Genomic DNA, 72,089 nt, shown 5'->3' with positions numbered 1-72,089 from the left:
CTTCCTTTTCCTTTTAACTCAAACATTCCTAACTTTCGATACGTTTCATGTGACTTTGAATAAAACTGATAATCAACGGATTCAAAGGATTTCCTTAAGACTAGAAGTAGGTATATGATCTTAAGTAAAGCAACTCTACCTTTATTAAAATTTCTAAGTCAATACAGAAATTCATTATAAAAAATTGTGTCTCTTTCCCAACAAGGTATCCTCTTTCACAGTGCCTGTTCCCAGATAAAAACTTGTCCCATTTCTTGCAGAAAAGAGCAGTCCTTGGTGTACTAGCCGAGCAGTCGTAGCGGTGGGGACTCCTCCTACAAGCCTGACACTTGTCAGCTTTTTGAAAACTGTAGTACCGCTTTCTCCATGAACAACACATGCAGCATGGGCCTAGAAGTGTTTGAGAAAAATCCTGCAGAGAAGGACTGCGGTTTGAGGGTTGACAAAATGCTCAACATGAGTTGGCAACGAGCACTCCCAGCCCAAAAAGCCACACGTGTCCTGGGCTGCATCCAGAGCAGTGTGGGCAGTAGGGCCTGGGAGGGGATTCTGCCCCTCTGCTCTGCTGAGACCCCACCTGCAGGGCTGCATCAGCTCTGATGCTCCCTTCACCAGAAGGACAGGGAACCATCAGAGCAAATTGAGAGGAGTCCACAAGGCTGATAAGGGGACTGAAGAACCTCCCCTACGAAGACAGGCCGAAAAATTTGGGGCTGTTGTGCCTGGAGAAGTGAAGGTTGCACAGCAACCTTCCACTATCTGACAGGAGCCTACAGGGATGCTGGAGAGGGACTCTTCATCAGGAACTGTAGTGATTGAACAAGTTGGAACTGCTTTAAACTGAAAGGGAATAATAAAGAAATTATTTTCAGTGAAGGGGGTGAGTGACAGAACAGCTTTTCCAGAGAAGTTGTGGATGCCCCATTCCTGGCAGTATTCAAAGCCAGGCTGGATGGGGTCCTGAGTAACTTGTTTTAGTGAGAAATGTTGCTGCCTATGGCAAGGAGGGTTAAGTCCAGATGACCATTAAGGCCACTTCCAACCAAAAAAAAAAGGACTGTTATGCTCTAGAACCCCAGACAGAGATCCTTTCTGGGACCTAAAACTCATAGTTTTTGCTGTTCAGTAACAGTTGGGAAACATAAGGAAAACTCTATAATTATTAATCGATTTTGGAATTCATGAATTGAAATACCAGTGTCTTTTCTAGCTGAAGACTTTTCCATTTGTCAAAAATAAGGCAGTGCAAACCTCAGGATCATTTCCTTCTATGTATTTGATGTTTCAAAGCCTGTCTATTTAATTTAAATGGTGGTATTTAATTTGTGGCATTATCATTACAATTAATAAGCAAAAATAATAAAAATCAATTGTTGTCATCTATTGGTATTATTGTTTAAAAATATATTTTTGGGGCCTTTTAAAATATATTTCACAGAATCTCAGAAAGACTATTCTGAGCAGGGATTTGGCAGTTTTCTGATCCAACCCTGTGCTCAAGCAGAGTCACTTGGAGCTAATTTTCAAGACTATGTTCAGATGGCTTTTGCATATCTCCAAAGATGGATAGTCCACAATGCCTCTGGACAATCTAATCTAGTGCTCTGTTACCCTCACTGTGGCAAAGTGATGCTTAGAAGGAACCTCTTGTATTCATGCTTGTGCCCATTGCCTCTTGCTCTGAGACTGACCATGATGCCTCAGGTTTTAGCTTTTACATTTTTCAGATTCTGTGCTGCTTTCGTGTGTGGGTCTGGGCTTCATGTAAGGGGATAGTTAGCTCTCTTCACAGAATAGGTAGACAAAACATTTCCTTCTCTAGCTGGGGACCCAAGGACAGCCAACCCAGATTTCAGGCCCAACAAGGGTGGACTGAAGAGAGAAAAAGAAGAAGGATGGCACTTCATGGGCTAGAGCTATAATTGGACAATTATCTCCAATATGCTAATGGACCAACACTTATAAAAGTGTGAGGCCCCGTGACTGATTGTCCATTCCTTGAGACCATTCTGGGTTCACCTGGGGTGTAACCCTGGCTGGGCTCTTGAGCTGCCTAAGGTGGATCTGTTGAGGCCTCCTAAGAAACACCTACTTTACTCTTTAACTCCATCTAGTCTCTGTTCTAGGTCAGCCTTCACAAGGCATCAAGCACACTGAGAACAGCCTGACTTTGTCTTTACCCACTCGCTCGTATTCCTAGGCTATGCACATACACTGATTAGACAAAACTGAAGCCTTCATTTCTTCAGGGTGAATTATCTCAGATCTCTTAGCCTTTTGCTTTAGAAGAGATGCTTCAGTTCCTTCAACATCTTCAGGCTTCTCATTGGACTCTCTCCATGTGTGGCCTATCTCATATTGAGGACCCCAAAACTGGACACAGTACTCCATGTGTGGCCTCACCAGTGATGAACAAAAGGGTGGGATCACCTTTCTCAGACTGTGCTAATGTGTCCTAGAACACCATTTACCTGCCCTATGGCAAGGGGATGTTGCTGGCTTACATTCACATTTGTGTCCATGCGGACAACCTGCTTTCCAGCTAGTTGTCACATTTATCACATTTATGATTAAACACAGTTTAATCATTGATTTGACAATGATGGCACAGATTGTGGTTATGAACCAAATCTTGGATGTACCACAATACTGATGGTTAATAAAGGAATCTTATATTTTAACTTTTGCAAAAATGCTGAGCCTACATCTAGGTCTAAGTCTGCCAAAGTACATTGTAAATGTGGTATGGATTAACTAAAAGAGTCTGATTATCATTAATAATTGCTTTCATTGGAGAGAAATTTATTACATCTAACATTATAGACAAAATTTAATAGAAGACAAACACTTTAAATATCTTAAAGAATCACTTTGTATGATGATTTTAAGGTTTAACTGAAATTTTTAAAAAATATGCACATGCAAATGGTTGTCAAATGTGCAGTGTAAATATCAGTGAGGTTTTTTTAGTAAACTTTTTCATCAGAAACTCAATATTCAGCTCATGTCAGCCAAATTTTATCTTCTACACCAGAATTAGCTGTGCACAGCTGTCATTGCAGCAAATGGTGGAAAATAGGTGCTGTTAGAACACAGAATCATCCTCTGTGTTTAATGTTTTTATTTTGGAATGAGACACACTGCATTCTGAAAATACCTGTTTCTTTCTATAGACTGTAAAATGAACGAGCCATGACTAGTTCACATGCTTATTTCCACAGGCAGACATTGTAAATCCTGGCCCTGGTGCCCAGTCTAAATTGGCCATCATGTTGAGCCTTAAGTGTTATTTCTGTTCTCTTATGTATAGTGTATAATTTCTGCTAAATTCAACACTTAAAAGTCAAAAAGACTTTGAAGAAATAGACAGCCTTGGAAAAACACACAAAATCAAAAGACTTGGATGCTTTCAAAAGGAAAATTTCCTTTTTGACTTATACAGTGAATCAAAATTCAGGCATGCTGGTAACTCTCAATTTTCAGAGCCTTGTCGCAAAAATTGCTGATCACTGATACACAGCTACAATTGCTGAGCTTCCACACTAATGTTGAAATACAGCTATGAGAATTCGTTGCAATTGGAAGCGATCAGAGCAATGAGGGAGAGCTTCTCTGAATGAGACTTGCACCACTTCAACAATCCTATTTCCAGTACATTTCACCGAAGAGATCTTCACTTAGAGGAAGAGGATGCCATTCATAGATCTGACATATTCCACTTCCCTATACCCCGATCCCCAGACACTCAATGTCATGGCTTTGGACAGGTGGATAAAAGGCCCTGTTCTCTATCTTACTGATTAAATTGTTTTGACAACATTTCTAAATGCCTGTTCTTTCAGTAAATACATTTTCTGAAAGATGATAAAAATTGTGGTTATTAATCCTTTTGCTGTCTCTCCAGTAACAGTAAAAACAGTACCTATTTAACTTATATTTGCTTATTTTCACCTTTTCTAACCATGTTTGCTTGTAAGAGCAGATGTCAATGTAAAGTATAAAGTGAAACATTGTGAAAAACCCTCACTGAAGTCCATCTGATCATCCAGTCCTTTTATTTGCAGAACTAACCTCCTGGATTTGTTACATTATTCCTGCATTTGAGCAGTCTATGGTACAGGCTTTGCTGCCAAAAATCAATCACTTTAATCAGAGCATTCTGAGCCCACCAAAGTCCATGACAACTCTGTCTCTTGCAAATGTCCATTGAGCACAACAACAAATCACATCGCTTTTTACTTCAAAAAAGTTCGACCTTATTTTTTCCTCTGACATGTCTTGCCATAGCAAGAATTACTTGCAAATATATACAAAATTGTGTGCTATATTTAGTCTTAAAACAGTGTTTTTCTTGTCCCTATATGTCTTTATACTTCTATCTTAGCAGCACTTTTTTTCATTTGCACATATAACTTGATATCAATCGCCATTTCTATTTTTAAAGAATATATATAATCATACTACTCCTTCAGCTTATTTTTTTTTCTTCATTTTTATCTTTCTACTATTACAACATGGTTTAGGTGAAAATCAGATAGTTTTACATACTTCACTCCCTTAAGATGCATAGTCATAATTCCTATGCTTTAGTATTCATAATTAAATGGATTTTAAAAAAACATTAATGAATTACATACAGTATGACAATAAATTTGTATGACAGTAAAATTTGTTCTGTAGGAGAAAAAAAATCTAGCCTTCCTCAAACTCAATGAACAATTAATTTTCCTTCTGCAAATCAATTACACATTTAGTGTATCTGCAGCAGATGGTATGTGACATGATTTGAGTCTTGCTTAAACTCTAATACAGGTTTTATTAAAACTCTCAGGTTTTACATCACTGAAAAACTTTTCAAATAATTGAATATGAAGTCTGACAGATATTCTCAAACATTCAGGTACTTTGATGAATACTACTTTCTCTACATTTGGGATAATGTTATTTCCAGTGCTACACTCGCTTACGAATATTGTATTTCTCTATGATCAGGACATAACGAAATCTATTCATCTAAATTAACTCAGTAGTGAGTGAAAACTATGTATTCTGGGAGCAACAGCTAATAATACAGCAAGTTGAGAACCAAACCTCCTTTTTCTGCGTATGGACATGTTCTATATTGTTTCTAACTCCTCTTAACAATCTATTCCTTCTAAAAATCCACTGCTTCATAAGGTGATGGTTATGGAGAAATTTCTTTTTAATACAAATACATGAAGACTTTAGATTGAAATGATATTCAAATGCTATGTGGCTTTTGCTAATTTCACATCAATAATTTTTCATCCTTTGCACTTATTTCTCTTCTCTATCAAATTGAAGCTAATTTTGCTCACTTGAAAGAGACTTCCCTGCCTGTTTCCCTGCCTATTGACCATATTTCATTAATTACTATGAATAACGATGCCATCTATTTTTATCTCCCACAGGCTCAGACATAATTTTTCCTTTTTTAAATGCATTCTGCTTTTTCTTAGGCTTTGCATGATCACCTATACACATGTATAATACTTTTTCTCCTATGTCCTACAAATTTTTCATATCTCTAATGTCTACTAAAAGGACTAGTAATAGCTATCCTGTTATTCTGCTGAAATATACCCCTTTAACACAACAAGCATTTCCTGAGTGGGCTTTTCTTTCTGTTTCTGAAAATGTGTAGTGTCTTGTCGTATGTCAGGTCTCATTTTGCTCTGTGCTTTGTAGCCTATTTGACACCATTGATTCCTAGACAAGGCTTTTAAATACAGTAACAATAAAAATTAATTGATAATTTTATCAATGAGCCCAGCTCCACCCACACACTGCCTTAAAAATATAATTTGAATTGTGATTGATGCTCTTGCAGTCTTATGGGAGGAAGAAGCATAGGTTGAACAAAAGAGGAACCAAAAGAGGAACCTTTATCTGGAAAATGAAGGAAACTGCCTCCAAAGAGCTATAATGCATTCAGAAAACCTTGGAAAATGCAAATAAACTGCAACATTTGAAAAAAATTTCATTCTTCCATTTTTCAAGTAGAAATTATTTGTTTATAAATTTATCCAGGAGCTGTCTTACATTTCTTAAATTTGACAATGTATTTTTTAGAGATTAACTACTTGTTTTCCTTAAATTCAAGTCTATCTTTAGATGAAAAAGAAATATTGTTTACATACCTTGAAAAGTGTGTGGGAGGCATGAAAGCAGCTCAACTCTTTGAAACAAGATATAGCTCTGGTGGTAAGAACTTTGTAAGATTCAACAACAAATTGTTATTGCTACTAAAAACAAGACTGAAAATTTTTTAAGGAATCATTTCTACTTGAGATGCTAGCAGACTGGAAGTGTGCTGATGGCAAAGTACCATACAAAACAAGAAATGGTGACAACTAGTCTGGTCAACATAATGTCAATCCCTCCTTTAAAAAATATGGACAATTTGATAGAGTATCTATTCAAAAGACAATGTGATAGCATTAATAGAAGTCTGCATCAATAATCTTTAAAAGAGCAGTTTTTCTTCCAAAGCCTATCAAAATCATATCAACAAGTTCATCCAAAAAATGCAGAAAGATAAAAGCAACCATGGTTAAATGTTCCGTCACTTTGTCTGACAAAAATCAATACACGAAATATTATTAACTAAAAGGATCCTCCTACTCTGAAAAAGCTGCAATTACAGTAATCATCTGTTTCATGAGCATTTCATTCACCAAATAGCTCAACATTTTCGGTACTTATATATGTCTGTCATCATTAGATATATTTCTCTTACATGCTTATTTGATCCTCTTGAGTTCTTTATTCATTAATTTCCTTGGTAAGTCCTCCTAGTCAATGGAAAAAATTACGAAGTCTTAAAGGATATCTATGACATTCCTGTAAATCATTGCGCATTTTGGAGCCATTAGAGCTCATGGCATTTAGAAGTAGCCTGTGATCCTTGCCTGAAATGCACACATGCAGTTTTGACTTCCACTGCTTCCACAATACTGGAATCAGATTTCATAGCTTATCGTTTTCATTGTGATATGAGATCCCCTAGGGCTTTGCATTAGTTACTTACTCTCATTTTTAAATATTCATTCAATTAAAGATTTCTGAGCAGGAGGTGGTAGTTTTATCATCAAAAAAATTTCATCATGTTGCCTTTTATTAACTACTCACAGAAGGGAAGGTTAGACAGCATTTCTTTTTCACTTGTTCAGGGAGATAATCCTCTGAAACATACCCAAAGCAGGACCCTAAATCCATCTAGACAACACTAAAAAATTAAGTGTGTTCACGAGTTGTAATTGTATTCCTTGCTCATTAGATTTTAATATATAGATTTCCTACTATGTTGCAAAGCTTAATAGGGTCTGTGGGTTTTTTTGGAGAAACAAAGTTTTTTGTATGCTAATCAGCTAGCTGATAATATACAGCAAGGGATAATATAAATATCCTTTACACATTATCAGGTACATCAAGGATTTTTATTTGATCTGTGACATTGAAGATATCAAGTATTAATGAGATTTATCAGGCCTGATCAAAAATGAAATTCTCAAGGGTTATGTTCGACTCATGGGACTTAGTACTCCTTAACATCAATTCTTATACTTTTATCAAGTTCAGTTAAAGCTGGAATAAAACACTGTTCCATTTTCAGAATAAATGGCTCAGTAACTGTGTGATAAAACAGTCTGCATTATGAAGTGAATGCAGATATCCTATTTGCCTTAAAATACTGTGACACATTAAATGGCTTTAATGCATTTGTTCAGACAAATTCTGATAAAGGACTCCATCATTTTTTGCAAAAAAAGTGTTACTTGAACCTTCATATTAATAAATAATAAATACAAATTTTGGTTTCAAAATGTATCTGCAGATATTCCTTCCATAAGTAAAAGGTTAGCACCGTGTTTTGGCAAAGGATAGTCTTCAAAGGACAGAATGCCACGGTTATGATATTAACATCATCACTTACAGCAGCCTCTCTTGCTTTTCCTCATACCTTTTGACAGTTGTGAGACCTCATCTAAGGTAGTGGTAAAAAATTAAAATAGGGCTTTGTTCATTATATGTGGGTTATAAAAATAATAAAAATATCTTTATTTTTTCTACCTAATCAGAAGCATTTCAGTCACGTCCTTTAGTCTTGGTATCTAATACACCAGCATCAATTTCTACTGCTGCAAATGAAAACATTTTACAAGCTATTGGCATGACAAAAATGTCACAGATTTTCCATAGGAACAAAAAATCTTCATCCATTTAACCCATAAATATTATATAATTTTCATCAAATCTTTTAATGTAACTCAGAAAGTTTGTGAGGGGCCTCAACATTCTATGTCTTAGAGCAAGTAATATGTGATTGCATATTAAAAATCTGTCATGATTTTTAATGTAGTAAAAATCTGTCATGATTTTTAGTGCAGTAAAGTCAAAAGAGAGAATATTGTGTATTTCAGTGGGCTCTGAGAAAAACATTGACACAGGCGACAGCAGCTGTTAGGTCATTTTCTCTTGTCAATAAATAGCTAAGAGGGGTTTTTTTGCACTGAAGTCTTTTCTATTTGCTTTGCAAATATGTCAGTGATTACTCTTTAAAGATAATTTTAAAAACATCATATATTAGCTTGGTAGGATATCTCCCTACAAAGTATCTTCACCTACGAAATATGAGCTATTAATCTATATTACCCAGTGCACAATTTATTTGCTTCAGTCAAAAGGCTTTGTGTCTATCAATGGAATAATACGAATTTTAAGAACAAATTAATCTTGTGCCAGTGTTTTATTTTTCTTTTTTCAAGGCCTGGAACAAAATGCCATGTGATAGTATATATAATCCAGCAGGTTTTAATTCATAACACTGGAAGATAATTTTTTGTAGAAACCACTTCAGCAAAAGGAACAATAATGATTCAGTTTATTGAAACATGGAAGACTTGATTCTCACTAAATATAGATTATTGTAACTTCTTGAACATCAATGGGCCATATCCTGAACAGTATAATTTATTAGAGCTATGGCAAATTTATTCCAAACAATGATCTGACCTCTTATGTCTTCAATTTCAAGGTGTTCTGTGAGGAATAAAATGTGTTAGACATACACTATCTTTGCCCTTGAAAATTATTTGATCTGAAAGGGGAGGAGAGGAGATAATATAAATTGACAGAATAATCTACCTTTATCTGGGGTTTGTTTTACTTCAGGTTTGTTTGGCTTTTACCCTGCTAACTTTAAAATCAGTAGCAAAATTCCCATTTACTTCAGTAGCTTGCCCAAAGTGCATCTACAATAAGAACAAAACACATATCACTTCTTGATTAGTATCTCCCTACAGTATGGTCAGAGGAGGATAAATTTCCTAACATTGCACTGGCAGGTGGATAGATGAGAGCATGGCATAGCATGACACGCGCACAGCACTGTTGGTGATGGACACCTTAATTTCTGTAAATTCTGCCTGTGCAGAGACACTCTCCACTTCCAGACCTCACTGACAGCCATTCTAACACTATGTTAGACAATTTCCTATTCTGTAGTTCAGAGTTTTACGTGGTCCAGCTGAAACTGCATTGTGGCAATCAAAGCGGTGTGCTCACTGTATTTGCACACAATACAAAGCTACCTCTAATACCATGGTTGCCCCTAGGATTAAAGCACACTTCAGTTCCTTCACCTTAGGCTACTGAGAAGGTCAGATTTCATCAAGTCACTCATTAGTAAAACTAATGATCCCAGGCTCAACAACATGCTTTCTTCTTTCTGGAAGTTCTACCCAATTTTGTACCTTTGCCTGTCAACTGTTTCTCTGAAATACTGCTTTCAAACCTCACATATATTTTCAAGAGGCAAAAGTGATGCGTGCTATTTTGCAGCTATTTCAAACTCTTAGACAAGTGCTACTTATTTTCATTTTATGCCTATCTGCAACACTCTTTTAGGTCTCACTCATTTCTCTGTAGGCAGTCATTTGTCACCTCTATTGCATCATTTTGAAACTGCAGATCTCTCTAGGCACTGGACTGTGTTTGTTGAAAGCAATAAAGACTCCAATTACCTATACGTTTCCCTGCTGAAGGTGAACTTTTGAACTACAAATACAGAGTAAATTTTCTGCACTTTACTTTGCAGAAGCAACTACAGGCCAATTTCATTTCTCAGCCATACTTCAGCTCATTGGTATCATTCCAGAATAACAAAAACATGGAGGAATTGTTCAGAAATTGTTAGCATTATAACACACATTCAAGCACATGCCTAAAACTTTAGATGAATTGAACATATTATGGAGTAGGTATGACTAAAATTATTCCTTTAGCTTAAATTGTTTACAGCATTTGTAAGATTTATTGCAAAAACTTGATACTTTAAAGAAAAGCAGTATCAATATTTAATTTAATTTTGTTTTGTTTTCTTTAATCAGGCTATCAAAACTTCTGATAAAAATCTTCTTTGCTTTATTTATCTTTCCTATACGTGGAATTATAGTTGGTCCAGCTTTCAAGAAAGGTATACATATTCTCTCAAAATGAAAGTAGAATTTAGAATTTACCTTATTTGCAAGAAAAAATAAGTACTTGATAAAAATATGACAGTCCTACTCTCAGAGAGTAATTTAAGTACTTAGTAAGAATCATGCAGTCTGCTGGATGAAGTTGAGAAAGTTGTTGCCAATAAGAAAAGGGACTAAATAATATTCCTTTAATTAAAATTAATCCATAGTTAAATCTTGCAGTACAGTACAGGACAGTATATGTATGATTTCCTAGAAAAATGAATAATATTGCTCCATGTCTGTGATATGTCTTAGATACAATGGGACTTCCCATATCTGACACAACATATGACACTAGGAAGAGAGGAAAAAATTTAATGAATGTGCGAAAACCTTATGCTCACTCCAAACAAAAGTAAAAAAGAAATATTTTTATTTCTATTCATTGGAATGGTATTTTTGATTTCATAAGGTTGCACTAAGTGCAGTTTTATATTCACCACTGGTTTCAGTTTTCAGTTGTCTAACAAAAAGGGAGATAACATAGAGTAGGGCAATAGGTAGTAGAATTATCTGGGAAGAACTGCTTGCAACAGTCAGCATTATTTTTGTAGTATTCTTGTCACAAATAAGCCTGCTGAAGGTTAACCTACACAAATGAGCCAATCTGCCTCCACCTGACTGTAATTCTATGTCTTATTAAAACCAATGGCACTGTGTTGATTTTCATTATCTGAGGCTGGTTCACTGTCTTCCTACCACAGCAAATTGGTTATTTAACAGAGCACTGAGGTTTAGATGTCCGTAGCTGCACTCATTAATTCTAGCTCAAAGTAATTTGCTAAGACCTATGGTTTGTGGGAAAAATGAAATTATGTGCTCCTTCTGATATTATACTTCTACAGTTTGCATTATAAACATCAGTAAGAAAATCTTGTCTCAATTTCACTGCAAGTCTTAATCTCAGTAAAAGATTTTCAGCAATAAGTTTTGCATTGGTTGTTTTTCTGAATGGAAGCAGAATATTAAAGGCTGTAGATCAATTAACATCGCTGTTGTTTGTTGCTCATTCATTTGCAATTTATTTGTAAATGAATACTTTTTTGCATACACATATTCTGTTAATGAAACTCCAGCATCATTTCCATTGTAAAGTCTGCAGCTCTCTACTGATGCCTTGAGATAGTAGTTTTAACTGATTATTGCTTATAGTATGCTAGAAAAATATTAAGTTAGTAGGCTCTTATTTTCTTTTTTCCCCTTTCTCTTCATGAAAATAGAAAGAACTAGAAAAGTTATGCTCTCTTTTACAATTATATCACATAGTACTGTTAGAATGTACCAGCTAAAATAGAAGAAATAGACAAATCTCAAAATGTAGTTTACTTATTCAAATGTGTAGAACTGAATAAGCCTATGACAACTGAATAACTACAAAGAGAGAGTTTACATAAATAGGCAATTATCTTCTGCTGTATATGCTCCATGAGTGCCATTGATAATGATCTGTTTCCTGGCACTGACCTTTAATGCTTCTTAAAGGTACTGTTTCATAGGAAGAAAAATGCATGTAAAAGTTTCATTACAATCACATGTCTTTCCATGTGTTAAAGAATGGAGCTTCTGAATGCACACTGTGTTTTTATACTTTAAACAAACAGATGCCTGTATTCCAACTCTTAGTAAAGACCACTGGTAGCTCTCAGAGAACTGATGTTTGACTGTGGGCCTGATGGCATGGGGTGAGGCAGAATCAGTAACTCAGGTTTCATCAAGCACAAATAGAACTGGCTGGATTTTTATAACCTTCTCCAGTAGACTAGGGTACTACCACAGCTAAACCTGTGTGCTGCATAGAGATCTGTTCTCAGCATCAAGAACTGATGTTTAAAAAAAAAAAGAGAATGGTGCAAGGTATATGGAAACATATAGCATATTAAATAACTCTCTTTTTGGGTCTTTTAGTCCACACAGGCAATTATTGAGCTAGGTGTTCACACATTGACTTCTTCCTCATTACCTTGCTTTTGTGGACAAGCCCCTTCTGAACTGAGCCACAGAAACACAGATGTGCATTTGGATAATCTCCAAGATCAAATCATTCCAGGCACAGTAGGGGAGCAGGAGTCTTTAAACGCAATATATCTCGAATGGCAAGAACATCAAAATAAAGATTATAAAAAGGACTGCATTCCACCAAACAGTTCAGCAAGATTTCCAACAGGATACCCAGGGGACCATCAGTGGGCAAAGAGGGTTTATGATCCTCAGCAGTGCATCTCTGTCGTAAAACATTCATAGGTGTTTTCTGTGCAAGAGGTTTACAAAATATCTAAATCATGTACACCATTATGAGGGGAAGTTTTATGATGCCAGAAAACTGCAGTCAGTACATCTGTTTGCTCTGTTTTACTGGGGCTTTGTCTAAGGACCAGCATTTATCCCTTTAAAGCTTATTATGAATTTGCTGTATTTGCTAAATATTCATGGTGAAAACCCGTATGCTTCTTCTTTGAACTTTAAGTTCTTTTCAGATAAAATCTCAAGAGGTTTTTTACCAGCTCTGATTTACCTTCTAACGTAAAAACAGTGAATTTGTGTCACATGTATCCTAATAGACATGTTCAAAGAGACAAGGTTTAAGCTTGGAAAGAAGCAGGATAAGCTAGTAAAGAAGAGAATGTAAGCTAAAATGGAGAATGAAGTGGAAGTCAGAATAGAAAAGAGGTTCATTTGAGGACTAGGAAATATTACTGTCTGCAAATGGAGAATGAATTATAGAGACAGAGAAGTGTACTAAAAATCTAGGTCCTACCCTGAAGCAAGCATGTTGAGTTGTACAAGGCACAGAGGGCAAGGTTCACTGCTCTGGTGCATGCCTGGTTGGCAAGAATAAAAATACAAAGAAATGTTTCTTTTTTCTGCCAGAATTGGGTGCATTCTCACATTATGACTTGCATACAGGGAAGCAGAAAGAGCAGGTAATCCATTTCCTGCTTGATGCCAGTTACAGTGTGATTGAACCTTTTCCCAGAAAACTTGTTAATGTTTTGTCTTGATGCCAGTTAAGATGTTTTTTGACATATCTTCACCCTACTTGACATATCCTCACCTCACTGACATCCATCCTTATTGAAAGCTAAGAAAGAGAGTAATCACTTGAATAAGGTCATTTTTGCATAGCAGAAATCATCCTTGCAGTGATTAAAGAAGCAATTTTTTATTTAAGAGATTTGTCAATTTCTTTGTTTGATTTCCCTTCATAGCACCTGCTCATAACTTAGTATTTCATGAAATTTGAATATGATAATTATATTTTTATTTTAGTATTAAATAAATTATTAAACTAAAGCTTTAAGTTTAAAAATTGGAGTCTTTAATTTTATAAATAACATTGCTTAGTCACTTACTTCAGCCTGATCTTGAAAATACCATCTTAAGAACTTTTTCTAAGTGTCTGTTAAAAGTGATTTGCCCCACTGTTCTTTGTCTGCTTTCAAATGAGCCTTTCTTTGCAAGTAATTAAAAAAAACCAACAAACAAAAACCAACTTCACATTTGTTCTGTTTTGAATTCAAGTATTTGTCTCTGACCTTTGCTAAAACTTGTAAAATCACAAGGAGATAAGCATGAAAGAAATCATGTGCTGTTCAAGTACTTAAAGTCCAGAGAAATGCACTGAAGTAGAAAGGGGATTAAGAGAGGAAGGAGGGTGAGGCCAAGCCATTCTGTGTTGGTACAAGAAGGATTAGCAGGCAGACTGAACCAGGAGAGAAATTAGCCGTGCTTATTTCAGGTTAGACAGTCATACGACGTGCAGAGATAGAACAAGATCTCAGCAGTGGAGAGGTACTACGAAGAGAAAACAGGTACAATGCATGAGGAAGTATAGCTTTATTTTATGTTGGAGCTGGCACTGGAGAACAGCAAGAAAACTGAGGGAGAACAAGATATACTAGTTAAATGCAGAAAAGGCATGAACCGGGGGAGGGAAGGAGGGGCGGAAAAAAAAAGTTTCAGAAAACTGGTGCCTTAGGTTTTAGAACTTTGCGGCAGTGAAGCAAATGTGTCTGGCAAGTGTAAAATGTGAATGAACATTTTGGAAGAATTTAGAAATTAGTGAGCAAATATAGATCTACTTATTTGCTATCTTTCATGCAGATAATGAGAAGAACATTAGTGTCTGTGGTCAGAGTTGTTTGCCTTTTCAGATAAGAGTGTAGAGTTAGAAGGAATTTTCTGTGATGAAACAGGTAGCCCAGAAATTTGTATCACTTGTTTTTATTCTGCTTTCTCTCTCGCTTCCTCTCTCTCTCCGTAAAGGGAACTGGGTGTCCCATCACAGGAGGGGGAAATCAGCGTGTGTGGACAGCCAGCTCTGGGAGAAAGCCGGCTCTGCCTGACCCGCTGTCATGCGGATCCCCACGCTGCTCCACCTTTCCCTGCCACTGCTTCTGACCATGGTGGGCCAAGCTGGAGCTCAGTTCCCCCGGCAGTGCGCAACTGTTGAGTCCCTGAGGAGCGGCATGTGCTGCCCAGACTACTTCCCCGTGTTCGGGCCCGGCACTGACCGGTGCGGCGTGTCCACGGGCCGGGGCCGGTGCGTGCCGGTGACGGTCGACTCGCGGCCCCACGGCCCGCAGTACATCCACGACGGGCGGGATGACCGCGAGCAGTGGCCCATCCGCTTCTTCAACCAAACCTGCCGCTGCAACGGGAACTTCTCCGGGTACAACTGTGGGTCCTGCCGGCCTGGCTGGACCGGACCCACCTGCAGCCAACAGATCAGCATAGGTAAGAGCATCAGGAATATGACATGGAAATTACTCTTTGTCAGTGCTTGCTTCTAAGTGGACCTAGTGGATTTGTTCTCTTTAAGGTACAAAATGTCCATTATATTTATTTAGCATTTTAGTATGTTGCTAAAGTGGTTAAGGCAAGTGCTAGAGGAGCTGTTCAGCATGTGTATAAATTACTTATACTTACTATCCATTAAAAGGAAGAAAAGAAACTTCCAGTCAATGCATCAAAGACCATTAAAGAGTAGATCCATCAATATTGGAAAAAAAAGTTACTATTTGAATTTAGGAGTAAAACAATGTATATAGGCACGCACCTGTGTTTATGAGTGTGTTTGGGAATAATATGTACCTCAATAGGTTTAATACCTTGTGACTATTTTAGCTGTTCTTTTCATTCAAAGTCCCTTAATACAATTCTAAACTATATACCTGGTCTGGTATATTTTTACTGTCCTGCTGCTGTCAATATCTTTAAAAACATTAGTCATGACTGTGGAAAGCTCAAATTAATCAGTCCAGGGTGTGGTAAGCCCTTCTTCAGTTCTCCAGTTTCAGTTAAGTCTAGCATATCACTAAACAGTTCTTTAATTTTTTTTTTAAATTGTTATGAAATCCTTGCAGGTCTGGAAATATATTGAATATTATAGGGAAATTTAAAAAGACAAACAGGCCTGGGGACTGATCCTTGTTCTCATCTGAAAACCATCTAAATGGACAAGATTTCAATCTTTATTTTTAAATTTATACACTTTTAACTTCAAAGATGTTACTGAAATCCTGTAAAATCCATAATTCCCCCCAAAATGAGCAATAGGTTCTGTTGATATATCAAACAAGAGCTCTCTAGCACAAACATGCAGTGTTTATTTCTGCAGAAACAGAAATCAGCACTGACTTTTTCACCAGATAAGGGAACATTCCATGGATGTAAGAGCATGTCCAAGAAAGGGTTAACAAACGACCACTTACCAAATCTAAATTTTAACAACAATTCCTTAATAATAACTTATTGATGGCTATGGGAAAAATCTTTGAATTTTTTTTCCTATTCTTTGAGCTTCAAGAACTAAGCTAGAAAGCAGAAAGCATTACTTGTGAATTGGGCATGCTAAACCAGATTGCACTCTCTGAAATTCTGGCCTATTCTATTTTGCAATGATAACAACTCTGAGGAATAATCAAGAGATAAATGTTACACACAAAGTTGATGTAAAACTAGAGACAGGCAAATAGCAGTTTTAGGTAATTTTCTAGAATATACAACAGCACATTTTACTTTTCTCACATTAAATCCTTTACAATGCATTAAAACACCAAATAAATCAGATACGTCATGCATGATAACATGAGTTTAAAAAGTGTAATTTAGTTTCCTCTTATGCTCTAGGTTTCCATGTTGAGGTCACCTCTTTTGCCCATTCACAGAGCCATTGGCCCCATCTGCTCAGATTTTAGAAATAAGTACTGGATTACTGTCAGTACATCCATACTAAATTGCTGTAAAATGAAGTTTGGTGTCTTCATATCTTCTCAGTTCATGACTAACTCTAATAATAGTCACAATTTTTTGTTGTGGTTCAAGCATATACTTTAGGAATGAAAATGTTAAGATGCCTATGTAAATCAAAATTAGATGGACAACTAGAGTTCTCCACTTGAAACACTACAAAAACACCACAAATCAATCAACCAACCCACCAACCAACCAACTAACCAACCAAAAAAAAAACAAAACTAAAAACCTATCACTTCAGCGGTGAGGTTCAGTTCATGTCAGTTCAGTTCTGCAAAACAAAAAAATATGTTTCAGGATACGCTGTCCTTGGATGAAATTCATGTTTCAGGAAAGACTTTATTTAAATTTCTAAGAAGCTAAAACATCCCTCGCTGAATAATTTTTTTTAAAGAAACATAATTCACTTTTATTCTTCATATAGATTCATGTTGAAGATCTGTTGATTCTTCAACATAATTGATCAGTATCAACATAATTGATCATTAATTTGGACAATGAGTTATGGATTTTTACAGTATTTTCTATAATGACAATAAGTAAGTATTGAAAAACAATTGTGAGGACTTCTATCTTTATCTTAGTCTAAACTTAGTCAGAGATTTTCCCAGACCAGGTAAAAGAAGGACTGAGGTGATCTGAACTCAGCTCTTCATGCTAAAACACTGCTATTTCAACAAGTCAGTTATCCTCCTTGTTTCACTCCCTATGTGTGGACAATGGCATTTTTTCATTATTTTGAGATGCACTGCTAAAAAGGACTAATATGTGGTAATTGTTAATAATGTCAGGTTAAAGAGATAAAATAAGAGATAATCTCAGATTAAATAATACTGTACTGCGTAAAATTCAGAATAATTCACTGGTGAATCTGCCATTTTTCCTACAAAGCTTCAAGAATAAAAAAATAATTCTTCATTAAATTGCCAAACAGAGGGTTTCTGATTATTATAAATTGGTTTATAGTCTTTATTTCCTGTTTATAGTCTTTATTTCCATCTGATATATTTAAGTTTACTTACAGGAAACTTAAATATATCGGATGAAGTTCTGAAAGGTTTGTATGACAAAGAGTAGTCTTAGTCTTTTGTCTAGCGTAATGGAAAGATAATCTGTAACAGTACTCTTAAAAGTATTAAAATTGCAAGGATTGGATCTCTCTTTTAATTTATTTCAGATTTTCTCAAAAAAAGTAACATTATCTATTTATGCTCAGTGAGTTTCCCCAATAAAAAAAGGGTGAATACTTGAAGAAAAAGGGACTTAGCAAGAATTATTAGGAACACAATAAACAAGTTCTCTGAGATCAGGCTTCAGTGTCTATTACTTTGGTAACTTGCTTCTTCTGTATTATCACAGTCAGAAGGAATCTTTTGGATCTAAGTGCAGAAGAAAGGAATCGCTTTGTGAATGCCTTACACCAAGCCAAGGTGACAGTCCATCCTGACATCGTTATTGCCACACGAAGACGTGAAGAAATCTTTGGACCAGATGGCAACACACCTCAGTTCGAGAATATCTCCATTTATAACTACTTTGTGTGGTCGCATTATTATTCTGTCAGGAAGACTTTCCTTGGTGCAGGGCAGCAGAGTTTTGGAGGAGTTGATTTCTCTCATGAGGGACCAGCTTTTGTCACGTGGCATAGGTACCATCTATTGCAACTTGAAAGAGACATGCAGGTAAAGTTCCTGTAAATGTTTACTGGTATTCATGCTATGTTCTGTACAGTTAAAGAACTCCACTCCGTATTAAAATAGGCAAAAATGACAGCAGGTTTCCCTAATGTTGAAGTGATTCTGCTTCAATTTCAGTAACCCATTTGGTATACAAAATTTAATAGAGTGCATTTAGGCTTCAGACTGTCACTTTTATAGAGATGTTTAAATACAATATTTTAATCACAGCAATAGAAAACCTAAAATTTCCATAAAAATCTCATGGAAAAAAAAGATATATTCTAGAAATAAGACATTTTATTGGACCAACAAAGTTATTTTCAGTGGTGTTTTTAATCTCATAGCCATTATTCTTGAATAACATTAACCAAAGCAGCAGAAATTCTGAAGCAAGTGATAACAGAGATGACTTAGGGATTCAGAATCACATTTAGTTTGTGTAACTGGTTAGAGAAATTAGTGTTTTGTTATACCCCATTCCATAAATCAATGATTCTCTTTTTTTTTTCTTCTCTTATGTGGACCTATTCACAAATTGGGTATAGTATTTTATGAACCACCACCCTTCCTAAAAAACAAGAATTAAGTTTTCAAGGTCAGGACTAAATAGTGTCTGAAATCACTTCAGTCTTTCCACTAGCTTTAATTGCTTTACATCAGGCTGAGGCACAAACTCCCTTCCAAGACATGCATTTTTCATCAGTGGCATTTCTCTAAGTGAAAGCCCTGAGAAGTTCTATCTCTCTGTGATTTAATATATATTCCTATTTATGTCAGTAGACTTGATCATTAGTCAAAGTAATTTTGCCTCATTAACTCCAGAACTGTCCAACTCTAACCCATACTAGAGCCAAACAATGCCAATTGGAAAAGCTGGTGCCCCTATTCTTTCTATTTCCTTCAGTTCCACACCTATTTATTATGTGAACTACAAACACTGTTTTCACTGACAGGCCATTAAAAATATTTGGAAAATGGGGTTTCAGCGTTAATTTATGTTTCTTACTGCTCACAATATGGTTTTGTGGCAGAGGTACTGTCTTATTAGTGGGGGAGATCCATGATTCAGTTCAGTAGTACAGCTATCTGCTCTGCTGAACAAAGGTATCAATGTGAAAAACTACCAAAAGCTTCTACATGAATTTTACATAGAGGTCTTCTCTTCTATAAGGCAGGATTCTGACTTTTTACCAAGATGTATTTAGCTGTTATTTTAACATTCTTCTAGCAGTAAACATTATAGCTGTCTGTGTCAAACACATAGTAATACCATATTTATATGGATTAGAACATGCTACAGGACCCCACTTTTGGACTGCCCTACTGGAACTTTGCAACAGGACAAAACACATGTGATATCTGCTCAGATGACTTGATGGGAGCTAGAAGCAATTTTGATGTCTCTCTTATAAGCCAGAATTCAATCTTCTCTCAGTGGCGAGTGCTATGTGAAAATGTGGAAGATTATGAAACCTTGGGAACCATCTGTAACAGTAAGCATGAATGATGAAAGATCTCTTGAGAGAAAATTCTCTTAATAATAAATAAATATAATGCTTAACATTGTAGTTGCTTTTTCCAGCCAAAAGATGTTAAAGTGGTTTTTGAATATTCTTGATCCATGTTTCATCAGTCTTTTGAGATAATACATACTATCCGAAGCTTGTAGAAGAAGAATGATTAAATGGTTTGCCTTCCCTTCTTATGCAGTACCAATTCATCTCTTACACCATAAATAATTACATCTGACAGTTTTATTTCTTAACTGAAGAACAGTTTCTCAACATTTCTTCTGACTACTCCACTTATCACCTTCATGCCGTTCTGTTCCTAAAATGAAACATCCAACAAATCCCCATAATAACTACGTGCACCATGTTTTGAATGTGAGTAATACCACATTCTAACATACCTACCCAAATTAAAATAATTTTTAAAATACCAGTAAGTTTCTTCATATAAGCATCATCATGGAAATATGGGGCAAAAAATAAGAATCCCCCAATATTGGGTTAGTAATTTACATAATCTTTTTCCCAGCTACTCTATCAGGACATCCTCAATAATGTCGGCCTAGGTTTCACCAGGAAATCACATGAAAGTCTGTAGAAAATTCTTCTAAATCACTTAGAGAACAACAAACTTCAGTAAAAAGCTTCTAGACGACTTTTTAAATCCTGGAACAGAGAATCCAGAACACAGGGCCCCATGAGCATTCTTTGCAAAACATAAGGAACTGACCAGTTCATTCAGTGAAAATATAATTTTTGAGGGATTTTTTTTGCCATGATTCAGTCATAAGAGCGATTCATTCTGTGGCCTACTGGTCCACCAACCTTGTTTTCTCTCCTCTTTCCATTTCCAGGTACTGAGGGTGGTCCCATCCGAAGGAATCCTGCTGGAAATGTAGCACGACCTATGGTGCAGCGTCTCCCAGAGCCTGAGGATGTTGCTCAGTGTTTGGAAGTTGGTGTATTTGACACTCCTCCTTTTTATTCCAATTCAACAGACAGTTTCCGTAACACAGTAGAAGGTAAACATGGCAAATAAAAAGACCTGGAACAACTCCAAATAAGTCAGGGAGCAGACTTACCACTTTTTCCTGTTGGAAGTATGAGTTTTGCGACAGGCTGTTGGACAAGAAGAACACATTGTTCTTAGCTTTAAGTATTAGCTCACTATTAAGCAGAAATAAACTCTATGTAAATTACTTTATAGCTATAGCTTATGTCTCTTAAAATACATAAAAGACTCAAGAGTCTGCAGCTGGTATACTAAGTAAAAACTAACTTCAGTTCCTTGGCACATAATTAGTAAGTTGCCTTTGTTGAAAACACAGTCCTTGCCTTTGGATTGATGCTGCTGCATCCCTAAATGAAGGAAACAATGGCTTCTAGCAGTTATTCTTGGATCGGAATTAAAACAAAGAAAAGAAATGAAAATAAATTGAAAGCTGTGGTAGTACTTAGGGCAATAGTATTGAAATAGTAATTGAGGTGTGGGTACAGGATTTACTGCGAGACATGCTAGCCCTACTCTCTGCAACATAAAACTCTTGTTCTTCTATAAGCTCTGCACATTTAAAACTAAACTCTTCAACACCAGAAGACACATATACACACACACACACACCCCCAACAGAAAAAAGAGCCTAAACATTTGATTTATACTGTTCAGACAGCATCCTAACAACTTCTTCTGTACCTTATTAATCCAGAGCTTTTAACAGGAAAAATTACAAAGTCACAGTTCAAATTGCTGCCTATCAATACTTAGGTGTCCAAACATGGCTTTAAAAAATTAACTGTATGTATCCCTCCCTGGAACAATAGTCCAAAGCTTGAACACAGGAGGAGTTTTCATGATGCTTCACATCCTAACATTTGACTTGAGGATTAGGAGGTTTTGGCACAAGGAAAGCTCCATCATCACTGAAAGAATAAACAATATCAGAGCCTGTGAAGATTTCCAGTATGTGTTCCCAGTATGCATGGAAGTGATGTATGGAAACCTAACAGCTAGCTCATTAGAGTAAATGTCAAGATACATCTGCTTTAGTAAGCAGTTAAAAAACTCATGCAACTATGGTGAAAGATATTTAGGGCCTAAATATAGACCTTTGTTTTCATGCTATGTTGGCCATTTTTGTGGTAGAACCCAGCAGCTTTGCAGTCCACATTCCAAGCATTCTTTCATAAAGGCTATTTTAATCTGAAAATTATGCATTCCAGGAACATTTCCCAAATGTCAGTAGGTAGAGAATTAGCTACCCATTTGTTTCAAGCAAAGCAACATAACAACATGAATGCATTTCAGAGAAAACAAAAAAGTATTAATCTGAGATTGCAGCTTCCAAACAAAATCTTCACTGTAATTTTTGTTTTCTTCTTTGTTTGCATATTCAGGGTACAGTGATCCTTCAGGAAAATATGACCCAGCAGTCCGAAGTCTTCATAACTTGGCTCATCTATTTTTGAATGGGACAGGAGGGCAAACTCATTTATCACCAAATGACCCCATTTTTGTCCTCCTGCACACATTTACAGATGCTCTTTTTGATGAGTGGCTGAGACGGCATTCTGCAGGTAAGATGTTCTCATGGACAGAGGCAGGATGGCTGGTTGTCAGTCTTTGTAACCACAAAAACTCAATTCCTTCTTTTGGGACAGCAAGATGCCCCTAAATTAAGGAGAGAGGATTGGAATTTCAAGAGTTAATATTGTAAACAAAGACAAAGTAGTAACAAGCAAGCTCTCCTCCTCACCCCATTGACATCCAATTGCAGACCACTCTCTGTGAAGGGACCTGGACAGACACAGCAGCCACAATTCAAGAAAACAGTATGTGGGAATACACTGCCTCCATAGAGCAAGGACATTGTAACCCCGGAATGATATTCCACTGTTGTGTGGAGTAAATAACTATTTTCTTCTTGTCAAAGGAAGAACATTCATTTTCACCACCTTTGTTATATACTACCAGCATTCAATAACCATCACCATATACTTCTAAAGGAAATAGCTACCATTTCTGCCCTTGCTTCTTTAATTCCAAAAAGAACAGAAAAAGGTAATACAGGAGAAAATGAAAAAGAGGGAGAAAGGAACAACAGAAGGAAGGATTTCAAAGGAATGAAAGAAAAAAATAAAGAAGGAAGGAGACTTACATCAGTGGGCTAGGGAAAAACTCAATCTAACCTTTATGCCTATGCATCATGCAGCAACTGTATTCCTCCACACAATGCAGCAATTTTATTCTCCTAGGATAATCTATACTCCTCTTCCTTCTTCTACAGAAGGCAGCTGTTGCTGCACAACTGAGCCTTCTTTGTGCAGCTTCCACAACCTGCCTCATTGAATTTTCTCACATCAGCTCTCAGAGAGCAATTGTATCCCCTTGTGGTTCTTACATGATCTATCGCAAGGTTTGGCATCATCTTACAACAAAGTATTTTCTTTCTGTTATGTTTTAAGTTTTGTTGTTGCTGTTGTTGCTGGTTTGATTTGGTTTGGTTTGGGGATTTTCTGTTTTGTTTTGATTTTTATTTCATCTGACTTCCTTCTGATTTAGCATAATGTTGCAAAAAAAAAAAAAAATCCACTGGAATTTATATCAACTGTCCTCCTGTTCATCACTGCTACAATCAGGCAAAGCAAGAATGTAAAAAATAGTCTTTGACATATTTCTCCTTTTCCAAGTGAGAAGAAACAAAAAGCCCAACACAGGCAAAATTTTTAAAAATTTATTGGCCATTTCTGTTCAAAACCAGAGATAACACTAGTGGCCTTGGTTTTGGACAGCATAGGGACTCTTACTTTATATCTGCCACACCAGGAAACAAATCCTTCTGGAACAACTGAAAAAGAATTCTAGGGTACTCAAAACCCTGAGCTGGAAAAAAAATGAAGTAGTGCAATTTATTTTGAATTTATTTACAGAAGTGTGATTTGACTTTCAAATATAGATATCTCAACATACCCACTGGAGAATGCCCCTATTGGACATAATCGACAATACAACATGGTGCCATTCTGGCCTCCAGTAACCAATAATGAAATGTTTGTTACTGCACCAGAAAACCTGGGATACAGCTATGAAGTCGAGTGGCCAGGTAAACTGTGCAGCCTAGATACTTCCTCTCCTTTTTTTCCTTCATATCTTTGTCTCTTGAAATTTATTCAAATTTCACCAACAATATTTGCTGTCTTTGTAAAGTCCTTTGTCTCCTTTCCTACCTTACTTTCCAGATGTTTGCTTAGGATTTGGTATAACTACTGGTCAGAGACTGTTCCACCATGAAGTTCCCAGTACCCACCCTAATTTTAGGAGAAGTCCTCATTTGGATCTTAACCTTGCAGAATGTCCTCATTCCTATGTCAAATAGATTCATTAACTCACTGGAGAGAATGCAAATCCTCACAAACAAGGTGGCAGAAGAAAGGTCCAGAACCGATTATAGACTGAGGCAAGATAGACTAAATCTTCTCGTATTTTTGAACAAGAATTATCAAACAAAATTTTAATTACTTCTACTCCCCAACTCAGTGAATAATGACAAATGCTGAGTTCCAGTCTGAACTTCAGGTATTCATCCATATTATTTGACTTTCTTTTATATCTTTTCCTTTTGTTTTCCCTCTTTTAGGTCGGGCTCTCCGTGTCACAGAGATGATAACTATTGCAATAGTGACTGCACTGGTTCTTGTTGCAATTATCTTTGCTGCTGCTGCATGTATCGTACGTGTCAAGAAAAATAAAGATGACTTGCATCAGCCTCTTCTGACTGACCAGTATCAGCACTACTCAGATGATTATGATGGCATACCAACACCAAGCCAGTCTGTTGTTTGAAGAGATGGCACTTTTTTTCATCTGACTGAAACTGGGGATCTTTTTGCTTTATTTCATAAATGGTGGTCATCCACCTGCTTTAAAATAAAGAGCATAAACTGTCAGCTGTCTCAGTATGTTTCCTTCAGGTTTCACTTCCACTTTCATCACACCTAGGTGTCAATAAGATGTCTTTGCAATGGTAATTCTATGTTGATTATAATAGAAGCTTTCAAGGGTCACTTGCAAGCCTTTCCCATGCATATGTCTGTTAAATTTGCCAAGCATTAGTTTACTTGCCAACAGCCAATGTCATCCGACTTCATCTAACTTTTATACCCAGAATTCTTTTATGAGGTACTTTTGTGAAAAGGTCAAGTCTAGAACATGACAGAAGGAGAATACAAAATACAAGTAAGTACCTTGGCTAGATGAGTAGAATGTGTTTCAAAATAGTTATCATGCCAGACAGAAAGTGACAATGGAATTCTGAGGACAAGGGTATATTTGAAATATAACTTTATTCACAAAATATAGTTATGAACCAATAGCTGCTTTTAAGTGGATCTGTGAAAAGATATTCATTGTCAAAGCCACTCCAGTATTTGGCAACTTCAAACAGGTGTTCAAACACAGCTGCCTGCAAGAGCATCCAGTTTAAAGGACAGATGGCAAAAGCCTTAGCTTAATTTTTATTTCTTTTTTTGACACTCGCTCCCTTCCTCTCTTCCACTATCCCCACTGCAGAGCATTCTCCCCAGCGATGAAAGACCTTGCTTCAGTTGTCTCATGCTGGAATTTAAACCCCCTCTTGTACTTTGAAAGAAAGCCCTAGGCATTAAGATGTAGAAGAGACTTTGGAAAATAGCCTTAAGCAGTGGTTGTTGAATTAATTCAACACAAGTCTACAGGAGAGCAACAAACTGACACCTGCCTTTACAGCCTGAGGTTGGGCTTGAGGAATCTGGCTTCAAGCCTCACCTCCTCTCTCTCACCCTAACTAGATACCAATAAATCATCAGATTGTCTTCCTGTGATGTGTTATTGAATCTAATTTAGGAGTTGCTAACTGACAACAGGGGTGTTCCTGGTTTCAGGCTATTGAATGCACTCAACTTTAACTGAATGTTACACCAAGATGTCCTTTGTCTCTCTTCTGTCTAAGCCCAGCTTCACAGAAATGGCAAGTGACTTGGACTGAGCTCCTTCAGTCTGAGGCAGCCCTTCTGGACATAAGTTACTAGGTAGGAGTCACATGCCATGCTGACCTCAGGGGTTATGCAAACAAGAAGACAAGTACTCTTGGCTAGGCAAGTAGAAGATGGGTCATCAACTCAACCCATGCTTGGTCACTTTACCAAGCATGAGTTGCGGAGAGCAACAAAAATTTACACATATAACTGATAATGAGAAAGAAGAAATCCACCTCTAGTACCTATGGCACAGTTAATTAGAAACAGGAAATTTTTGTTGTACTCTTGTGCTCTAACTCACAGTCTAGCCACTAAGTATTTCACATATGCAAGCAACAGCTTATGTTCCAACATAAATACCTTTTCCTGCCATTCTTTCTTGTACTGACTAGCAACTTTAAAAGTCATCTACTTTACTGATTTCAGTGGATTAAAGTAGGGTGATGCAACATAGTTTGGATTCTGGTCAAGAGACCTGGTTTTTATTCTTAGCTGTTACTGACCTGATGAATGTTCTTAGCTTGCACATTTTTACCTCTTGTGACTCATTTGACTCATTTATATTCTGAGAAAAAATAGAGTTTCCTTTCTGAAGTGCTTGTACTTCAATGGGTAAAAAAGCCATACAGAAGCTTGACAGGAGAAGGAAAATGTCAAGGCAAAATCAGATTTTGAGAAGAGGATGTTAGCCATTAAAGCTGTTCAGTCCTTAAAGTAAAAGCAAACACTCATGCTTTGAGGAGGGCACAAGTCTTGAGGGTCAGAGATTAGGACAACTGCCTGCTAGTTACAGCTGACACATCTAAATGAAAGAAACATAGTCAACTTTCAAGGCCGAGATAAAACAAAAGGGACAGTACGCCCAGGAATTAGAGAAGGAAGAAAAGGGGAGAACTGTGTGCTTGACCCATCCTTGCTAATAGCCTCATAAGTTCTTCCTTTGGTCACTATTTGCAGTAACTTGAACTATGTCTGGGTGTGGAGAAGTTCCTGCCATTCATTGAAGCTGCCCGGTTTTTGTTCCTGAACAAATATGATGGGGAAAAAATAGCTTGGATTTGAAATCTGAGATGGCTAGCATATGAAAAAATTAGGAAAAAACCCCATAAAAAACAGAAAATAGATTGCGTCATAATTGTAGACTTTAGACAAAATAAGTAGGGAAGGTCAGAAGAAGGGAGGAATGGAAAATGTGGGAAAAAAATAACTGAGAAGTCCTAGGTCCAGCAATTATGAAACACATGAGATTACTGAATAAGAACTGATAATGACACTAAGGGGAAAAAAACCCAGAGATGTAATTGCTGATAGATCCTCTTTCCAGAAAAAATTATATGTCTTATATTATATACCATATTAATATTCTTTTTACTTCTATTGCAGTGACTGTATCACAAAACAAAAGCACAAAAAGCAGTCAAACACATAAACAATTTAGACCTCTTAGACATTCCCTACAACGGAGATATTAATGAAATTTGCATTAATTTTCCCTTCTTAGTTCCTAAGTTTGGTTTTCAAAATTTATTTCTCTTACAGAAAAACAAATTAGTAGATTAGTAATGAATTCAAATAGTGAAATAGTAATTCACGTTCTCTGGTTTTTGTAAGATGAACCATGCTTCTTGAACATAAAGAGTTAAAAGCTAATGGAATGACAGATAGAAACTGCCTAACGAGACAGGAACTAAATGATACATCTGCATCAAGACAGAAGATAATATTCATCCAAGAGCCCAGAACTAATTTACGAAATTGTAAGTTCATCTGTAAGGTGTCCGAATAATTTTATCAGGTCACCTGGCATAGTGTGCAATTGGCAGTAGAAGTATATTGTGAGGGATGGAAAGTAAAAATGTTCTGTGCAATTACAAACTTATTAAATTAAACTCAACAGCAGACAGTCTTTAAAACAAATGATGGAAATACAATTTGGATCTAACATGACAGATTTATCAAAGTTAGACAATACTAGCCAGCTTAACACCTTTCTGAGGTAAGATAAACCAAAGATTTTATTTAGGAATTATATTGACTTTGAGAGCTTCATAAAATGCCATGTGCTAAAGCCTGAAAAATTAGGAATTGAAAGACGAAGTGTGTGGACTGGGAAGAGAATTAGTGAGTGGAGAGGTAGTGATGTATTACTGAAAGATGTACCAGGGCTATAGGGCTAGTTCCTGTAGCAGAATTATGAAGATTGAATCAGCCTCATTTAGGTCTTTCAAGAGAAATTTGATGCACAAAAATGCACTACATGGATGGTCATCTGCTTTAGGACAGTACTGGAAGAGAACATACAGAGGCACAATGATAACCTGCAAAATACTTTGTGAACTTTAAATTTGAAGAAAGATGAGAGGGAGCAAAACAGCACAGCAATGATATCTCCTCTCTTTCCCTAGATTCCAATAAGAAGAATTTCTATTCCACATCCAAACTTTTCCAGGAAGGAATGCAAGTATTGCAAACAAGCTTGCAACAGCAAACTCAATGCCACCAAAGTGATACTTGAGTGAAAACAGCAAAGGGAGTTGGCCCTAAGACAGAGCATTGTTCATTCAATAAATACACTGTATATCCTGAAAGTTTAAAAGAGTCTGTGAGCTTCCCCCAATAAAGGCAACATCTGGGGCAAAAAATTTCCTTACACACTGGTATTTCTACATGAAAGAAAAGACTTTCAAAGGCAGATTAAAGAATTTAGTGGAAGTTGCTAGGTGATTAGGCTGTCCAGTTAACTTCCTCTTAATGGTGGGTAGTAAAATAATAACTTGTAAAAACTTGCTTTGGGCACAAAGCTGAACTACTTTTTTAACTTAGAGAAACATTTCCAGAACTCTCACCTCATCTATGTGTGGGAGGCTTAAGCAACCCTTACTAATAATAGCTTTATTTACAGATAATTAGAGTGAACCCCAAAACAAGATTTATTGCCAAAGTTTATTCTGATTGCCACTTGATTATTTTTGGTGTTCAAAACATGTCTACCAGCTAAATATTTGACTACCAAAAGAATAATCTGGCAAGGGAGCCTGAGTAAAACTGAGATGTTTACGTTCAAAATGTTAATTTGAAACAAAATGTATGGATCTCGTCTATAGAAATTAAATTTTAACTCAATATCTCATTTAACCTCCAGTTCAGAATGAAAGTGCTGGCCTTAGCAAATGCTTTGTCCAGGTAAAGTGAAAGAGAAATCACTTTCATAATATTTGCTTCTTGGTGCTCACTGGAGAGAATTAAATGGGCACAATTTCAACAAAAATAAACCTTGAATTGATTTCTGTGTAGATTATTAAACATAGAACATATTTGCATTTTTTTGTGTCATCCTCCCAAACCCACCCTTAATACCCAGAGTACGCTTAGGTAAGGCATTTCCAATTACAATTATGTGCATCTCTGTTCCCTCTCCACCCCTCATCTGCTGGGGGCAAAGGACAGGATCTGAACAGTAATTTTACAGTATGCTAAATTTTCATGCACATAGAAAATGACTCCAAGACCTTTGGCCATCAGCCAAGAATGGATTCAGATTTTATAATTCACAACTGCTCTTCGAGAAATAAGACTGGTATCTTGCTAAATCCATGCCCCTGGTTCAGTACAAGAGGGACCCGTGGTTCTTGCTTGAAGCTAAAAAATCTGCAAAGGAAGACATAAGCAATGCTGTTGAATCTACCAACCTTAATTTGAGGCTGACCTGGGGATATGATGACTGCCTAAGAGAATTTTTAAGTTGACCATTCAACCTGTCTGTTTACCACTGATGTTAAGTTTTATTTTGCTTCAGTTCAGAAAGTTTCAGAGAAAACTACTGATATAGATAAAAGACCTTATGTTGAAGAGAATTTCTCCAAATAAAAAAACCTTGAGGGAGAGGAGAGAAGATTGATAAAGTGTTTGTATCGAAACTGAAAGTTATCTTGTAGCTGAAATGGACTCAGGGCATTAAGCCTGTAGTTTGCAGGAAGACAATATTTCTCTCTAGAACAGATAATATACTACAAAAAAAAAAAAAAAAAAAAAAAAAACAAAAACTCTAAACCAGAAAACCCTTCAAACCATAGCATGGCATCCAAGGCCTCCAAGTGGAATTTTATGTTATTGTAACACCTTATACAAATAAACATATAGGACTACTTCTCAGTATGAGCAGCAAAGTAAATACAAATAATGAAGTAAAACAAAATAGCATTGGCTGATTGAACAATTATGTCTATAATCAAAAGTATTTTTTTAATTTAAATGGGGGAAAATATCACCCTTGCTAACATTTACTAAGAAACTGCATTTAATATGACCACAAAGCATATGCATTGTATAAAATAAGGTAAATTTTACTTCCCTTTTCTAGTAGTGGAGATTTGGGGTCAGAGAAAAGAGTACTTCATACTTCAGCTTCCCACACACAGAAAATGTGTATTCTGTTCAAAACTATCCCAAAATTATTTCTGACTCAGAGGACAATAGTCATAAATGTTAATTGTGGCTCTTATCCTTCAAGTGTTAGTGAAGTGACAGGAAAAATAAAACTATTCTCCTGGCTATGGAAGATAACATAAGGCAAAATGACAGACAACGAAGGATAATGACATGGAAAGCAGATTTCAAACACTGTTCTTCGTAATCAACCAATAGTGGATATCTGTAAAGAATTCTGTAAATCTTAACATCTCAGGGTCGTGTCCCGTATTATCCTCAGGGGTTGTATTTTCTATGATTCTATAATTTTACATCCCATAGAGAAGGAGTCTTAGCTTTGACATTTGCTTGAGCCATGTAAGGCTGCAGGGGCTTCCTAGGCCTGACTGTTTTGTGACCAGTGGTTCACCTGCTTTTACTGTTTTGTTGTGTTTTGTTTTTTTTTAAAGCTTTACTGCTTTTACTGAAAAGATCCCTTTTGTTTTGCCTCATCTCTCAGCCTTTATCCAGGTGCAGCTCAGCAGCACTGAAGCTAATGGGTCAGGCAACAGGAACAGCAAGGGTTTGCTTTTCAAACCTGTCCCCAGCCTGCACATCGGAAATCTGCACAAAGTTACTGGTCATGAGAGTAATGGAGAGATGGACAGGTAAGGAGAACTCCCTAAACAAGGGAGAGAGCAAGACAGTAACTACTTCTGGGGAGAAATTTCCTTCAGGCAGAAATTTATCTTTGTGCATGATGTCTGTTCACAATCTGTATCTTCAAAGGACTTGGGATAGATGGCACCCTGCCTTACTGAAAGCAGGCCCTCTGAATGTGGATGAACTTCACCTATTTGGGAGGAAACTTTGTCTTCTGAAAAAAAAACATTTTCTTCCAAGGTTTTGACTTGAAAATTTCCATCCAAAGCACAACACTAAATGTTTTGCCAACCAATGAAAAAATGGGAAAAAAAAAAAATCCCAAAAAACCCAAAAATAATTAAAAAAAAAAAAAAAAAAAAGGAAAAAAGAAAAAAACTACTATTATGAAAGCTTAGCTTGAGGAATGGGAAGCCACAAAGAGAAATGAGAAAACCTAAATGAGCATCGTTTGTTTTAATCAAGTTTTTGGATTATGTTTATAAAAGGATGAATGAGTACTCTGTTGAGGAAATATTTGCCTGTATTTAAACAGCTATGGGGTTTTTTCCCTCTTACATGTACCTTTCTGTTGAAGTAGCTCTTGCAATATCATTCTAGCACAGTCTTCTTTTCAAGATAGCAAATAATCCTGTTTAGTGTTTCATATCCATGTGTTTTGTGCAAAAAATAATGTGCTTTGCCTTCCATTGAATTTCTCAAAAGATACAAATCCAAACTGAAAACCAGCCTCTTCCTCTCCCTCCTTTTTGCAGGCAGTAACCTCTCCTACAACCCCAGGAGAAGGCAGACAGGCAGCACAGCACTGGATGTTCAGGGGTCCTCCCCAAGAGCTGCATGTAGCAGCCTGTGCAGCTGTTTTGTCCAAGGCTGTTTTCAGGGACGCAGCCTGGCACACTCCAGGCCCTCTGAATCCTTTTGTACAGCCATTAAGAGGCAGATCACCTTCAACCCTTGTGCTCAGGCACTTCTGGGCACCGTTTCTGGTTTCTCAATCAACATATGTTGCTTTTCCAGATGACAAAGAAAATGGAGCCCAGTAATTCTAAAATAACATTGTGTTGATGTTTCAGGTATGCAGAGTCTGAAGAGAAGAGGGAAATTTTTATTATCTACAACCAGATGCTGGTGACATTGGAAGTTCATTTCCAATGTAGGCACCTGTGGGATGCACTAGTGATAGTCCCTGAGAGATGAGCATGTGATAGACAGTGTGTGTACACATGGCTCATCCAGCATCTGGGGGAGTGAGGCCAAGACACTGGTGTGAGATTATGACTGCAGCTCAGCTTCCTTCACAGGAACCAGGCTCTGGTAAGGCATCTATGACACCATAAAACTAGTCAATGAGGTACCACAATGAGGTACCACTGAATTTAGCGCAAATTCTGGATTTGCACTTAATTCAGAGAGAAAAGTCTATAGACGAAAGACTGTATTTTAAAAATAAAACAGAACTTCAGAGTAACACTTTGGAGCCTCAAAAGGCAAATGCTTTCTTGACTGTCTGCCTGACATCAACAAGCATTCAGTGAATAGATACTTCCCTAAAGATTTTGTTTTTTTAAATTGTTTTTTCATTGTATAATAATGTCTAAGAAAAAAGACTTTCCATATGTCTAAACAAACAATACATAAAGCCAGCCTGTATAACCTTCACATTTCTCTGCCCCAGGCCATTCATTGGCATCAACCATGTGCCTGCACCTCTTTTCAGGAAGTGCAGAGGGCAACTTCCATACCAAGGAGAAAAATGATTTAAATTCCTAAGTAGAGTTTGGGCTGACACATTCTTCACCTATGGCTAAGCATGGTGTCCTTCCATCTACAATCAGTGCTCTCAGACACCATCTTCCTAGATACAGGTTATCAGAGAAACAAACGTAAGACAAACAAAGGAGAAGAACAGCTATATCTGATCTAGATCAGCTATATCTGAAAGACTGCTGTCAGGAGATCCTTCAATAACTGCATTTAGGGCTTTCTCAAAGACAACAAAAGTAGGTTAAAATATCTCACTTTATTTAAGATCCTTAGCCACCTGGAAAAATTTGAATCATCTGTTGCAATCTGTTATGGCATCATCTGGCTGCAAGTATCCTGAGCCTGAACTCAAACCTGACTTTTAGGCTTAGTCACCTCCCAAAGCTGCAATTTGCCACTTCTCCTGAGGCAGGTAAAGTTTATTTAGGATCAGAAAATATCAGGTAAGGTGATTCAGGCTACAGTCTATGCTGTCATCAGAGGCTCTTAATTTAACTAAAGCAAGCTGTGGATAAACCATTTCTATTCAGTAGAAGGGTATCAACTGGAGTTTGAAAGTTGGGCTTTGTAGGGGCTGCCCTGGGATTTAATGCTCACAGTGCCTTTTGTTAATGACATAATTTTAGGTCTAGGCCATGTAAGCACCATCAGCTAAGGCAAAGCAGATGATATCACAGTGCCTGTGCATGTAATTGCAGATTACTGCTGACGGTCTAAATCTAGCTGGATTTTAAACTAGCTATATCTGCTCAGAGGTATGGGGGTGGACAGTGGTAGGGGACTCCAGGAAATGAGGGTTATGGGCTTGAGCTGTACTGGAGACTTAATGCAGACTTCAGTAATTGTGCACAGTATTATAACTGGTTTGGAAGACTTCATCCATGTTTTACCTCATTTTATAGAAAATCAATGGGTTAATTTAGTGATAGCATTTGGATTAACACTTGTTTCAGTAGGGAGGACACGCAGCAAGAATTAGTTTTCTGAAGAGAAAAGTTTTCAAGACTAGATATGTGCTTTGTAGAGAGGTATGTGCTACGGTATAGAACACAACTGATTTGCTAATATGGATTGACTGTCCAAAGAGAAAATATTAAATCAAATTGATATGAAAAGAAATGAATCAAATTATAAAAGCCTATGGCTAAACTAATGGCATGGTTTACTATGAGATTAGGTTTCAAACCATCAAGACTTGATCTGCTGTTTTGGCAGTCAGAATCAGGTTTACCAGCTGAAAACCTCCCACATGCTAAATTTACATTTTGTTTCTTTGGCTTCAGAGCAAAAAACACAGCTAGACCCCTATACTAAATGGCAGATTGAATGGCTTAGAGTGGTTAGGGCTGACCATTGGGACTAGGGATCAGTCAAGGATCAAGTTTCAGATGAACCTTGCAAAACTGGTCACTGGAAGTTACTGGGGGTTACAGGAACAGATCCACAGACTATCCTGCTTGAACTTGCTGGCTGGATGGAGCAGAGACACTGGGAGGGATGGAGCTGATGAGGTTGGAGGTGTGCTGCACACTTACTGATATTCGGAATAAATCCCCACTTCCTGCAAAACCAAAGAGCACCACTGACAGAGAATGATTTTGGCTTCACCTTAATCGACAGTGGTCAATTGGTCATTAGTTTGTTTCTACTTAATAAGGGAAAACTGAGAGTATTCAGATGAAAATTGTATGTAACCAAGTTGGGAATAGGCTAGTTCTGGTGTGTTTTACCAATCTAGGTAGGAAATAAATCAGCCTAGGAATTTTAGGGTTTTTTACCTCTTGCTACCTATCCATAAGTGTTAGTGAAGTTATTATTAGAAGCTCACAATAGAGAGAAAATTAATGTTGCTGTTCCATGTTAAATATTTTCCTGGTAGAACTGGGAGGGATGGAAAGCAATTCAAGACACTTAAAATAATGAGCTATTTCCTCTCCTTACATCACTTAAGATAATTGTCTTGGGGAGGGTGAAGAGTCATTCCTGGCAATAATTTACTGTGTTCTCTTCATATTATTCCTTTCAACGATATCAAGGTTGTCTGAAATAAATAACTCTTCTAAAGCTGACAGCTTTGATAACACTGTTCACTTCCCATAATAAATAACAACAGCCTTCAGTGCCACTTTCATTGACATTTATCTTGTGACACTACAGGTTTTTTAATCAGTGCAAGGCCAAACACAGACCTTACTGTGTTTGTGACAGGTCCTGAGCCTGACTGTACAGCTGCTATTGTAGTGAATAAATATCTGCCCCCTTTACCTAAAAAGCAAAGACTAGCTGACATCAAGTGGTGTGCAAACGAAAAAGAGGGGAGAGGTTGCATGAGAAAAGCCTTTAAGAGGTCAAAAGTGAATCTTTTAACAGCAAGATAAAAAGTAGGACAGCAATCATGACCTGCTTTGCATGCACTTCCTGACCTCCCATGCTTTTCCACTGTCTGCCTGGGGACAATGAGAAGCTCTGTGCTTTGAATAATGAGTGTGGTATCTTTCTAGGAGAGCCCAGAAGATTCATGTCAGATCTGGGTCTGAGTTACTGTCATTTCCCTTGGAAACACTACTTGCAAAACTCATAACTGGCTGAAGAGCTATTAATAAGCTACAAACAAAAGGACTGCTCTTAAGAAGACAGAACCCTTCTGCTATTGTCTAGAAGAAATGAGATTTGCCTTATCAGCAAGCCAAATAAGGTTTGCCTAAGCAGCAATCCATTAATAGCACTTAATACACACTATGAAATCTGTAAATCCAAGCAATTCTTTTGCTTACATACTGAAAGAAATCTACTTCAAGGCCAGATTGGATGGGGCATTGAGCAACAGGTTCTAGAGGAAATTGTCCCTGCCTGTGGCAGGGGGATTGGAACTACTGGTTCGTCCAGGTCACTTTCAATCCTAACCATTCTAGGAGTCTATGAATTCAAAAAGTGAATTTATAAAAGATTAAAATTCAGAGGAATTAACAAATGAAAGAATACAGTATCTTGTCTCAAAAATTAAACAGCTTCACTCACAATTTTAACATAAAAATTAAGGTCCATTATACTTGAATTAAAAACAACTTACATTCAGCAAAAATTTTTTGAGACTGGACAGTAATTACACCTTTAGAAACTGTACAAATTGACTGGTGATGTCAAAAGATTTTGACCCATCCTTCCACCACCTATCCCTCAACCCTCCCACAGTGGATGGACACAGGGATCTTTGTGTTGGAAACTGAACCTATAAATCAGTTTCTTCCAGCAGTTCAAGAAAATAGAAATTCTTCCTAGTAAAGTTAAACATGAAACAGAGCACACTCTCAAAGTTTTTAGCTGTTATCTGGAAGCCAGGCCTCAAACAGGCCTGCCTCTGGAGGAAGGGTTCAGCAGCAGAAGGCAGTAGTGTGCAAATGATCAGCAGCTTCCTGGCGCTGTGGGGACAACTGACAAGAAGCAAGGGGACAATGCCTAATTTATGGAGTGCACAATTTTTTACATGGAACTTTGTGTCATGGGAAGCAACAATAAAAGAATTTAGTCAGGCTTAATGGGTGTCTGTGCTACACAGTGTCTTCACTGCACTAGCAGTTTTAGTGCGTGGGCCTAAATAGCTCATTCATACACAAAGAACTGGAACGCACCCTATCTAGAGACTGAGTTGATGGATCCTGGGAATAATACACCTTAGCTCCTGTTGAAACTGTGTTGAGTTCTGGTGATACAGTTTTGCCCTTTATGAGAGTGACTCTTTTTCTTTGAGTTATTTCTGTCTCTAATGTATTACCAGCTTCTGCTGTTAGGAATATAGCTAACCTGATTTATTTTTTTTAATTGATGTCTAGAAATATACAGAATGCTGATGATAAATATATAATTGACAACAATCCTATCTTCCATGCCTTTTTATGATAGATGTGTAGAATACCTTACATCTGTGCTGCTGGAGCAACAAAAATAGCAATGAGCAGTTTGTTCCCTGACATTTTGCTGAAAATGAAAATGGGCACCTTCACTTCACTCAGTTTCATAAGACAGAAAAACTTCAGGATCCTGAGTGGATCCTGAAACGTCTTCATGACTCCAGATATTAGTAATGCATTACAACTGTCTTACAAAGGCAGAAAGTTTAAACTGGCCATCCAGGCTGAAGGAAAAGAAAACTGAATGCCTTTGCAAGTAATGTGTTCCTTATGAATCAATCTAATAAAGAGAATCTTACACTACTCCTTGTTTATTGGCTATATTGGCACAATTGTATGTGTTATTACTGTAGCTTTCCTTCACATTAATGCTGTCACTTCACAGGCTTTCCTCGTTTAATTTCTATTATTTAATTTTACTTAATTGATGTTGTTTTACAAACCAACAGACTTAATTTCACTTCAATATAATATGAAAAGATGCTTCCATTGTAAATGCTCAAGGGGAAAGCAGGGTGTGGTATCGACAGCTCACTGAGTATACTGGACCTACCTGGCCTCTGCTAGAGCCTAATGCTATATAGATGTTTTGACATTACTCACACCTCCAGAATGGCTGTGTTCCCAGGAATAGTTACTGAGCATAAGAGTTCCTTTCAGCAATTCTTCAAGCCCTGAATAGAGTCACATTTTCTGCAGTCCAATTCTATGCCTAGCAGCAGTGATAGACATTTCTTAAAATACAGCCTTCCCTTCACCTCAGTATATCCTGGACAAATATCTGAAAATTAATATGCAAACTTACAAGGGTAAAAAAGGCTAGTTCTAATGAAAATTAGTTGTTTAAACTTCTCAGCAACCTACTTTATCCCAGAGGTATAATTTCAGCCATTTAATCTTAGTTCTCCGCAGGGTTAAATCACAAATCCTGATGCCATAAAATGTTTTTTATTTCTATAAATACATTAGAAACTCTAAACTGTGAAACAATGAGAGCACCAGATGTCTGTCTATTTCCATTAGCAAGACTGAAACCTGGAACAATATTGGCATCACTCAAGGAGCAAGGTTGATACAAGGGGGTATCTGAGGTGGCACAGGGGAATGAGTCATGGCATTGACATTTGGCCTATTGAGCACAGTTCCCCTGCAGCAACCTTGGGCAATGTATGTAGCCTGACATGTAGTAAAATAGTAGATTTTCAGGACAGCTACTTAAATAAGGGAAGTTTTAAGGATTTGGGGCTTTTTCTCTCTTTTTTTAACAGAGATGCAGAAGGAATGGAGAAATTCAGAGAAACACTCTTTTTTTACCATGGGATGAAAATGAGGGAGATGATAGCTAAAAATGCAACTAACAAACTATCCATTAGTTTGTTAGTTGCATTTTTGGTTTTTTTGGATATATACAATAATTATTCTTATAAAGAGTTGTTTCTCTTCTAGCAACCCATGGACTTCCAAGTAAAATATGTGTAATACACCCCAAAAACTTATAGCTGTTGTTGAAAATATTACCTTACTTATGATCAGTATCTTTCTCCACCCTAACCTTCTAAAGCCCTCCCTCAATGACTTCTATATCCCCATGCAACATGCTCATCAGAGGGTCTCTGCTGTATCCCCTTACAACCAAGTGCAACGAGAAGGCAGATGCACCCATTAATTCTGTCACTAACTGGTAGAACAGAGCCTGATGTTTGCCTTTGACAAGTCCAACTGTGTAATCAGATGCCAGAACTCAAAGCAGAAAACTACTCTTTTGTTTATTTTTACTAAGCCCTCCAACCAAAACAAAACAACAACAGACAATAAGAGAGTACCCCTCCAGTCATCCCTGCCTCCCCTCAAAAAACCCACACCAAATAAAACACAAAGCAAAACCCTAGAAGTCAGGTGTAGATTAACGAGACTGGAAGAGAAATAGTGGAAGGGAAACAGGCAGACAGAGGAGGACTGGAAAAGGTGTTATGCAATAAAAAGTGAAGGAGATTCTGAAGAATTCAGTAGGTACAGAGTGAACTAGAAAGGATCTAGGTTCAAGCAGAGAGAGATGGAAAAGAAATGGCTTCTTGGTACTACATAATGGTTCTTAATGGCTTGGAGTTATAACGGGGAATTTAACAGCTGACTGAACTGTAAATGAAAGAGAAGAAATTATTTTTTAAAATTTTTTGGCAACCTATTCAGTGGAACTTGTTCAGTGGAAGGTGTCCCTCCCCCAGATAGGAGGACTGAACTAGGTATTCTTTAAGATCTTTTCCAAACAAAACCATTTTATGAGTCTGACATCATTGAACTTCAACTGGCACTTCAGTGACAGAATGGAAATTAGACAGTCATTCATAAGCTCAGGACTAGCAGGGAAAGAAAAGTAAGACTGAAACAACAAAGCTTAAATAAAAAGAGGAACTGAAAGACATGGGTGAGAGAAATTCTGTTGAGTCAGGAAGTACTTAAATGTGAGAAAGTAAGTGACTGAATGTGTAAAAGTAAGATGTGGTTGAAACTCAAGCCTTTGATCACATAATTAAATGCAACGTTGAAAATACAGAATAACACAGTTTGAGCCGTGCTTCAAAGAGTTGAACTTCTACTTGCAACACTTCCAAACTTCTGAGTACTTAATTTCTGGGTCTACTATTGGAATGGATGCATACAGTTTGCAGGAAAAGATAATTTTGCCAACAACAACAAGGAAAGAGGTAGCAGACCTAAATCTTAACTGAATACTCCTGCTGCCTTGTGTCTGTCCTTTAATTTCAGTTGTTATAGAAGAAAACACACATTTCCTCCAAAGACTTGTACCAAGGTTTAAAGCCACCGAGTACCAGTGTTATAAACCACATGGTTAAGAATGTTTTCATCATATGTTATAAGGGTTTAGCATTTTGTCATGTGTGTTAGTCTTGGAAATGGTAAGAAAAAATTGCAGGATTCATTTGCAAAAATATGTTTATCCCATTACTTACCTTCCCAAGTCTTTTTCCAGAGAAATACCGCTTATATGCATAGTTGCACTAACTTAAGTTAAGTTAGTGCACTTAAGTTGCACTAACAACCATGACAATTTAGATACCTAGTAATTTAAAAAGCAAAGTTCAATCAAAGGAACTGTTTTCCACAGTACAAAATTGTAGAATCATGGAATTTTTTAAGGTTGTAAAAGACCTTCATTATCATCAAGTCCAAAAACTCACAGCAAAGACAGAAAGATACTCAATGATTGAGCTAGGTGCAAGTAATCTCTTCAACCAAAATTATAAAATATATTAGAATAGCTGCTTTCCTCCACCAGTGCTATCCAGTGTGCGGTTTCTGAGACCACCCTCTTGGACCGTTAGCCAATTCAACTGCTCCTCTTCTTTACAAGTTGCTAAGGAAACTTTAGAGAAACAAGATATTTTACTATTTGAGTTTATCTTGCTAAAAGGACTAGAAGTTGTACTCATAAAAACTAAATAGAAACCTGTTGCTGCACGGAAGAATATTTTTGGTACTTGGGTGGCATACTTTTGATGTTTTCATGAGGATAGATGAGCATCGTGAGGAAGGACCGTGGCATTTTGGGTCACAAAGGTGGTAGTGCTTTCCATCACAAAGAAAATCTTTCCCTGGGGACAGAGGAAAATATACTATATTTTGGAAGCAAAGTATCAGAAATTGAAGTAGTGAGAACTTCTGATTATAACAAAATACTTCACAATTCTACATCCAGATAAGGAAAAATAAGGTTTGAGAGTTTTTAACTGAGAGACCAAGTTAAATTCATTCTACGGATAGGAACATGATACATAAAGGCTTGAAGTGATTTTTTCTGAGAGCCTCAAAATACCTGGAAAGAGAACAACAGTCTTCTGAACACTTATTCAGTATTGACTGTGTTATGTTAATACATCTTTTTTCCCCCAGGATTTCCTCCCCTCTTCAGGACGAGAAATTATCCCTATGTAACATTTCTACATCAATATGTAGCAGACTAAAAATCATCTCCACCAACTTTCTCTAATTAATATGTAAAATATCTTTCACCTGATCTTTCCACTATAGATGTTATTTTCTCACTCAGGCCGAGACTTTTAACAGAATAAAACCAAGGCTTGTGTTTAGGTCCAACTCTGTCAGCAGTAAACATGAAAATGGCTGCAGAAAAGTGGTGACATTTGGAAGTAATGTCACAATAAAATAACATTGAATTTCATAGCAAAACCCATCCTCATATTCAAGCTTTATGTTATGATGCATATGTGATATCAGAAGGGCAGACAGTCAAAGGATTTATAAATATGACTAGGCAACTCTCAAATTTCTTCCTGTAATGTGTCAGAACTGCAAAGGATGAGCATGATTCACAGTAGTTTGTTATTCTTCTCCTTCCTAATGTGTCAGATCTGACTGATTCTAGAAGTTGACTTTGGGGTTTTTTTTATGCAAATGTGATGTAGCCCAATGCTTGGGTGTGCTGGGAGGGTTTTGGCACAAAAACATTGGGTGGTTGAAAACTTTTTGACCCAAGAGGAAAAGCTTTTAACTTTAGATTGTTGCATTGAGTAACATTCTCTTGTTCACTTTATCTAAAAAAATGACAGACATTATTAATTTCACAACAGCTAAAGGACTCTTGTTCTGTTGGTGCATTGGGATTATAGCTCAATGAAGTTTTTCAGTCAGTGGCTTGAAATACCTAGCTTGTTTCTTAGGCTTCCTTTACCAGCTGGTATGTATAAACTACTAGATTTCGGTAGATTTCAAGCTATTGTGCAGCAAGGATCTTTCATCAGGAAAATATTATGAACTTCACCATTGGGAAAAAATATTAAACCAGTGAACTTAGAAGTTGTTGAGGTGGCTGCATGCCCTTGGCTGTTGAACAGAATTCTACACAGTCTCCAGTGTTGCTTACAGCCTTATAAAAATCAATACCACTGTAAGTCTGAGATGAATGTGTACCACAGTCTTTAAGGTCCTTGCACTAAACTTGACCTAAAGGTGCAGTACATTGTTTCATGTATTTTTAAAGCAAAGTCTGGATTGTATAAGTGGTATCTACAGTCTCTTCCCAGGAGCAGTAATGGCTAAGGAAATCATGTATGTACACAGGTAAAGCAACAGAAAAAGAATAATAATGCTTTAGATACACTTCTGTGTTCTCTGTATGCAACGATTAATGCCTCTGGAGTCAGTGCATAAGCAGTTGCTCTGAACACATTGAAAAATTGAACATGTCTTTGATTCTGATTAATCTGGGTTGTTGTACAAGCCTGTGAAACAGCAAATGCAGCAGTCCCATCTCCTCCCTTTAACAAAACCAAGAAAATAACAATCAGTGTTTCTGAATATTTTTCCTGCATTCCTTTTTTCAGCTGTCATCTCCCACATCATGCAAGGAATTCCAGAATGGCTTTAATAGCTTTTAGATGTCACTGAGAGAGTGTGCCAAAACTGACAAGTAAAATGTCCTGCTACTTCTCACCACCATGTTCACGTTCCACTGTACACTGTTCAGATTTTGGACACAGGACAACGCATGGCAGTGGTATTCCTCCTGAGGCTGCTGGGGTGGTAACAGTCTATCAGTGCAAAGGTCCTTTGACAGCTATTTCAGACTTTCACAGTTCTTTTTTCTTACAGCTGTATACAGTCTTAAATTTAGGGAAAACCTGCTTTGGGGTGAATCCCACTGTGTACAGTGCCCCAGATGAAAGTTCTGACTTTTGTTATTATGACCCAAACTTCTTCAATTCTGTAAACATGCACCAGGCTTCATTTTGTTAGCGGATTTGAGGAATAGTCACCTTGATGATGATTATCATTACCTCCTGTTAGGCCTACTGACCATACTCACTTGCTTTAGTTCTAGAGTATCTTCATTTGTCCTAAGGGAACTAATTAGGAAGCTCAGCTTTACTCTCCCCAGGTAGGAGTCACGCAATGTGACACTGAAGCATGACCAATGAACATCCCTCTCAAAACACCTCACCCTCCTTTGGGTGTTGGTTTGAATAAACAAAAAATTATTGCTTCCCAGAAGCATCTGACAAAGACTACTGGCACTGTGAGGTAACTGGCTGGCTGAAAGCAGGAAAGGCAGGACTCCTGTCTACCACACCCAATGTTGTCATGTACTGGGAACTCTCGTAATGCTCCTGCAGCCTTTGAAGACAAGTCAAAGGTTCCATTTCTGTAGCCCAAACTCCACAGGTAGGTTATTATGAGAAGTACATTAGCACAGTATGAGAAATCACTCCCACAAAACTGGCTGTACTCCAGGAAATTATTTTCTTTTAAAATTCTTAAATATTCACACTGTGATATAACATATGTCTAGGTTAAATATCAACCAAATTCTTGCTGTACTATTGGAATCTGACAAGAACATAGAAAACTTCTATAGGTCTAAGGCACCTGCTGTCTGCCTTTTGACATATTCTTCCAGCATTATTTTTATAAAGGAGAGCCAGAAATTACAGTATCTGAGCATTCAGCTCAGTACAGTGGAGCATTTTATGTTGGCCAAAAGTTGAAATCTGTCTGATTGTCCAATCAGTCAACTGAAATACTTGAGTAGTCTCTGGACTGGGCTAGTATTTTCCACATCACTGAGTCAAATTCATCTTAGATGCATTTTAGCTGAGAGAGGGCCTGACTATCAGTGCCTAGCTTTGCACCTGGATTTGGGAAAATTACAGAATTTCAGAATCCTACTACAACACTTTTGATCCTTTAGGACATCCTAAGGATTGTATTCAATATAAATGGGAAAAAATGTATTATAAAGAGATACATTATTATTAAAATCAATTATATAAATAATTTGAGCTGCTCTGCCTCATTCCTAAAATGTAACATCACTGTAAATATTTTTTCATTTGTTTTGTTGGGTTTTTTTTACATTTTGAATTCAAGACCTCTTCAACAAGCATCATCTTTTAAGGAAAGCAACAAAAAAGAATTAACTGAAAACAAGCCTCTAATCCCCTTCCTTCTCAGGCTGCCCAATGTTGTCCCACTTCATGACTTTTGTCCTCTGATTTCCCATGTGATTAGGTTAAGCAATCATTAAAGAAATAAATCCTATGAAGATCTACCATTAAAATAAAGCACTCACTTTACAGGCTTGAAAATAGTTGCCTGATTGGACTACATGTCTGAAGCTCATAAAATCAAGTTGACAATGTGCTCTTTGGAAAGGCAGATGTGTTGCATGACGGCACTATAGGGTTTTTTAACAGTATTTTCACTTTCCTGGACAAAGACAGTACTGTGTTCCAGACCTCATAAGTCAAGGTATCAACCCGCCATGGTCTCAAAAAAAACCCCAGCTTACTTTCAAAATTTTTAATATAACATCCACTCTCCAATTTCATATGTAAAATCATGGTTTGACCTAAGGCAAGTCTAAGGCTGTGCTCTTTAGAGTAACATGAGGAAGTTTTTATTCCTTTGGTCTTAAAACCTGTGGGAGATGCGGATGATATCACGTGACAATAGAAAGCCTATCTATCACGAGACTGAACAGTATGGTCTCTTAGGCATACAAGCATTCACATTTTGTTGGACTGAAATATCAAGACTTTTGGCTACAGAAGAAATTGAATGATTGATAAGAGTATTTAACAAGGCATTAAAATTAGTGACTATTTCTATCTGAACTTAAAACAAAAAGAAATAAAGAAAAAAACAAGCTAGCAAACACTGATATAAATGATCTTACTGAGAGATTCAGAGTAAGATATTCAAAAAGCTCTAAATCTCACCCAAAGAGTGGCCAGCACAGAGCTGAAGAATACAGAGAAATGGAGGATGACTACAGAGATACTATTCAACAAAATTCATGTGACCAAAGCTCAGCTAAAGTCTAAACTGAGCAGCACTTTGAAGGACAACAAAAGGCCTTCTTTTTAGAATAAGTTAACTTGAAAAGAAGAACCAGAGATAATATTGGTCCATTACTTGGTTAGGTCAGTCACTTCAAAACCAGGCTGCAGACAATGCAGAGGTGTTTATTGCCTTTTTGCCTGTGTCTTTAACAGTGAGCCTAAACTCTCTTTTGGAAGGCTGTGGTTAGGGAAATTATAAACTTCCATCTAACTCTGAGCTTGAGACTCAATGCTCCAAATGGATGCGTATAAATTTATGCAGCCCAATGGGACCTACCCCAGTGTATCGAAAAACCTGGCTAATGTCATTGCAGAAATGCTCCCCATTATTTTTTTAACAGTGCTGGAGTTTGGAGAGGTCCCAGTCAACTGGAATAATAGCAGATGTTCTTCCTATTTTCAAGAAGTATAGGAAGGAAGATTCTGGTAATTACAGGCTTATAAGTCTCACTTCAGTGACTGGCAAAATTATGAATAAATTTATTCTGAGAGTTAGCGAAAAATACCTGACACACAATACAGTCATTAGTCATAAACAGCACTGGTTCATGAGGGGAAAGTCTTGCTTCACTAAATTAATTTCCTTTTATGACAAAGTCACCCATCCAGTTGTCCAAGGAAAGGCAGTAATGTGAGTTGTTAGATTTTAACAAAGCTTTTGATACTGTCTCTCACGGCATCCTTCTGCATGAAATGTCCAGCACACAGCTACTCAAGTTCATTATACACTGGGTGAGCAATTGGCTGACTCAAAGAATTACAGTACATAGGGTCATATCAGGCTGGCAGCCAATCACCAGTGGGGTTCCCCAGGGCTCCATTTTAGGCCAGTGCTCCTTGGGAAATAAGTGTATATTGCAGAAGTTTGCCAGTTATACTAAAGTAGGGGGAATTGTTAGCTCCCTCAAGGGTAGAGAGAATTTACAGAAAGATGTGGATAAATTAGAGAGATGGCAATCATCAACTGCATGAAATTTAACAAGTGTCAGATTCTCAACCTGGGGCAAAGTAACCCTGGTTTACATATAATTGGTGGATGAGAGACTGAAGAGAAACACCAAAGAAAGACATCTATCTGACAGTTTAGGCAGATGGCAAGTTGGATACGAGTCAACAATGTGCCCTGGCAGTCAAAAGAGACAGATGTGTCCTGTGGTGCATCAAGCACAGCACCATCAGCCGGTCAAGGAGGGTGATTGTTCTGCTGTACAGGGCACTGGCACAGCCCATCTCAAGACCTGTGTGCAGCTGTGGGTGCGTGCCTGGGTACAAGGCTATCAAACTATTAGAGCGAGTCCAGAGGAGGGTGACCAAGGTGCTGAAAGACCTCGAGGGTAAGGGATTTAAGAGCAGCTGAGATCACTTTGTTCACCTTGGAAAAGGGAAAGTTGAGGGTTGTCCTTGTCAGAGACTACAGCTTCCTCACAGTGGGCAGTGGAAGAGGTTACTCTGTTGCTTTGGTGACCAGCAACAGGGCGTGAGGAAACGGAATGAAGATTCATCACGGGAAATTCATACTGGACATAAGGAAAGTGTTCTTTACCAAGAGAGTGGATGGTCACTGGAAAAGGTTTCCCAGGGAACTAGTCACAGCACTAAGCCTGTCAGAGTCCAAGGTGTGTCTGGCTGATGCTCTTAAGCATATGGTTAAGGTTTAGGTAGTTCTGCAAGGAGCAGGGCATTGGATTTGATGATTTTTATAAAGTAGGACACTTTATTCTAAAATGAAGACAGAGGATCTGTCCCACGAGATGAAAAAGGAATTTACATAATGTTTACTGGTTTTGTTTACTTAAAGAGGAACCTGTTTCTTTAAAACATTTATTAGGTTAGCAAAACTGGTAACCTTGAAGATTAAACAAGGTGACTGCAACACAGATGTATCTTTTAATCTCTGTAATTCAAAAGTATACCCAGTGACTTGCTAACTGCTATACTAATACAAGGCCAGTGGGAGGTAAGAATCAGGCCATCAGATAGTAAAGCATAAATTAATGAATGCATAGAGTGCATTATGTAGTTTACTTTCTGAATGTTGTTTGTAAGTCCTTATTAGAAAGGACTTATTTTCATAACTTTTAGATTATCTAGAGTAGGATTTGGAGAAATTTTTTATCACTGAAAAACCTTTTATCAAACTAGCATAAATTCTTTGTAATTTTTCTCTTCCATTTTTATTTTTAAAATCTTGATAATTCAGGTTATCTGAAGTATTTAAAGAAAAATTAATATTTCAGAATTTTTCTTAGGTTTCTTCAAACAGAAAGTCTGAATACAATTGAATCATGACCTTTTTTTATAGGATACTTCTTGTAGAACAAAGGAGTTCTACAGCTCAATGTTGTAACAACAGTCATGAAAACTTAAAATTTTACTTAACAAGGTGTTCGTAGCTCAGGGAGAAAGAATTTCAGTGTCATCCCTACTAACTTACATAATGCCATAAATCAATATTAACATGAGACTATATAGAAGTTAGTCTGTAAATATCACTACATGAAAATAGAAATTCAGGAAATATTTGGGGGTGGAGGCAGTAAGAAGGAAAACTGTTATTTGTAAGCAGCTGGTTTTGGCTTTCTTTTCTGAGAAGAGTATTAATGGTGTTTTGTCATATGAACTAAACATATGTGACAAACATGAGAGCAATAAATGTCTTTTCATATGTGTCTCACACAGTATTTCCAGATGGTTATAGTGATAAAATAAGGGTCCTGGTCTAAAATCAATGTACTTTTAAGATATCAGATACATCTGCAGATTTTTTAGTTGACTGAACTAAACCCTTGCAAAGGTCCCTGATAATAAATCTTAGATTTTAAAGTATAGATTAAATTATTTCACCAAAAGCATCCAGTTTGCTGTAAAAACATTTTTTTCCTAAAGTTCAGCAAAGCACACTTTGTGATTCTAGTTGCTATAGAGGACCTGACACCTAGAGTGGCTGGCCTCACTTCCTCAACCCCCTTGACATGTGTCACTGGTAGCTCCACAGGTGTGGCTATCATACTTTAGTGCCTAAAATTTTTTTCAGTGCCATGGGACAAGGAGCATCCTGGGACAAGAAGCAACAGGACACATTTGCACTGCCATCTGCACAGCCAACATGTGTCTTGCTATCAGTTAGAGCAACTGATTCAGCTTTGCTTTGCTTCTTAAAGAGAAGGGGGACAAAAAATTAAGAGAAATATTAAGGAAAATGCACTTGCCTGCAATAAAATATGCTTGATAAGTGGGAATACCATTCACACTGCACTTATGCTCCTGTCCCTTGTGAGAAGGGGTGACTCTCATTTTCCTTTCTTTTTCTACTTTCTTTCCCTTTTTCCTATTCATTTTCTCCTTCCTTCTGACACTTCCTTCCTTCCTTCCTTCCTTCCTTCCTTCCTTCCTTCCTTCCTTCCTTCCTTCCTTCCTTCCTTCCTTCCTTCCTTCCTTCCTTCCTTCCTTCCTTCCTTCCTTCCTTCCGACACTTCCTTCCTTCCTTCCGACACTTCCTTCCTTCCTTCCTTCCTTCCTTCCCTCCCTCCCTCCCTTCCTCCCTCCTTCCTTCCTTCCTTCCTTCCTTCCTTCCTTCCTTCCTTCCTTCCTTCCTTCCTTCCTTCCTTCCTTCCTTCCTTCCTTCCTTCCTTCCTTCCTTCCTTCCTTCCTTCCTTCCTTCCTTCCTTCCTTCCTTCCTTCCTTCCTTCCTTCCTTCCTTCCTTCCTTCCTTCCTTCCTTCCTTCCTTCCGCCACTTCCTTCCTTCCTTCCGCCACTTCCTTCCGCCACTTCCTTCCTTCCTTCCGCCACTTCCTTCCGCCACTTCCTTCCTTCCTTCCGCCACTTCCTTCCTTCCGCCACTTCCTTCCGCCACTTCCTTCCGCCACTTCCTTCCGCCACTTCCTTCCACCCTTCCACCCTTTCACCCTTCCCTGTCTCCCTTTCCTTCTAGTTTTCTCACTTTTTTGTTGTTGTTTTCTTCTCTTTTTTATTTTTTCCCTTGTTCCCTTTCATTCTGCCTCTCCTCTCCGTCCCCCTCTCCGTGCCCGGGCTGTCCCGAGGGACGCGGTGTTCCCGCGGCCCTGGCAGGCCGGGCCGGACTGGGCGGTCCCCGCCGTGCGGGGGCGCCCCGGGGCCGCGGGCGGGCGTGCCGGGCCTCAGCGCACGGGCACCGCGGTGGGAGGGCCGCGCCGCGCCTCTTCCACCTGCCCGCGGCTTTAAAGTTGCAGCCGGGCGGGACGCGGGATGACTCGGGTCGCGCTGTGCCGGCCGCAGCTACTGGGGCGCGTCGCGGTCTCGTACACGAAGCGGGGCCGTTTTTCTCCATCGCCCGCGCCCGGCCGCTGTTGCCTTTCCCCGGCGGCCGGGGAGCGGGCGGGAAGGGCCGGTGCGCCTGGGAGATGCCCATGCCCGCCGCGGATCCCCCGCGCGGCGCATTCGCCGTCCCCGGCGCTGCCGCGGTTCTCCGCGCCTCCGCGTCCCGGCAGCGGCCGGGCGGGCGCGGGTAGTGCCGCCGCTGCCGCCTCGGGCCCCAGCAGGGCGAGCCATGGAGACCGGCGCCCCGCCTGACCTCCGCGACGTCGAGCAGAAGCTGGGGCGCAAAGTGCCCGAGAGCCTGGCGCGGCCCCTGCGCGGGGAGGAGCTCCCGGCCCGCCCCGCCGCCGCGGCCCCCGGGCCCCGCCGCCGCCGCGCTGCCGCCCTGGCCCGTCTGGAGGCGAAACTTCAGCTCCTGAGGCAGGAGATGGTGAGTAGCCGGGCGCCGGCCGCAGCCCTTCCGCACCGCTCGGCAGCACCGGCGGCGGCCCGGGCCGGGGACCGCGCTGCATGCGCCCTGCCGGCCGGGCCCCCGCGGGACGGAGGTGCTGCCTGTCCCCGCAGCAGCAGCCGCCGCTCATCCATCCCCCTGCGGCCGGGCGGCAGCGAGGGCTCTGCTGCCGGCTGGGAAAGCAAGGGGCCCCTCGTCGGTGCGGCGTAGAGCGAGGCACTTGTCGGCTATGTCCCTCGCAGCGGGGCAGTTCGTCAGGGACTCGTAGTTGGCTTCTGTTCCTGTCAACTCGTTCGAAGTATTTAAAGCTGGAGTACCAATAAAAGAAATTAAGCACTATCCCTTTGTCGTAACTGCATTTTCTGCATTGCACCTGTTTTCTGTTCATGGCCAGAACCTAAAGACACACAGGATATTTTCAGGCTGGAAATTTGGCCTGGAATTCGGGGACCTGATTGCTGGACTTCATAGACGTAAAACAGGCTGATGAAGAGTAATTCTTGAAAAAACAATTATATCTACTTTGGTTGAATGGTATACTTTCTTCTGCCAGTCATCTATCATAGGACTGTCCTGTATGTAGTTCAGATCTTGTTTACTTAGTGCAGGTGCTTGTCCTACTTTATGTTCCCATCTCAGTGAGTTTATTTTGCCATAAAATGTTGCCATAAAACTGGCTTATTTTTTTCAAAGATAAACCAAAAGGAAACTCTGCAAGCAAGTGACGAAGTGATTAGTGAACACTTAGCAGATACGATCTTGACAATGCAGGTCACCTCAGATATGTGAGCACAGATAGCTTCCATTTTTATTAGTGAGTGCTATGTAAAGTCTCAAAAGACACTTTTTAGTAGCAGTTCTTTATGTAGCTCCTGTCATTAAGCCTGTTTAAACATGGGATGAATTTTGATCAGGTTGAGATGAGGATTTTCTGGCAACATGTTGAGATAACTTTATGCAACAATCTTGGAACTCAGCCATTTACAGCCAATAAATCAATATTATTCTGTGTGAACAAATTCAATGCCATACCACAAGTCCCTCTGTGGTGCTACATATAGGTACATAATTGTGTACCTATATGTACCTATGTACCTATTGTGTACCTATATGTAAGAATTTTTAAAAAATAAGTGTGCTGGGCAAAAAGGGGAAGAGAATGGATATTCTGAGAGTTAAAAATTAGAAATTACACCTGCTGTTGTATGGCTTCATATTATTTAAGAGATCTCCACAAATCAAACTATCAGCATGTTCTGTGGAGATCTTTTAGCCACCTTTCACTACCTAGACCGGGCCATACAAGAAAGCTGGGGAGAGGGACTTTTGACAACGGCATGGAGTGACAGGATGAGGGGGAACAGCTTTGAACTGGAAGAGGTTAGATGCAGAAATATTGGGAAGGAGTTGTTTACTCAGAGGGTAGTGGGGCACTGGGACAGGGGCACTGCCCCAGAGACATTGTGGGTCCTTTTCTGCTTGCCATTTGGAAGGTGTCCCTGCCTGTGGCAGGGAGGCTGGAACTGGATTATCTTTAAAGTCACTTCCAACCATAGCTATTCTGTGATTTTAGGTAATGGTCACTGGGAATTTAAGTTAAAACACTGTCTGCTTATCTCATGCTTATATTTTGGTTTTAAGCTTGCATGATGGTTTCACTATGACCTGTAGGTAGCCTATCATGTATGGGATGTCAGACTGCAAAGGCACCAAATGAGGTAGCCAAGAGTTTTGACAGAATATGACTGTTCATGTCAAGAAAACTAGGCCTGTTAAGGAAGGGGGACCTGAGTGAATTGCCCTATCACCTTTTCCTTTCAAGCTGGACTCTTCACTTATTTCGCACTTGTAGATTTCATGTCACACTCTTCTTTTGCCTCTTCCTCTCTGCACTGAGTTTCTGCTTTCTCTCCCTGTAGTAAGCAGGAGCATGTTTTAGTCCCTCTCCTGTTTTTTGTCACGTCAGTGACTGACTGACTTTTCTTATCTGAACTAATTTCTCATGCTGAGTAAGAGGAGACACGTTACAATGCTCTTAGCGCTTCTGGTCTGTATGTGCCCATTAAACCACCAGTACAATGACTAACTGTGAAGTATTGGTACCCTGTCTATACCTTTCCCATGCTCTCAGCTATCTTCTGTAATCCAGAGTGTGAAAGTGAACTACCTTCCTGGGTTTTTTTGCTCTAGTCTCTGGCATCTTCAGGATTTTCCTCAACCCTAAGGGTTTCTTCAGCTTCTTAATCTGTCCCTTTCCCTGCTGTAGTTTTCTTAGTGGACATATTTTATAAATTTAAGAATAATATCAGGTAAAAATTGTGGTTCCATTCTATGTTTCTTTCATCATTTTATTGCATATAATTTCTAAAATGGAGCTAAAACCTCTGTTTTCTTATTTCACACCTCTTTCTAGTGCATTATTCTTTGGCTTTGCTGCAAGGCATAGGAGGTCTTGTGTAAGACAACAGTCTTGGACATGTAGAAAAGTAGTCTGCTGCAGTAGTAAACATGCAAAAAATGGAAACAAGTAGAAAACCAAGTGTCATGTGTTCACTTTTTTCTAGTTGTACAATGGTGGCAGCTTCTACAGCTTACTGAATTTTGGATAGACCTACCTCTGCTTTTGTTACTTGCTGATTCCAGACTTGAAAAGAACTTTCTGTAAACATGTAAAACCCAAGGTTATTCAGGTCCTTCTTTTCTAGTGGTATATAAAAAAAGACAGTGTTTGACTTGGAAATGCTGGGTTTGACTGTGAGCTGCAGTACCTGACAAATAGATGGAGTGTATGTGGCAACTGTCTGGGTGAAGGAGTTGAGGCTTTCCCTTGCTCCTTCAGATTCTTTTGCAGTTCAAGATAGTTGTTTTTACCTCACGCCTGATTTTGCAAATGGCCACTGAAATCACACACAAAGCACACAGCATATTGTTCTTGAAATACCAATCTGCTGGGCCAGGTTTACTTAGCTTTTCTTATCCTCCATTTTCCCATGAAGTCCATGATGGAGACTACATTGGATCCTGAAAACCTTTGAGTTATAAGGCCATAAATTAGAGAACAAGCAAGATGTAATTGCCAGCGTGTGTCAAAACACTGTGCTCTGGTCAAACTTGGGTGGAATGAACACTTCCCCCTATCTGACCCTTGATTCAGTGTGAAATTTGTCACTGTTAAAATCTTTCTTCCTATGGTCTTACAGGTGGAATGTTCCATTGGGGAGCGGAACATAAACCTTTATAGCTGCAGCCTTTTTTCTAGTGTACCATGCTCTGAGGACACCTTTCAACACATGCACCTTCACTGCAGTAAATAATCTGTGAGTCTCATTCTGCAGCCTGAAATGATACTGCTTGTAAAACCTCATTTCTCCTTCTGGGGTAACTCAAAGGGAGATTTTCTTTAACACTCAAAGAAAGATATAGGGTGGATTTTTCCCTTTAAATTCAAAAGTTTCCGAACTCAGCTCTTTAGTGTCTCTTTACAAGCTAGAAATATAAACACAGTATAGCCTGCATTACATACAAAAATCTAAAAAAATGTCTTACATGAAAATATTTAAGGCAGAAAAGATAATATGTGTCTTGGAAGTGAGGGGTAGATGGCAATGCTGGGGTTTTTAATGAGATTCCTTCCAGTGAATACTGTTAAGAATCAAATTGTGTTAGTGAGTCTAATCATCCAGGTGGGTATACTGAGTGCAGCAGTTTTTAGACTGAAGGATAAATAATCCTATTTTCAAGGAGCTGAGCATGCTAAAGCCATTTAAGATAGAGGAATATTCTTCATGCTAACTCATTGCTTGAGTTTTCTTCTTCTTTGTTCTCCTAGTTCAATTTTAGTATAACTATTTTTAAAGGCAATTAACATTGATCCCTAACAAAATGAAACTGGAATTAAGGCAAATGGGATAATTACAATGGCAATCCTTCTTGGTGTTTTCGATAGTTTGGTTTCTTTTTACTTTTTTATTGGTTTTGGGTTTGTTTGTTTTTTAACTATCCCTAGCACATTAATGAAGGTTCAGGTTGAAAGACAGGGCTGTTGTAACCCTATTCTATCATCCCTAAAGAGTCTGACAAACTTCATATTTTCTCAGATTTATTAGATGCACAGTTTTGGAGGATCTGCATTTATTAGTTTCTTTGAAGGACTGATTTTAAAAAATCTACATCTGTGACTTGAAATATCTCTTTAACACATGCTGTAGGTGCAGGATGCCACATTCACTATTTTGTATGATAACATCAGTTGTCTTAACTGAAGCCAAGATCTGGCTTCAGTGTGTCTCATCAGCAATGCAAAGCTGTATATCCCATGCTGGTTTTCAATTAGATTAATTGTAATTTTTGCTTAAAAACTTGACTGAAGATAAAATCTTGAAAATAAAATTACTGTGCAGGTGAGTTTGATTAACCTTTGTTTCTTAATGAGCCATTATTCAGTGAATCCCTGAAGTGAGACTCTTAGACAAAAAGAAGGCATACAGAAATAGAAATAAACTTGTTTCCCCAGGTCCTCCTGAAGTTCACTGAAAGAGGGGTTAATCCTCTGTCTTGCTAGCAAGTTCTCTCCATGCTACTCCAGTTTGCATGATGTAGTAGAGGAGTTTGCAATTTTTGCATATAACGCAGATTGGGCAGTGATTATGAGAGTGACTAGTTAAAATGGTCTTGTCGATTAATCCTTGGGGAAAATAATCAACTCTAATAAGGAAAAAATGCAACTTAATTATAGTGCCAGTACTTTGCCAAGTTTTCCCTTTTTTCAGATCATCTCTGGTAGGATGACTTGACCAAGGTTATTAAATTAATACATATTTAAACATATGTTTTGACTGGCAAACCTCACTCAGTGCCTGGCAGAAAGAAGGATTTGAATTGTAGAACATCTCAGTGTTGTACTCAGAGTTTATGTCTGTTCTTACTCAGCCTTTGCTGCTGCGTGGCCAAGAGTGCATGAAACCTTGCTGGTACCTTAGCGAGCAGCATCAGTGTGAGGTCCTTCAGTGTGCATGCAACTGTGTGATGTGAATCATCACAGCCGCATCAGGGATACTAAGGTCAAGACTTCCAGTTAGACTGCCCATGTACTGTGAGACTTTTGCCAGCTTTTTTTTCAGAAAACATGTATTATAATTTCATTATTCCTTCCTGATTACTTTTTCAAGAGTAGAAGAGCCATTGAAGTTGGTTTTTGAAGTCTGATTCCTGACAATTTGTAGTGAAATGATGTGAATACTAAACCACTTCTGCACAGAGTTGTACAGTTTATGGTAACTTTTAGCAAACTGATTATAACCTTTCTGATTAAAGCATCATAACAGCATGGCTTTCATAGAATGGCCTGGGGTGGAAGGGCTACTTCAGAATACCATCTGGTTCCACCTTTAGAAGGGAAGGGAGTCTGGGTGACATTGTCAGTCATTCAGTCCATCATGAAAACCTCAGCTGTGTAACTGGGGAGGCTGATTGCCTTCAATCATTCTCATGATTGATTGCCTTCGCTGAAAAAAGTTGAGCTCATGTTAAGATGAAACTTCTCCTGGTCCTCTTTGTATCAGTCCAAATTACTGGAATGCTGTGAGGAGATACTCCTATCCCCAGGACTTCTCTAGGGAGAAAAGACCTACCTCCTTAAGTCTTTCCTCCTATGGCAGATTTTCTAGCCCTTTGATCATCGTAATTTTGTGTGGATGCTTTCTTTTATGTGGTTACTTATAGCAACAACAAATTAAGGTTATCTTTTGTGTATGAGCAGGAAAAACTTGAAATGCACAATACCAAATATGTATATTAAGCAGAGGTGACCGCCAACAAGTGCATTTCTACTCTTCAATACTTCCTTTTTCCTAACAGTAAATAGTAAAAGAAAAATAATATATTTTCAATTCATGTTTTAAAGGTTACTAGATTATTTGTCTGTTCTCTACCCTCAAAGTCAAAACCCAGTATACTTTCCTCAGTGGATAAGTTTATTTTCCATGTGTTTCATTTCTGTTCATGTCCTGGAAGTGAGGCTGGTTACTGGGATCTGAAGCAAATGAAGATGAAGTTACAGGAGTGAAAAGACAGAGGATCTGAGCTGTTGAAAAGTAGTTGGAATTCAATTAAATTGAGTGCAATTTCTCTGATGGATTTAACTTGCATTTACAAACATGGAAGTTATGCTTACTATACATAAGCAGTTCCAAAAGATGGTTCTGTGTTTACTGTTTGTAAGGATGTAGAGCTCTGATCATAAAAATACAAGACAATCTCATAATAAAAGAGAAACTTTTTTGTTGTGAAGGCAGACTCGTAGCCTATACTATCCAGCCTTACTCCCCTAAATGTGGGCTTCTAATTAAAAGCTTTTTCCCATGGTGAAAGTGCTCATGGTAAGTAACTGGAAGCAGCTCTAATTTGGAGGGTGACCAAAATGAGTGACCAAAACACGTCCAGAGGGTCCATAAACCATCGTGTATTAAATCTTTGAAAGATATAAACAACATAGTTCAACCTTTCAAGCTATTCAAGTCTACAAGGATATTGGGATGGTCATTCATTTCACTGGTCACTTGTTGTGTTTCAGAGTCCCTCTGGTGCCTGCCTGAAGATAAAATGTATCTCAGAATCCCCCTCTTTTGAAGTAGCTCTCAAGCAGGTTTCTCTTCTTGCATAGAAGAAGATAAGGAAGGACATTGGAGAGTAAAAATATGTCAGGTATATAAGTATATAAAGTCAGCTACTCCATTTTGTCAGGATTTGGAAACTCACCTACAGCTTCCATAAACATGGAAAAGAGCGTACTGGCACACCAATGCAACTCTGGCCTCAGCAATCCAATCCTTGCCTATCCCCATCAACCTAGCCATTCTTAACCCTTACAGTTTGTCAGGAGAATGGTTTGGCACATTTCTTAATTAACTGTAAACACAAACTAGCTAAGCTGCCAGAGAAGTTATCTGAATGTTTCCTTTGCCATGCTGTACAATGAACTCCTCTCGGTGCTGTGTGGCCCTGGTGGGTGCAGTGCCAGATGAAGTGAAAGCATTTAGTGACTTTAAAGCAATGGTAAATTGCTCTTCAATTTCTGAGGGTTTCAGGTTCTATAAACAGTTCACTGGCATAATTTGTGATTTTGTTTGCTGCTGTTAGATATCAGCTGCATTCATGACTCAAATGCTTCCAGAAGAAGAGCCATTTTGCTGCATTCTGGTTTAGCTGTGAACCCTGTCTCTTTATAGGTACAGAAGGAAACACAGCTAAGAACAATAATGCAACTAGTGTTTTCAAGCTCACACATTTTTACCCCAAGGTAGAAAAAAATAGAACAGCTTGGTTGCTTTGAATTTTTCTTTTTTTTTTCTTTTCTTCCGACAGGATTTCCATTGGTTTAAAGAAGTGTTGTATTTGAGATAGTTGCACTGCTCTTGTTAGGTCACACTTGCTTATGAGCTACAGCAAACATTGGACATTACTTTCGTAACACTCAGTTTAAAAACTTTTTAATTTGAAAACTTCAGAGTTTTTAAACTCTGAGTTTTTAAAATCCTTCCAATAATTACGAATTACTAGGAAAAAAGAGTCCTGACACCAAGGAGGAAACTATGAAGCATTTCTATGGAAGGAGGAATAGGATCTGGATTGTCTTGCCACCTCTTCAGAAAACTAGTAAAAATCATGTAGACAGGCCTCCATTCAGCCCTGGTGAGGCCATATCTGGTGTGCTGTGTGGGGATCTATTTTGGGCTTAGCAGTTTAAGAGAAGGAGCTACTGGAGAGCTGGTCCAGCAGAGGGCTATAAAGATTTGTAGGGGTTTGGAGCATCATCTCTCTTATAAGGAAAGCCTGAAGAAACTGGGCCAGTTTAGCTTGGAGAAGAGATAGCTGAACAGGGATCTTACCAATGTAAGACCCTTGAGAGTTGATGTCAAGAAGATGGGACCAGACTCTCTTCAGTGGTGCCCAGTGACAGGACAAGAGACAATGAGCACAAACTGAAATACAAAAGGTTCCATCCAAATATAAGGAAAAGCTTTTTTACTTTGAGGATGACTGTGCATTGGAACAGGCTGCCCAGAGAGGTTGTAGAGTCTGCCTCTCTTGAAATTTTGAAAACCTGCCTGGACTGGATCCTGTTGAACTTGCTTTAGCAGTGATGTGGCATTAGATCAGAGGTTCTTTCCAACTGCAACTCTCTCATGATTCTCTGATTCTGAATATCTAGTGTTCTTCCTGGAGTGAGATTAATATGTACACCTTTATAAGTGTGTCTGGGGAAGACCTGTTCCAGCCACATTGAAAGGCTGGCACAGCCTTTGGAGTTTGGCAGCTAATACAGACCATTTCCTTTGTTAGACAAAGGCTAAATAATGGAAGTGATACTGTGGGGGGTTTAGGTTGGATTTTGGTGTTGAAGAGCCCTTTTTGTGGGTAGGAATGTTTTCTGACTAATGAGATTTAGATGGGCCCGAACAGAAACATAACAAATTGGGGAAGTCATTCAAGGAGTCATTGTCAACTTCAGGCTATTTTTCTAGTCTTCTTGAAACTATACAGCTATGATGGGGACAGATATGAAGGCAGAATAATTTTTACAGGACTTTTCCTGTTCTGTGACTTCAACTGCATTTTGCCTTCACAGGGCTATTTTAACCACTGTGACTGTTAATGACTTGTCCACATGTCTTGGCAGAATTGTGCAGTGCACTGAAATATTTTTTCAAGTGGTGTTATGTGGCAGGGTTCTAGTGTTACAGGGTTTGTAGGAGAAAACTGTAAATCCTGCTGCAGCAGAGAGAGGAGAAAGCCTCTCTGCAAGAGAAGAGTGTTGCTACTAGCAAACCAAACTAATAGTGATGTTCTTCAAAGGCCTATGGAATTTACATCCTCCTTTGTTACCTCCTGCTACCAGTTGCTGTGACTGAGGCAGGGAAATGAAGGCATGTTGCTGTTTTCCCCATAGCCAGATGAGGTAGCCATCTGTGATGATAACTTCATAAAGCTGCTTAGGCATTCACCAGTGCAGAGCATCAGTCCACCCATTTCGGACAAGAAAGAAAATGCAACCAAAAAACACTATGATCTTTAATATTTTGTAATTTCTTTCCTTCATTGTTATTAGTTTGTACTCTGTGAAGTTTAATAACAAAATTTCTTCAGAAGAGCTGTTACCAGCTCTTTTCAAATACAACCAAACTTCTCTAGCCCAAATTCTGCTGTGTTTTCCTTGACTAGTTCTCTCTTTTCCCAGGTTACCTTTGGTTATTCAGAAAGGCCATATATGTCTTTCCCTAGCCATGTTTTGCAAGTCTTGCACGTTATTTTTCCTCCCCAACTACCTTAGTAGCTAGTACTTCCTTATAGAAGAAGAAATGAGATATGTAAGCAATCACCTTGATTCCTTCTATAGCTACTCATACATCTGATAATTGCATTGACAGCTATGATTAATATTCTTTGCTGAACTAGAATCACTTCATAATGCCCCAGTGCTCTTCTATGTAGAAATCTTTGCTAAGAACAGGTTTTAGTGCAAAGTGTAAAAGAGTATATAAAAGTATATGGCATGAGCTAGAGTTGTTTTGGAGAAGCTGAGGACTGCACTATGTGGTGTGGATATAAGTTATTGATCAGAGAATTGATCAAATAATGTGGAAAGAAAATGTTACCTACAGTGCCTGGTCTTGCCTTGTAGTTAATAGTTTACGACTAGTTACTCTTACTACCTTCTGACATCCTAGCCTGGAAGCATAAGATGTGTGTTTGTTTAATTGTTAGCATTCATTGACAATCACAGCTTGTGACCTCTGGAATGAATTGCTGTGGTGTGTTCTGTGGGAAAAAAAGGGGTCTGTGGGTTTTTGAGCCAAAAGGGCTCAGAAGTTGCAGCTGGTGTAGTTTCTAACAGCCTGCTCATCTTGTTGTGCTGGCCAGTTTCAGTATTTTAGCTTGCTAGAAATGGTTGTAGCCTGTTTGCTCCTTGATTTTTATTCCTTTGATCCCAGATGCAGGTTAGCTTCTAGCTATTCGGTACCTTCTTAGTAGATGAGAAAGAACTAAATTACTTAATTTTTTTGTAGATACCTGGAGTTTTAAAAAGGTGGTTTTGTTTGAAAGACTCAAAATAGGCCATTTGATGATATCTAAAACCTCAAACTTGCTAGTACTTTCAGAGAGATGTAAAGACTGTGTAGGGACCATATTTTAGGAGAATGGTGATTACAGCACTGAGATTTGGATGAGGAAAAAGTAAGCTGAAAGACATGGAATTTCAAACAGATCACAAAGTGAACATAAAATGAAACAAAACTCCTTATTTTTTAAGATACTGAATCATTTATATTCAAAAATTTATCATGGGAACTTATCGCTCATAATGTTTTAATAGGGGAAAAATCCCACTTATTAGCAAATCAGTTTCTAGGACTACTAAGGTTTTTTTAGGAGCTCATTTGATAATTTATAATACCAAGGCTGTCTTGAAGTTCTTTTTGATTCTAATTCAGATAAACTTTCAGTAAATAGGACTGCAGGTTGCCTTTACTAGAGATTTTGTTGTTAGATTAAAAATATGCTTTCAATAGGATATACCCCATCTCCAGAACACAGAATTGTTTCAAACAGAATTCCATTTTGAATTCTGGGGAGATTCAGGCAATGACTTTTTTTTTTTAATTGTATGTGTCCAGTGGTATTGTGAAATCAGACTTGAATTTCAAGAGATTTCAGATTTCTCTCCAGTATTTCTATTGTTGTGTCTCAGTTGCGATTCAATGAAATGTTGAGTGTTTTGATGTCTTTTTTTTATAGGCTTGGTTTTTGGGGATTTTTTAGGTTTTAAAATGTTTTCAAACTTTGCTGTTATCTCTATAGAGGCAGTATTTTCAAACTTTGCGTATACCTGTAAGCAAACCCTATTATCTTCTTTTATTTTAGTTGTATGCTTTTGAGTAATTTCCATAGTGCCAGTATTAAAAGTAATTAATTTTGAAGGGATAAACAGGTATGGAGTGGTTATTATAATTTTTCATTTTTTTTGCATAGTGTTTCTAAGAGTATGTTTTGGTCAGGACAGACATAAATAAGGCAGAGAGTGAAATCCAATGAACAAAAAAAGAAATTACATATGTTCTTGAGCCCCGGTGCTGTCTCATGTTGATCAGAAGATGCATGCAGTCCTGCATTGTGGCTGGTGTCCAGAACACTTCATAATGATCCTGTGATCGTCCATCTGCTGTAACACTTTCTGACACTCGCAGCCAAATGCTACAGCTTCGTATTGACCTGAATGTTTGCAATGGAGTTATCTTGTCTGTCAACAAATGTGGGTCCATATTATGGATTGTTCTGGACATGTTCACCTTTGGCACAGTAGATACATTTCTAAGGTCAGATGAAGCTTTTTTGACAGAAGTTTGAGATATTTGGAAACATTCAGTAAAACCTTCCAACAGCATTAGAAGTTTTTCCTCTTCACAAATCCCTACATTTTCTCACTGCTTTCTTTCATGTTAGTTCAACTAAACTTTAAAAGAGCTGGGATTTTCCTTTTATATTTTTTATCCTTTTGTGATGGGATGTTTCTTTCTTTGAATTTTGTGTTAATTCCGTGTATTTAAAATGCTTATTTAACATTTGTTTTATTTGGACAGGAGGTGAGGAAATAAGAACCTGACTAATTAACTTTTTTTTCCTTCTACTTGCTTTCAATTTTATGTCATGTTTCCTTTTGACAGTCACTTTCATATCTACTTAGGAGATACTTAAATAGCTTCATCTTTTTCACAGCAAAATTAAGAGATGGAAAAAAACAAAAGAAAAAAATAAAAATATACTTTTTCCCCGGGAATGTTTTTTTATTACACTTAAGCATAGAAGATACCTCAAACACTATAATGTTAGGAGAAAAAGTATATCCTACTGATCAAATGATTCATCATAATCATTGGTATGTTATTATCAAAGGTATTAATGCACTTGGCAGGCTGCCCACACATACTGCCCAGACAAGGACCATGCATATTTCAAGGCAGTGAAAAAAGGCCTTGAGATTAACTTTTTCAATTTTTTCAGAGGTAATATGACTAAACAATTGCACAGCTTGGTGGAATGTATTTTCCTGTTAAGTATAAGGGAAACAATTAGTATGCATAAAATTAAAATATTAAAATAGAAAAATGTAAATCGCCAGTACTGAAATTTCCTGTATCAGATGATGAGCATATTAGCATAACATTTTTTTCATATATTTGCAAGATTCGTCCTTGGAACCTGCTCATTGAATTATTTATGCTCATTGCCTACTGAACTAACTTGCTTCTCATGAAGTTGCTCTGCTTCCTAATTATTCTGGTCTGTTTTCCTACATTATTCCGGTGGTGGCTCAGACCTGACCTGCCTGCTTCCTTGCTTTAGCTAATGGATCGGTAACCTCTCCTTACAGTAAAATCCTTTTGTGGCTGATGTGGAATCACATGGTCTTTCTCCTTCCTAATTAAAAGTCACTGTGCTCAGAGCTGTGTTTTGTGGCTGGCAGATTTTACAGACAGACCTGTGGAAATACTTATTGCGAGCTCTTGGTGAAGGATTGCAGTGGAAATGCAGGAACTCGAAGCAGGACAATGGCTAGGCTGGAGCCTCTGTTTAAAGTAGCTAAGGGTGCAGACAGAAACGGAGAACTCAATGACTACTCGCTTTATGAGCAGCTGGGAGTTCAACCATTGTAATGAACGCTACCTAAAAAATCTGATATGAGGGTTTTAACAAATTTGGAATCTTCAAGAGATACAAGATTATAAACAATCTCTTGCAAAAGAAGTCAAAAATTAAGTGATCAAAACTTATGTGGTCTGCCACAATGTTTTTATTGTGACTCATTTGTGGAAGTACAGCTGAGAAAGGTCAGTGTAACTTACTTACTTTGCAGAAAAAAGGTAGATCAATGAACCATAACTGCAAATCAACAATGGATCACAAAAATTTAGCTTTGGTATCTATATGTAGCTTTTTTATGTGCTCCCTCATTGTCTGAAGTTTACCACAAGCCTAAAAATCAGAAGAAAATAAACAGGAAAATGATACAGCAATATATTATAACACAAGTCCGTGCTAAAAGAAGCAAGATGCAGAAAAAGTTGTTGATCTACAATTATTGCTGTTGACTGAAATTTAATTTAGCTAGCTCAGTGTGAGGTAAATCACAGTCAGAGACAGAAGGCATAATGATGAACATTGTAGCACCTCCCTTGACTCCAACAGTCTCATTCTCTTCCAGGCTTTGGTCCACATCTCCATTGTTTTGAGAGAACTTATACAGAGTTTCAGTCAGGTTGGTTGTGTTAGCTTGAATTTTTGTGGTGTCTGAATTTACCACAGTTAGCTGGCTTTGCTGTGGAGTGCATGTTGCACATTCCCACAATCAGTTACTGTTCCTCCAGAGAAGATGCCTTCCACTTAATGACAGTAAACTTGTTTTCTTATCCTCTGTCATGTAAAACTCCCTTCATTTTTAACAGGAGATGCTGAAGATTCAAATTCAGAAGTTCAAATTCAGAAGTCAGCCTAGGTATTCTGATTTTTTTTTATCTTGATCCTGAAATACCATTGCCTAAAGCAGCATAATTATATGAAGAAACCAGTTCTAAGACCTTGAATCAGTGGGACAATTTAGAAGCAGGCAAGAAGTTTAGAGACATGCACATGCATATGTTTTAATTTAAGTAGGATGTAGCTCCTGCACAGCCTGTTAATCATCCTGTTTGTTAAAGGAGCAGACATGATTTGTTATTTGTGATTTTATTTTATTTAGACATGTTAAATGGAAAAAAAAGCATCTCTTTTACTCACTGGTGTTGAGAAGCTGTTGTAGTATCACTTTCAGCTTGCTTACCCTCAAATGGCATGCTTCATGCTTTGAGATGGTGTCTTATAAACAATTCCTCTGTGTGTCTCCAGATTATCCCTGTTGTAAACTTGTTAACTTGGTGACTGCAGTTAAATAAAACTTGAATTCACGTATTTTGAATAAGTTGCTTATGGTATTTTAGCTTATTATGGTTTCACATAATTAGTCTATGAGGTTTTGTTGACCATTTTTTTAATCCTTATATATCTTCTTACCATATTTGTATCTTGATAAGACTTGAGTAATTGCCAGCCACTGTTTTATTTTCCTCATCTTTTGCCTCTTAAATTAATTTCCTTACTTACTTTAAAACTTGTTATTCAGTGTTTGTAATAGTAAAAGTAACACCAGGAGAAAATGGGGTAAGGTTAGCTTTTTTTCAGAAGAGATGTCTCAGACTGCAAAACAAATTATTATTTGGACATTCATCGATTGCTTTTTTTTAATTGCATCTGGAATTAATTGATGGAATTTGCTATTTTATGAGAAGCTGAGGTAACCTTCCTTTTAAAACTTAAAGGGGAGGTAGGCATAGCTGGCAAGCTCTTCATCCTGATTAAGGGAAATAGAAGAAATTGAACAGGAAAGCAGAAAGCTATCTTTGACGCGTCTTAGGAAATGGAAACAATAGTAGCATTAATACTCCTGAACCATAGTGGTTATGCACACCTATTTAGTATGGAAAAGTTCTACAGGTTTGAAATTCTGTTTATAAAATTGTGATAGAGATGGGTGTGGTAGTGTTTAGCAACAGATGGAATTGGATGCAGGTAGTTTCATCTAACCCTCCCCATGTTTGTTACTTTTGCCGGACTTCCCAGGCCTGGGAAGGTCTGAGAGACTTCCCCAGGAGTACTGTACTTTGCTACTGTTTCCATCCATTTCTACTTAGCATGGAATTTGTGTCCAAACTTAAGATGTTTTAGAACACAGATTCCAGAGCAGCTAACCCTAGATTCATTTTGAGATGCAGAGCAGAGCAGAGCTTCTGATCGGAGTGACTTAAATAGCTCCCTGAATCCTGTTGTGAGGACTTACTTCACTGTGCTCTGGCTCAAAGACTTAGCCTGAAAAAAATACTTGCTTTAGGGTCCCTCACTTCTTTTTCTTTTACTAGTAGACTCTTTACAGCACAGAGCATAAATGTGTTGAGAAGAAATGAAACTGAAATAATTTAAATAAACTTAGGGATATCTTTTCCTGAAGCCACGTTTTATGGTTGCCGTTAATATCCTTGCAGAGTTCCTGTAATTAGAAGAAGCAGCATGTGAAGCCAGCAATTTAAAAGAAAGTAATCTGCAGGAAGAATCTAACATTTCAAACAGCTTTCACAGCTTAGCAGGGTATATTACCAGTCTAGGTTTGCCATTTCTGGAGGGGAGTGTGACCCACTGTGTTTGGAACTGACTGGAAGCTATGTCTGCAGAACACGCAGCAGCAGAATGCAAGGCTCTTTTGCCCAGATTGTGACTACATATGTGACTATGATCCAAAAGGCAAGTGATCAATGCACTACTTTGGGTGACTGCCAGGAAGCAATAGTTGTCTTTGTTAGCAGTCGTGGTCATTCAGAGTTTTATTCTAAAAGCAACAACCTAGTCAATCTTTCTCAAAAACACTGAATTATAGTAAAAAATAGCATGGATATTTGTGTGTCTCTCTGCATATATATGTACACAAAAGCCTTTATGTTTATGTGTATATCAATTCTCTTGAGCAAATTATGAGAGTGTTGTACATATTATTACAGAAGACCAAAAGAGAGGAAGAAATATTTTGTTAGAACAACAGGTATGAGAGGGAGGCACAGACAGATGTTTAGTCCAGTTATTCCTTCCAGATTAAAGTTATGGTTTTTTTCTGAATGCTAATCTGTGCACTTACACTACCAGAATGTGTTACTTGAAAGATGCTGTCACTTTAATTTCATTATTTTCTCTTGCTCTGACTAGCTCTAAATGTCAAACATTTAGTATTCCGTACTGTGATCAGCACTATTGTGGAAATATATGGAGCAAGACTAAGCAAAACTATATAAAATTTAACCTGTAATAGGAAATTAGTTTTCACTCTTTTGTAGTTTTCTTTATACACTGTAAGTTTTTGCTGAGAATTGGTCCATAATAACATGCACCTTCCCTATAGTGGTCCAGTGTGTGCTCTAGCTTTAACTTAAGGGATAGCTATAAAAACTGGTCTGAAAAGGCTGTATTAGCTATGATATGCTGTTTAGATTGTTCCTGAAATGCACCTGTTACTGTGCATAACAAATGCAGCTGTCAAGCATGGTGAGATTTTATTGTGTTTAGTCCTGTTAGCTGAACCAGTCTTGAACTGACTTGTTTACTCTAAGAACACTCCAACTTGTGTACTCCAACAACTTCCAAGATAAATGGGTTGCAGCTACATAAGTGAGTAAAAACTCATGTGATTATTTCTGTGCTAGAGCACATAAGGGGCAAAAAAATGTCATTTTGACATTTTTGTGTTATTGAACAGATTATGAAATAGACCATATTAAAGAAAGATGACACTTGTTAAACTACATTTTAGTATTTGCTTTAGGAAAAGCACACTCTTGATATGGGAGATTTGGAATGACATGGTAGCTAGGAGGAGGAGGATTCTAGTACTCAGGAATGCAAAGAATTGTTTCCAGTAAGGCTACTCCACAAAAATGCTGAAGCTGTTGCTGTATTTAGAGAAAAAAAAATATTTCCTGTGAACTGAATCTGAAATATATGAGATGCCTACTTTATCTAAAAGGGACTGTTTCATTTGAGTCATGTTGGTGCTAGTTCTGTTAAACATTTCCTTAATCAGCCTTTTGGGAAACTTGTCTTTGAGCATGTTTATATTCAGCAAGTTGCTGAAGTCTGTAGTTGCATTTGAGAAGTTGGGTAATTTACTGCTTTCGTGACAGCCTAGTTGCCGAGCAAATGGTTTACAGTGATTTATTAGTTAGAGTAGAGGAATTGGCTTGGGCAGGAGAACTACAAAATAGTCAATCTGTTTTCATAACCTCACTTCTCAAACAATGATAGATGGGCAATATTGTTAAAACTATGAATGGTAGGTAGAGCTGTTTTGCACAGTACCAGGTTAGCTGTGTTAAATCTTGTGATAGTGGATTGAGAATAATTCAGAGGTCATTCTGAGGACTGGGGAAGGAAGTGGGAATACATATGACGGTTATACAGGCAGTCTGTTACTGGCAAAGCTCGAAATGTCTTTGTATTGGGTTGTCCCTGGCCAGTAACTAAACATGCACCAGATCACTCCCAGCTGCTCACTCACTCTCTTCTCCTCTTCGAGTGGGAGCAGGGGAGAGAATTAGAAGAACAAAAGTGAGAAAAACTTAGACTGTAACAAAGACAGTTTAAAAATTAAGGAAATAAATTGAATGAACAAGTGATGCAAAGTCAGTGACACACCATCTCCCACCAGTAGACCAAGCTGGCCCCCAAGCAGCAGCTGTAAAGGAAAGATTAAATGCACAGGTTTTATTGCTGAGCACAACATTCTATGGCAAGAAATAACCATTTGATGAATTCTGGTCAACTGTCCCATCTCTGTCCACTTCACTCATCTTTCTCGGCCCTAGCCTACCTGCTGAGGGTGCAGAGTGAAAAACAGAAAAGGCCTTGATTGCACTCCCTGCTCAGCAAGAGCTGAAACACTGGAATGCTACTGACATGCTTTGGTCACAGATACAGGGAGCAAAACCATAACAGCTGCTAGGAAGAGTCCTAGCTGGATCCACAACAATCTTTCAGTGTCTAAGAGAATAAAAATACATTAAAGTAATTTTTAAACAACTCTATCCAGTTGGGGAAATTTGGGGTACTGAGAAGATGGCATTTGAATATGGAAAGGATCATGTTCAGATTATACTCTTGGCAAAACAAGATACAGTCTTTGCTTCCTGAGAATACTCATTCTGTTCCAGTCCATTGTATATGAACAATACAGGTACTATTTTTCTGTACAATTGTGGACTTGAAGAATTGTATAAAATATCTGTTGTCTGATGTAATAGGTCTTACTTCTTTTTACTTTATTTTTCAGTTGAGTGAAGACTTTCAAATTTTCAATATGGCAGGGTCACAGATTATTTTTTCCAGTACCTATGATATTTCAGATGAAGAGAAGGAAACAATGAATATAAGGTTTAAGTCTCACCTTTATTTGTCAGCTGAAGTGACTTAAAAATGGTTTTATACAGTTTGCCTGTTAAGGAACACATTAGGATGGTTAACTCAAATATATCTGTGAAATGCAACACTGTAATATTCCACTGTGCATTACTATTAACCCTTCTATGTGTTTGCATCAACCACTACAACTAAGTGAGAAAGTAAGAGTTGGTTCTTAAAGTCCACTTTTTATTTAGTTAGCTATGGCAAATGCTTGCTCCATGCCTGTAATACGTTGTTAACTCTGAACTTCATCACCTTCATCTATTATGGGTTAAAATAACTGAAAGCTACAGTTTCAATAAATTAAATATTTCAACTCTCAGACATTTATATAGCAGATTTTAGTGTCCACTAAGGAGAGCGTGAGTAAAAGTTGAATATCCACAAGCTTTTTTCCAAATTATGCACATCTGAAAATATTAGGTTTCCCAGGTAGCCATAGTAAGGATAACTAGGGCTAAATGCCTAGACATCTGTAGCCATAAGTAGCTTAGAGTAGAGTTAAATAGAAATGGCTTTGTGTCTTGCTTCTCTCATTACTGGAAGGCTATCCCCAGGAGTTGTCATAGCAGCTGTGTTTCTCATCTAAACAGCATGGTACCAGGGTGCGTACAAGTTTTGCCATTGACTATCAGTCCTGTTAATGGACTGCTTAGGGAGGCTGACCAGTATTAGTATAGGTATACTTCTGGGGCTTTTTTTTTGTTTGCTTGTGAGGTTTTTTTACTAGTTACTGAAATATATTTGTCCTAGATAGGAAAGATGGAATTTCTTTTGTGTTTTATTGTAGCCCATTCAAGCCTGCTCCTTGGCTTGATTATGAAAAGAGTAATTTTTTTAATTATTTTTGCCTTGTAGGTTAATCTCCGAGCCACTGATGTGAAGCTTATGCGCCAGCTCCTACTCATCAATGAAAGTATTGAATCAATAAAGTGGATGATTGAAGAGAAAGCCATAGCCAGCAGAGGCAGCAGTTTGAGTGGAAGCCTGTGCAGCTTGCTAGAAAGTCAGGAGACATCGCTCCATGGCAGCTGTAACAGTTTGCAAGACTGTAGTGATGGACTGGATGGAATATCAGTGGGGAGTTACTTGGACACCTTAGTGGATGATGTTCCTGGTCACCAGACCCCTTCAGATCTGGACAAATTCAGTGATTCTTCTGTCACGGAGGACTCACAGTCTCTGCATAAGCATCCAAAAATTGATTCTGATGAGTACTACTGTTTTGCTTAATAAGAACAAGTTCCAGTGGGACACAAATGCACTTGTACTTACCCTTTTTCTTTGCTGCTATTTTATTTCATGTGCAAAACCCCCAAAGTCCTCTTGGAAGGAGAATATAGTATGATACTTCAATTCTATTGCTTAACTTTTCTATTGCTTCTAATGCATTTTCTCCTTGATGGGTTGGGTTTGTCTCATCCTCCTCCTTCTCACATTTTCTTAATTTATTGTCACAATTATTTTTGCTTTAATTTTTTACAATGCTATATTTACAAGTCTGTAAAACTGGTCAAGGAAAAGCTTCATCTTTAAACTTAAACATCAGAGAATGAATAAACAATGATTAACAATTTTGTATTTGTTGTTAATAAAACATCATCTGAAAAATATATGTTGTCATAAAGTTTCTTGACTACCGTGTCAGGTCTTTCCAAAGACACTGTTTTTATTAAGCCTTAAATATGAATCTTGAAAATACCTTACAAAATAATTTTCCTTTTCTAAGCAGTGAAATTTGGTTCTTATAAGCTGTAAAGTCTTCCTTTGAAATATAAAGTATTCTAAACTTTTCAGTATGGGGTTTCTTTCATTTTGCTATGTTCTCTTGTCTCTTGTCTAATTGTTTGGTTTTTGTTTGGTTTTTTTTTTTTAATTCAGCAGTGTTACCCTGCTGCCTTTTCCTTTCCTGTTTTACAAGTAAGAGTTTGCCTTAACTTTTTTGTGCCTACTAGTGCAGTGGAGAGCTGCAGCTAATCAGTTGTATTGGAAGTACCTCAGAAGTAAAGCAGTAACTGTTGCATGTAGACCCTCTGTTTTGAGACTGATCTCTGCTTTTGTAAAGATTAGGAGGTAGATTTTTCTTTTAAGTGCTTCAGAATCATAACAAACCCCCCAAGATTTTATCCTTCTATGGTAAGAAGAAAATTAGAGTAAAAGAACTAAAATTGAACAAGACACTCTAACAGATGATGAATCTATATTTCCAGCATAAGAAACAGCAAAAGAGTTATTGATACTTACACATCATTTAAAAGTGTTCTGTTTCACCAAGTTTGACAGTATTCCTATTGCCAGTGAAGGCATGAATTCCCTCACTAAAGTTGTGTTTACTAAGTGTAAGGCAGGCTCCCATTTAAAAACGATTGCCCAGATTCTGAAGGAATACAAGTACATGCAGCCGTTGATGTATGTGGATTTGGTTAATTCTGAGGTAGTACAATAAGGTTCTGTTCATCCAAGCCATGATTCCAGGGATCCATCTTGTCCAGTCTTGAGCAACATCAAGTGTAAAGAAAAGGTAAAAAAAATCAAGAAATTGATAGTGGTAATTTGTGCTCTGTGACCAATTCCATCATTTCTCAGTACAGGAGGTTTCTGTGTCTCTCAGAATTAAAAAACAAGATGTATACTTTGCATTGGTCATAATGAACTTGGCAAAAAATTCTTCCCAGGATGATTTTAAGAGAATATTGACTGGGAATTCAAAATAAATTGTATTATTTTCAGTTATTCTAATCTAGGGAACAGAACTAAACAAAACTCCCTGATATAAAACTGACTCTCTTGAAAGTTTTTCTACCTTTATTGCTTGGCATGGAAGTTGAACATCAGGAAGTATACACTCTCTAAATGAAATGTGAATGTGCAATATACAGTCTTTTCTTCTCCAACTGAGATTTTGGGCAGTAGGCCAACAAGTACATAAATTTTTTTCACTATGAAGAAAAAGAATATTCTTAGCATAGCTTCTCAAATATCAAACTATGCTGAAATTATTTGAAGGAATATACAGACTGTATGTGTCACCTACTCACTCCCAACTGTAACACTGGATAAAGAGTAATTTAATCAGTGATAGATTTATCACATTATGATTTCAAAGTTCATGTAATAGGAATCCAAGATAGGGAAACAAAAACCCTACTAGTAGAAGCAGTAAAGCAAGAGCTGTATGTGATTAGAAGCTTTTATTCCTCTGTATCTCTTGACTGGAAGTGGGGAAAGAGTACAAGTGCCAAAACAAAGATGTCAGAAGACTGCTAGAAGGAAACAAGTGTTTCCAGGTGTTGTGTTTCTGATATCCAAGAACATGAACACCTTGGTTTTGATTTTTGAAACATAAAAGCTTCAAAGATTTAGAGCGACTTGTATTTTTTAATGGGAATTAACGGGGTTTCATAATCAAAAGATAATTATATACTCTGCGCTTGCCGTGTAAAGACAGACCATGAAATTTGAACATCTAAAATTAATCAAATAACTTTGAAGTGAACTACAACTTGACTGTTTAGACATTGGAAAATCCAATGTTCATTAAACAACTATTCCTACTGGCTTGTTAACTTTGTTTTTAAACAGTTTACATTTTTTTTCCAGCTTCCTCTATACTTGGCTGACCTTGGTCTTGCAAAGTCCTTGTGTGGCATCTGGGAATCTGGATGCCCTCTTCCAGCATGGACTTTCTTTTAACTTTTGATCTATTTACAGAACTAAAAACATTCAATGATTGAGTAGAATAAGGAAAAGTATCTGAAAGCACAAAGCTATGTCTATTTCAAATGGATAAAAGCAATAGAATTAAAAAAAAAAAAATTAAAAGTATGGATAAATACTGAATTTTATTCATTTATTCTGTGTCATTTTTTTATCACCTTAGCTCTTTTGAGACTTAGCTTGCTTTCAGGAATGATAAACAGTTTCAAGACACTTTGTAAAATCAACATGTGACAAGCAACACTCAGTCCATTCCTGTTTCTATACCTCTGACTGAAGTTTTGTCTTTTAAAGACATTCTGCTGTGTAAGCTGTGTAATTCAGAGACAATAAGGGATACTCATAAGGTAAATTTAGTATGCTTTCTGTTTTAGTATGCTTATTACCTACTAATGGGAACCAGCTAGTAAATGGATGTGCTCTGGTCCACAAAAAGCTATTGAAAGAAGGGAGAAAAAACCTAGCATTTTCACATCTGAAAACTGGAACTTTGAAGATTCTGCCAAGCCGGTCTTGTGATGACATTTTGAGTCACTTTCAAAAGACCAATTAAAATTCCTTGAAATCTCTCTGCTAGCTGCCAAGTCTAGTATTGATCTCAAGGTTGCATTGGCTCATGAAGAACCAAACAGGAGCTCTTGAATCATCCGTCAGGAGGCCAGAGACATTACACTAGGAGACCAAAGACAATAAAGTATCTCTGCCTTAGGAAGGTGAACTACCATTATCCTATAATAGAAACAAGATTCTTAGAAAATACAGAAATTTGGTGTATCTTCTTAAAGCAAACCCGGACTTTTGAAGAAATTGTAAAAGGCTGGAAGTGCTGTTGAATCACTTGAAGTCTAAAAAATCTTTCTCTATTTCTCTTTGAAAAGGAGAACTGGTTAGTCAAGGTGGGTGAAGTTTGAAATAAT

The 72,089-nt window shown here is 37.9% G+C and overlaps 2 protein-coding genes across 2 annotated transcripts; both read left to right on the top strand.

Moving 5' to 3' along the window:
- The first annotated feature begins 14,896 nt into the window (after positions 1 to 14,896).
- On the top strand, positions 14,897 to 24,829 carry TYRP1 (tyrosinase related protein 1). Its single transcript, XM_058044031.1, has 7 exons — positions 14,897 to 15,278; positions 18,159 to 18,481; positions 19,767 to 19,971; positions 20,844 to 21,011; positions 22,384 to 22,563; positions 23,943 to 24,089; positions 24,624 to 24,829. The coding sequence occupies exons 1-7, from the start codon at positions 14,897 to 14,899 to the stop codon at positions 24,827 to 24,829; spliced, it is 1,611 nt and encodes a 536-aa protein (XP_057900014.1).
- Positions 24,830 to 49,149: 24,320 nt separating this feature from the next.
- On the top strand, positions 49,150 to 68,834 carry LURAP1L (leucine rich adaptor protein 1 like). The gene is made up of 2 exons (XM_058044324.1): positions 49,150 to 49,347; positions 68,314 to 68,834. The coding sequence occupies exons 1-2, from the start codon at positions 49,150 to 49,152 to the stop codon at positions 68,686 to 68,688; spliced, it is 573 nt and encodes a 190-aa protein (XP_057900307.1). The 3' UTR covers positions 68,689 to 68,834.
- The last annotated feature ends 3,255 nt before the right edge of the window (positions 68,835 to 72,089 follow it).

Source organism: Melospiza georgiana, chromosome Z, assembly GCF_028018845.1.
Source record: "Melospiza georgiana isolate bMelGeo1 chromosome Z, bMelGeo1.pri, whole genome shotgun sequence".
NCBI lineage: Eukaryota > Metazoa > Chordata > Aves > Passeriformes > Passerellidae > Melospiza > Melospiza georgiana.
This window is presented reverse-complemented; position numbering and strand designations above follow the sequence as displayed.

Excerpts from the sequence above, each read along its gene's own strand:
- TYRP1 (XM_058044031.1), top strand. The coding sequence starts at position 14,897 with ATGCGGATCCCCACGCTGCTCCACCTTTCCCTGCCACTGCTTCTGACC. Across the intron at positions 15,279-18,158 it reads CAGCCAACAGATCAGCATAG|TCAGAAGGAATCTTTTGGAT; the intron begins GTAAGAGCATCA and ends GTATTATCACAG. Across the intron at positions 24,090-24,623 it reads CTATGAAGTCGAGTGGCCAG|GTCGGGCTCTCCGTGTCACA; the intron begins GTAAACTGTGCA and ends TCCCTCTTTTAG.
- LURAP1L (XM_058044324.1), top strand. The coding sequence starts at position 49,150 with ATGGAGACCGGCGCCCCGCCTGACCTCCGCGACGTCGAGCAGAAGCTG. Across the intron at positions 49,348-68,313 it reads AGCTCCTGAGGCAGGAGATG|GTTAATCTCCGAGCCACTGA; the intron begins GTGAGTAGCCGG and ends TTTGCCTTGTAG.